Source organism: Pogonomyrmex barbatus, unplaced genomic scaffold, assembly GCF_055798465.1.
Source record: "Pogonomyrmex barbatus isolate J1 unplaced genomic scaffold, ASM5579846v1 scaffold14, whole genome shotgun sequence".
Lineage (NCBI taxonomy): Eukaryota > Metazoa > Arthropoda > Insecta > Hymenoptera > Formicidae > Pogonomyrmex > Pogonomyrmex barbatus.
Window position 1 is genome coordinate 7,242,046 of NW_028297110.1, and position 72,089 is coordinate 7,314,134.

A 72,089-nucleotide genomic window follows, 5' to 3' on the forward strand; every position below is an offset into this window, starting at 1 on the left:
ATAAAATATGTTTCTATCCGGGTTGTTTATATAATTTCATAAAGAAAACTATATCTTATAAGGAAATGTATAATGTATGTATATATGTATACATGTGTGTGTGCTTTCATATACCCTTAATTTTGTTTATATCTTGAGAATTAAGAATCGTAACCACAAACTATAATTATATTTTCGAAATGATTTTTGATGGAGAATGTATTCATGTAAGGAAAAGATATCCATATAAGGACATCAACAAAATTTATCCTTGAAATAAGGATATGTATCAGGTGAACTGTTGAATAAATGTTTTGTCATGGATTTTGTTATATTGTCATTATGACTTTTATTCCTTATTCATATCCTTTCTATTATTATTAGTTTTGTTATTAACTTTTATATTTATTATTAAAATGGAACAAAAGTGAAAGTGTTTGATATACAAGAGTTTCTTAATTTCTGAAATTATATTTGACGATATAAAGAAATTGGTTGGTATTTTGTTATTTATATAATTATATGATTTTGTTTATTAATTGATAATAAAGATATTACAATGTACCGATAATTGTGTAATTGTGTAAATGTTTCGTTATAGTTTTCGTGCATTACGTGGGTGAGGGTTTATTTCCTACATTTGTTTTTATTCATTATTTACTATTTGTTGAGATTTTGTTGTTAATGTGGAAATGCTTATATAAGGATGCGATATTAAGCTCTATTTTCTTTACTGAACAGTCTGGAGAAGTGATTTCAGTATGTTCTGTTTTTTGTTAGTGAGGTTCTAGGGAAAATTTACTAGGAACATTAAGGCTGTAGTAGCGCCATAAGGTTGTGGTAAGGAGCGGCCATTTTGTATAAGCTTTTAAATAACTTTAAGCGGTATATTCTTTTATTATGTGTATATTAAAGGCCTGACGGTGCTGTCTTCTAACACAGTCAGTCATAAATAATTAAAAATTTTGAAAAAATTTACATTAGACATGACTAGAGATACTCTCGGCGCTGGGACGTGACACTATCACTTCAAACGAATGCCGTTTGGATTAAAAAACGCTCCCGCGACTTTCCAAAGGCTTATGGATCAAGTGCTGACCGGATTCCAAGGAGTAGAATTATTCGTTTACTTCGACGATATCGTAATATACGCTAATTCCCTGAAGGAACACGAAGCTAAATTCAATAAGTTGGCGAATAGACTGCGAACCGCGAAACTGCGATTGCAGCCAGACAAGTGTGAATTTTTGCGGAAGAAGGTAACATATCTTGGACATGTAATCACAAAAGACGGGGTACGTCCTGACCTCGAGAAAACAAAGGTAGAAAGATTTCCGCGGCCAGCCAACGTTAAAAACATAAAACAATTCCTAGGCCTTGCTGGCTATTACAGGCGATTTATTCTTGACTTTTCTAAGGTAGCGAAACCGCTCACTCAATTATTGAAAAAAGACACACCTTTCCAATGGCTGGAATCGCAGGAGCGCGCCTTTGATTATTTAAAAACAGCCCTGTGTACCGAACCGTTGCTACAATACCCCGATTTCAGGCGTCCGTTCATTGTCACGACCGATGCTTCCAAAAGCGCTGTAGGAGGCGTACTCAGTCAAGGCGAAATAGGAAAAGATCTACCCATAGCTTATGCATCGCAAATACTGAATACCGCCGAACAGAATTATTCAACTATCGAGAAGGAGCTATTGGCAATAGTATACTGCGTAAATCATTTCCGCCCTTACTTATATGGGCAAAAATTTAAATTAGTCACTGATCATAAACCTTTAACCTGGCTTCATTCGGTAAAAGATCCGACCTCACGTTTGATTCGATGGCGTCTCAAATTAGCTGAATATTAATACGAGGTAATCTATAAAGCAGGAAAGATAAATGCCAACGCTGACGCACTCTCCCGTAACCCGATTCTCCCAGTTCGACCGCAGAAACATGCGACCCCGCTCAACAACGATTCAGACGAATCCCTCTTCAGTAACATAAACAAAGATAACGCTCGAGAGTCGAACGGATCACATGCCGACATTCCACTGAGCGATAAAGAAAGCACGGAACTAGATTCAGACAACGACGACCATGACGAGACAGACTCCGACGACGACTCTGAAAACGAACCGCTGGTAGACAGAGTCAATACCCCCTTCGAACTTAAGAGACGATTTCTAAACGAAACAAACGAACGTTTGTCATGGAGGAAAGATAATTTGGCGATATTCGTTTCACAAACCGGCGACCCCTTAGACAAAGGTGCACTCGATCTAAAAGAATGTAACAGATACCCTTCCATGAATGAATTATCGATAGGAAAAGTAAAAGTGATACGCGACAAAAAACGTTACATAATCGCCATGGTAGTTGAACAAGGAAAGGGAATCTCGGCGCTAACAGAAATGCAGGCCCTTCGAACTGCAATAGGCTAGTTGATGCAACTCGAGAATTAGACTTAGCGACATTATCGATTTGTAAAAGTAGTGTAGGCACGATAGAATGGCGAACAATATACAGAATGCTCAGAGATACCTTCTGGGACGAAGGAACGAAAATCACAATTTGTAATAACTTAACCAGTATACCTGATGACGAAAACTGCGAGCCGGTCACGAAACCGGATCCTTGGCCATTGGCACCGCTTTCGTTGACCGGCTAATAAATAACGCCACCAACCATCGCAGCGAAACGCTAGCAGGACAAGCCTTTACTGATGGTCGCTGCGCAGACACGCAATATACGGACGGCTACGGAATTTGGGAGAATGTTGTGGTGCAAGCAGCCGTCGAAATAACTCTACGCACGTTCACGATGCCTTTTAAAAGATCGATAGGTAAAGTGAATCTGCCTTCAGGAACCCAGTGCCCTTCAGCGCAAGGAGGCTGCAATGACTGGGACGGCACGGAGACATTTTGGAATCTCCCCTACACAGACGGCTACCATTTCAACAAGTATGATATTTTATACGAGGGTACAGCAACGAAATTATCACCAAAGAAATACGTGCAAGCACCCGATGTATATACAGTGACCACCAAGGATACCACTTTCGCATTAGCCAAAACTACAGAGACAAATCTTTGCGGATACAAGTTATACACACGGAACACCCTAAACTACTCATTTTCGAGACGCAACCTGGAAGATCCTTCCAGTCTAAAACTAAAACCTCTGTAGACAATTTAGATATCTTCTCATATGTTAACTCTAAGTTTGTATACGTAGAGAAGCATATTAAAACACAATTAACACGATTATACAAGGATATAATGGAGCAAAAATGTGCACTAGAGAAGCAAATCCTGCAAAACGCCCTCTCACTATCCAGCATCGCTCCAGACGAAATGGCATTCAGAATCATGAAAACACCGAGTTATACTGCAGTCACTACAGGTGAAGTTATCCACATAATAAAATGCATACCGGTGGAATGTAAACTACGACGCACCGACAATTGTTGTAACGAACTCCCAGTGACTTATCGAAATTACTCACTATACCTACAACCAAGATCACGCATCCTCTCGAAGACGGGCACACCCAAAGACTGCAACGAGTTACCACCCAATCTCTATAAGATTGATACCACCTGGTACAGATTGATAGGTAGTATAACGGAATCGCTACCCCCACCAACCATACAACCACTCACCAAACCTTCGTGGAAGTATGTGAGCCCTGATGCATTAGCCACCAGCGGGATCTACACCTGAAGACTTGGATCGACTCAGAGACCATATTATGTTTCCTGTAGAGAAATCTTCGATGCTTAATACAATTGCGCGTGGCGCAATGGGCCGAGAAATACCCAAGGGAACTATAGCAATGCTTAACCTCTTGGACGAAGCCTCATTAGACCTTATCGCAGAGAACGCAGGTAGAAAACTCTGGGATGGTTTTATCACATTTGGATCGGCGAGCGCTGGTGTCTTGGCACTATTCATAATTGGCAGAACTATTAAACTGTTAGTGGACACAATAATCCATGGTTATGCTCTACACTCGATCTATGGCTGGAGTATCCATTTAATCGGAGCCATCTGGTCGTAAGTAACTCACCTCCTGCTATTCCTGGGAAAATCCAGCAAGACTAAGGTAACGAATGAGGAAGAAGGACGGCAAGAAGAAGCATCAGCGCCGACCCCTCAAGAAAAGGATAGTGAAGTGAAAACAGTGTCGGAACAGTCATACACAGAACTGCGAAAATATCTTCACGAAAACGAACGAATGTAAGAAATACCAAGTTAAGCGTCGTTATAAAATAATGTAAAAATTGCATCTGCTAAAACCTTTAGGTAATATCTTAGCTAATATTTGATCATCTATGATTTGTATCTTTATATCTTTCGTACTTAGGATTAAAATGAGAAATGTCCGTCGGAGTGCCTCCATTTCTATTATAAGGGGGGGGGGGTGTCACGTCTGTCGCGTCAGAATAAACGAATAAATTAATAATTTTATTATCTATTGTAAAAATATTACTCCTCAATTTTATAATGATAATTTTTATATAACACGAAGCAAGGAACAGTACGTCCCTAGCCTCCCACGCGAGCGCCGCACTCCCACCACCAGCGCCTCCCACTGCGAGCGCGCACTCCACCATATCGTCGCCGCAGTTTCGAGCCGCCGAATCGAAGCACTTCAGTGCACGGCCGACTGTGTTCAGTTCATCTCGCGAATCCGACTGGAGAGGACCTCCAGTCCGTGAACTCCCCCTTCCAATTCAATTCTAGTGTTAAGAGAAATCAATTCAATTCTAGTGTTAAGAGAAATCAATTCCAATTTTAGTGTTAAGAAATAATTTCAAATCAATTCCAATTCTAGTGTTAAGAAATAATTTCAAATCAATTCCAATTCTAGTGTTAAGAAATAATTTCGAATCAATTCCAATTCCAAGTATTAAGAAATAATTCAAATATAATTTCAAATCAATTCCAATTTTATGGTACTAGTGAATTTAGCATCATTCAATTTAAACTTAATTGTAAAAGCGTTTACAATTTAATTAATCTTTGTATTAATCTTGTAATTGAACATCTTACAATATATATACATATAAGTGAAAAGTGATCAGTGTCAAACAATTAATAAATCCAAATCCTTCCACCCATCCTAGCGAAAACGTACAATCGACAGAGTTCGCGAGGTAGAGTGACCACGCGTAATTCAATCAAATAACAAGCGTTCCGGGAAGCTGTGCTTTCTCTCTTGGCTAGCAAGTTGTGCGTCCACCCGCACTACTCCCCAAGAGAGGTACCGCTTCTCACGCACTTTTCAGTCGCTAAATTACAAGATAACTGACAACCTGTCCCTCCTCTTGGCTAGCAAGTTGTGCGCACCCGCACTACTCCCCACAGAGGGTTACAGGTTCTCATCGCGATAGAAAGTTCAATTTTATATTCGCAACTTGTAAGGGAAGCAGTATTTCCCTTCATGGTCACTCCCGATGCCTAATAAACGTAAAAACCGCTCCGGACGTCAGCGTGCAATTCGTCGCACCTTATACGAAATTAAATCCGCGCTCACCGGTGATTTGAGTGAATTGCTCGGGTGTGAAGAAATCTACCAGCCAGAATACGAAGCGCATTTCGAGAACAGCCTGTGGGCTCCAAGTCCTCCGAGTCCAACAACGTCGTCTCCAGACGCCCCGCATCCTAGCATGCATCCCGCCAGGCCGACAGCGAGAATCGAAAGCCCGAATCCAGGAACCGGGCCAACGAAAGGTAAGTGAATTTTCATTTCTTACTTGTGAATCGCGTTATGTGCAGAGGACGATCGGAAAGCTCGCGTCAAAAGAGAACACATCCAGCCGCCGTCTTTAATGACCAAATAAGTATCTCTCGGTGTGTAGTCGAATTCGGGTATGGTCTCGTCGGTATAGCTACCGATACAAATTCTTCCAATCTCATATGCCTAGAGTGTAAATCCCGGTATAATTTCGATCAACAATTCACCGCTATCTTAAGACATTATATTAACGTTTGGACTACTCGGGAAGAAAGGCTTTGCAATTTCTGCGGTACTAAATTAGCTCTCTGGCGCGAGGTAACCGACTGCGATCCCTGCTCCGAAGCATTTGTGGCATTTTTAGAATATTTACGCGAAGAGAGTACTTCTGTTACGTCACAGGCGAGACGTGCTACGCGTGGAGCGAGTCTGCTCGCACTGGGCTGCGTGTTGGTTTTTTGCAAAATAACTTGACCGGATTACTGATATAAATTGCGGTTGTATACTCCGTATAGAAAAGTCGATAATCTCCTGGAAAAGACGATATCATGCGGTCCTATCTCTGCGTCTACGTCAATGACGGTAGGATTCGGTAAATCGTAAAAAGAAGTACTTTCTTCGCGTAAATATTCCAGAAATGCCACGAATGCCTCGGAGCAGGGATCGCAGTCGGTTACCTCGCGCCAAATAGCCAATCCAGTGCCGCAAGAATTGCAAAGCCTTTCTTCTCGAGTAGTCCCAACGTTAATATAATGTCTTAAGATAGCGGTGAATTGTTGATCGAAATTATACTGGGATTTACACTCTAGGCATATAAGACTGGCGGAATTTGTATCGGTAGCTATACCGACAAGACCATAACCGAATTCGACTACACACCGAGAGATACTTATTTGGTCGTTAAAGACGGCGGCTGGATGTGTTCTTTCCTGACGCGAGCTTTCCGATCGTCCTCTGCACATAACGCGTTTCACGAACAAGAAATGAAAATTCACTTACTTTTCGTTGGCCCGGTTCCTGGATTCGGGCTTCCGATTCTCGTTGTCGGCCTGGCGGGTCTCGGGATGCACACTAGGATGCGGCGTTGCTGGATTCGGAGGACTTGGAGCCCACAGGCTGTTCTCGAAATACGCTTCGTATTCCGGCTGGTAGGTTTCTTCACATCCGAGCAGTTCACTCAAATCACCGGTGAGCGCGGATTTAATTTCGTATAAGGCGCGGCGAATTGCACGCTGACGTCCGGCACGGTTTTTACGATTCTTAGGCATCGGGAGTGACCATGAAGGGAAAATACTACTTCCCTTACAAGTTACGAGTATTAAATTGAACTTTCTAACGCGATGACAATCTGTAACCCTCTGTGGAGAGTAGTGCGGGTGGACGCACAACTTGCTAGCCAAGAGGCGGGACAGGTTATCAGATATTTCGTAATTTGACGATTTAAAAGTGCGTGAGAAGCGATACCTCTCTTGGGGGTAGTGCGGGTGGACGCACAACCTGCTAACCAAGAGACCAAGCACGGCCTCCCTGGACGCTTGCGTTTGATTGAATTTCGCGTGGTCACTCTACCTCGCGAACTCTGTCGATTGTACGTTTCGCTAGGAGGGGTGGAAGGGTTAGGATTTATTAATTATTTAACACTGATCACTTTTCACTTATATATATATATTGTAGAATATTCAGATACAAGATTAATACAGAAATTGATTAAATTGTAAACGCTTTTACAGTTAAGTTTAAATTCAATGATGTTAATAAAATTGGAATTGATTCGAATTTATTTCTTAACACTAGAATTGGAATTGATTTGAGTTAACATTTAGAATTGGAATTGATTCGAAATTATTCTCTTAGCACTAGAATTGGAATTAGTTTGAAGTTATTTCCTACTACTAGAATTGGAATTGATTTCTCTTAACACTAGAAATTGAATTGGAAGAGGGAGTTCACGGACTGGAGGTCCTCTCCAGTCGTATTCGCGGGATGAACTGAACGCAGTCGGCCGTGCACTGATGTGCCTCGATTCGGCGGCTCGAAACTGCGGCGACGCTATGGTGGGGTGCGCGCCCAATGTGGGAAGCGCTGGCGGTGGGAGTGCGGCGCTCGCGTGGGAGGCCAGAGAGTTGCCCTGGTGGGGCTCGCGGTGGCCTAGGGACGTATCACGTCTATTCCTTGTTCCGTGCTATACAAAAATTATCTCTATAAATTTGAAAGGAGTAACATTTTTACCATAGGGCATAAAATTATTAATTTATTCGTTTATTCTGACGCGACAGACGTGACACTTCCTTTTACGCATTGCCGAATCCTATCGTTATTGATGTAGATGCGGAGATAGGAGTGCATGATATCGTTTTCTCTAGGAGACTATCGACCTTTCTATACGGACTATACAGTGTTACGTTGCAGGCGAGACGTGCTACGCGTGGAGCGAGTCTGCTCGCACTGTGCTGCGTGTTGGTTTTTACAGAATAACTTGACCGAATTATTGATATAAATTGCGACTGTATAGTCCGTATAGAAAGGTCGATAGTCTCCTAGAGAAAACGATATCATGCGATCTTATCTCTGCATCTACGTCAATGACGATAGGATTCGGTAAATCGTAAAAAGAAGTATTTTCTTCGCGTAAATATTCCAAAAATACCACGAATGCTTCGGAGCAGGGATCGCAATCGGTTACCTCACGCAAAGAGCTAATTTAGTACCGCAAAAATTGCAAAGTCTTTCTTCCCGAGTAGTCCCAACGTTAATATAATGTCTTAAGATAGCGGTGAATTGTTGATCGAAATTATACCGGGATTTACACTCTAGGCATATGAGATTGGCAGAATTTGTATCGGTAGCTATACTGACGAGGCCATATCCGAATTCAACTACACACCGAGAGATACTTATTTGGTCGTTAAAGACGGCGGCTGGATGTATTCTCTTTTGACGCGAGCCCTCCGATCGTCCTCTGCACATAACGCGATTCACAAGTAAGAAATGAAAATTCACTTACCTTTCGTTGGCCCGGTTCCTGGATTCGGGCTTTCAATTCTCGCTGTTGGCCTGACGGGTCGCGGGATGCACGCTAGGAGACGGGGCGTCTGGAGACGACGTTGCTGGACTCGGAGGACTTGGAGCCCACAGGCTGTTCTCGAAATGCGCTTCGTATTCTGGCTGGTAGATTTCTTCACACCCGAGCAGTTCACTCAAATCACCGGTGAGCGCGGATTTAATTTCGTATAAGGTACGGCGAATCGCACGCTGACGTCCGGCGCGGTTTTTACGTTTATTAGGCATCGGGAGTGACCATGAAGGGAAATATTGTTTCCTTTACAAGTTACGAATATAAAATTGAACTTTCTATCGCGATGAGAATCTGTAACCCTCTGTGGGGAGTAGTGCGGGTGGACGCACAACTTGTTAGCCAAGAGGCTGGACAGGTTGTCAGATATCTTGTAATTTGACGATTTAAAAGTGCGTGAGAAGCGATACCTCTCTTGGGGAGTAGTGCGGGTGGACGCACAACTTGCTAGCCAAGAGAGCAAGCACGGCTTCCCGGAACGCTTGTTATTTGATTGAATTACGCGTAGTCACTCTACCTCGCGAACTCTGTCGATTGTACGTTTTCGCTAGGATGGGTGGAAGGATTTGGATTTATTAATTGTTTGACACTGATCACTTTTCACTTATATGTATATATATTGTAAGATGTTCAATTACAAGATTAATACAAAGATTAATTAAATTGTAAACGCTTTTACAATTAAGTTTAAATTGAATGATGCTAAATTCACTAGTACCATAAAATTGCAATTGATTTGAAATTATATTTGAATTATTTCTTAACACTTAGAATTGGAATTGATTCGAAATTATTTCTTAACACTAGAATTGGAATTGATTTGAAATTATTTCTTAACACTAGAATTGGAATTGATTTCTCTTAACACTAGAATTGAATTGATTTCTCTTAACACTAGAATTGAATTGGAAGGGGGAGTTCACGGACTGGAGGTCCTCTCCAGTCGGATTCGCGAGATGAACTGAACACAGTCGGCCGTGCACTGAAGTGCTTCGATTCGGCGGCTCGAAACTGCGGCGACGCTATGGTTGGGTGCGCGCTCGCAGTGGGAGGCGCTGGTGGTGGGAGTGCGGCGCTCGCGTGGGAGGCTAGTGTCACGTCTGTCGCGTCAGAATAAACGAATAAATTAATAATTTTATGCCCTATGGTAAAAATGTTACTCCTTTCAAATTTATAGAGATAATTTTTGTATAGCACGGAACAAGGAATAGACGTGATACGTCCCTAGGCCACCGCGAGCCCCACCAGGGCAACTCTCTGGCCTCCCACGCGAGCGCCGCACTCCCACCGCCAGCGCTTCCCACATTGGGCGCGCACCCCACCATAGCGTCGCCGCAGTTTCGAGCCGCCGAATCGTAGCACATCAGTGCACGGCCGATTGCGTTCAGTTCATCCCGCGAATACGACTGGAGAGGACCTCCAGTCCGTGAACTCCCTCTTCCAATTCAATTTCTAGTGTTAAGAGAAATCAATTCCAATTCTAGTAGTAGGAAATAACTTCAAACTAATTCCAATTCTAGTGCTAAGAGAATAATTTCGAATCAATTCCAATTCTAAGTGTTAACTCAAATCAATTCCAATTCTAGTGTTAAGAAATAAATTCGAATCAATTCCAATTTTATTAACATCATTCAATTTAAACTTAACTGTAAAAGCGTTTACAATTTAATCAATCTCTGTATTAATCTTGTATTTGAATATTCTACAATATATATATATATATATAAGTGAAAAGTGATCAGTGTTAAACAATTAATAAATCCAAATCTTTCCACCCCTCCTAGCGAAACGTACAATCGACAGAGTTCGCGAGGTAGAGTGACCACGCGAAATTCAATCAAACGCAAGCGTCCCGGGAGGCCGTGCTTGGTCTCTTGGTTAGCAGGTTGTGCGTCCACCCGCACTACCCCCAAGAGAGGTATCGCTTCTCACGCACTTTTAAATCGTCAAATTACGAAATATCTGATAACCTGTCCCGCCTCTTGGCTAGCAAGTTGTGCGTCCACCCGCACTACTCTCCACAGAGGGTTACAGATTGTCATCGCGTTAGAAAGTTCAATTTAATACTCGTAACTTGTAAGGGAAGTAGTATTTTCCCTTCATGGTCACTCCCGATGCCTAAGAATCGTAAAAACCGCGCCGGACGTCAGCGTGCAATTCGCCGCGCCTTATACGAAATTAAATCCGCGCTCACCGGTGATTTGAGTGAATTGCTCGGGTGTGAAGAAACCTACCAGCCAGAATACGAAGCGTATTTCGAGAACAGCCTGTGGGCTCCAAGTCCTCCGAATCCAGCAACGCCGCATCCTAGTGTGCATCCCGAGACCCGCCAGGCCGACAACGAGAATCGGAAGCTCGAATCCAGGAACCGGGCCAACGAAAGGTAAGTGAATTTTCATTTCTTGTTCGTGAAACGCGTTATGTGCAGAGGACGATCGGAAAGCTCGCGTCAGGAAAGAACACATCCAGCCGCCGTCTTTAACGACCAAATAAGTATCTCTCGGTGTGTAGTCGAATTCGGTTATGGTCTTGTCGGTATAGCTACCGATACAAATTCCGCCAGTCTTATATGCCTAGAGTGTAAATCCCAGTATAATTTCGATCAACAATTCACCGGTATCTTAAGACATTATATTAACGTTGGGACTACTCGAGAAGAAAGGCTTTGCAATTCTTGCGGCACTGGATTGGCTATTTGGCGCGAGGTAACCGACTGCGATCCCTGCTCCGAGGCATTCGTGGCATTTCTGGAATATTTACGCGAAGAAAGTACTTCTTTTTTACGATTTACCGAATCCTACCGTCATTGACGTAGACGCAGAGATAGGACCGCATGATATCGTCTTTTCCAGGAGACTATCGACTTTTCTATACGGATTATACAACCGCAATTTATATCAGTAATCCGGTCAAGTTATTTTGCAAAAACCAACACGCAGCCCAGTGCGAGCAGACTCGCTCCACGCGTAGCACGTCTCGCCTGCGACGTAACACTAGGGACGTACCACGTCTGTTCCTTGCTTCGTGTTATATAATAATTATCATTCTAAAATTGAGGAGTAATATTTTTACAATAGGTAATAAAATTATTAATTTATTCGTTTATTCTGACGCGACAGACGTGACATGTTTTTTCTTGTTATTTATCTGGAGGTAATTTAATATGCGAAATTCGTAAACGATTAGGGTGGACAATTCGACTATTTTTCTTTATTCCAATTTTTACGTTATTTTTATTTAATATTTCTAGTACTTCGTGTGGTCCGGTATACTGATCCCCAAATTTATCCGGTTTAGGTCCCTTTAATAGAAAAACGTAATCCCCAGGTTTAAAGGTTTGAGGGTTGATTTTTTTGTCATAATATTTCTTTGATTTATGTTTCGCCTCGATGATATTTTCACGCGCGTTCCTTCGAAGGTTATGGAGTAGAGTGACTAAGGTTACCAAATAGTCATCGTAACTAGTTAATTTATCTTCTGGTGCTAGAAATTTTTCCGAAGGTATTCTTGTAATTTTTCCAAATATTAATTCGTATGGAGTATGTTTTGTAGCTTCGTGTACACAGGTGTTATAATTAAACATTGCGAGGCTAACCCATCGGTCCCATTGTTCTTGTTCGTTTGCATATTGTTTAAGATACTCTCCTAGTGCGTGATGCGATCGCTCTAGAGATCCATTGGATTGAGGATGGGAGGCGGTTGTACGAAACTTACGAATTCTAAAAAGTTTTGCAATCTTTCTCATTAAGTCGCTGACAAAATTTCTTCCCTGATCGGTTAGTATTGCTTTGGGTGCTCCGAATATACAAATTAATTTATTAACAAAAGCCTCGGCTATTCAGAGGTTTGATTTGGTAGGGGAATTCCCATGCTGAATTTAGTCAGTTGATCTTGCAGTGTCAAAATGTATTCGTTTCCTCTCTCAGTTTTTTGTAGAGGCCCGACAATATCCATTGCTACTTTGTCGAAGGCTGTTCCCGGAGTATCGGTAATTATCATGGGTTGTTTCGTTTTAACGCGTACTAACTTTTTCAATTGACATTGTAAGCATTGCTGAATATACCGTTGGACATCAGATTTTATATTTTCCTAATAGTAATTATGCTTAATTCTGTTATACGTTTTAGTAACGCCTCTATGTCCACCTGTAGGTGAGCAATGTGTTTCGCCTATTATAGAAGGGCGAAGATCTTTCGGAGGATATTTTACTAATCCGTTACAAATAATTAGTTATTAGTTTAGTTAATGATTCGAGAAAGGTCGTTTGTATTCGGGTCTTAATATTGCTCCAAGGAATATTGCAAATAAAATCCATTTTAGCAATGCTAATAGTTTCTAATTTTAATTCCTCTGTTATTTTTCGTAATTCCATTAGAGTTTGCGTTATATAATTTAAAATCATTGTTGGCCCTTCTCTCGACCCTTCTTCAATGGGTAAGGCCACATGGAAGTAGTTTTTGCGTTTTACAACCTGCGGTCTACACAGAGCGAGTTTATTGAAGGTAGGCAATTCGTTGCGCTCGAGTAATTTTCGTGCTCCAGAATCCAATGGGTTTCCATTGACATCGACAAAATATGCTATGTTATCTTTCCGCAAAAATAATAATTCGCGGGAATCGACAACATTGTTTTTTATTAGCTTATGGTCAATGATAGTTGGTTTAAGTTTATCTATACTATTAAGCTCTTCGTTTTCTTCGTTAGTTATTTCGCTTCCTCCTTCGTCGCCAGTGTTTTCGTCACTCTCCTTTTCCTTGTCGCTTTTGTTGGCTTGATCCGCAATTTCTTTGGGTTGCATTGAATTTAAGTGTTTATTTCGTTCATTTATCGTTTGGCTGCGAGTGAGCATTCTTCTGGCTCTCGGTGGATCGTGTATTAATGCTTTCTCTGTCTGCTGCATTGGTAATTCATCCAGTTCTTCTTGTGTAAAGGGTATGGAATCCATATTATCTTTAAACAGATGGTCGTCAGGTAGTAAATTTTCTGTTTGCTCGTCATCTGAAAGATATAATTCGAAGTTTTCGTCCTCTTCTATTTCTTCCTCCTCGTCGAATTCTTTTAACATTTTAGAAATTATTTCTGCATCCTTTGCTTCGTTGGGATTTAAAGTTTTGCGGTCAATAATTGCCTTGCAGTTTGCTTCTTCAAAATTCACCGGATTCTTGGATAACGCATCGGCATTTACGTTAGTTTTTCCTGCTTTGTATACGACATCGTAATCGTATTCGGCTAATTTTAATCTCCATCGTAATATTCTCATGTTGGTATCTTGAGCGTTTTTAAACCATAATTAAAGGTTTATGATCTGTGACTAAAGTAAATTTTCGGCCGTATAAATATGGGCGGAAATGTTTAACACAATATAATATAGCCAGCGCTTCCTTTTCGTATGTATCGTATTTTAATTCATTGTCAGTTAGAGTTCGTGACTGGTCGGTCCTTATTTATTTCACCTTGCGACAATATTCCTTCTACGGCTACTCCGGAAGCGTCGGTGGTTAGAATAAAAGGCTTTGAAAAATCAGGATATTGCAACACGGATTCTTCACATAATCTTTGTTTTAATTTTTCGAATGATTCTTCTTGTTCTTGTGTCCACTCGAAACGTACGTCATTTTATAATAAATTTGTCAAGGGTTTTGCTAATTTAGAAAAATTAGAGATAAATCGTCTGTAATATCCCGCTAGTCCTAGAAATTGTTTAATGTTTCTGGCTGTCTTAGATCTAGGAAATCGTCGTACGGCCTCTAATTTTTTTGGGTCGGGTTTAACTCCGTTTTTGCCTATGACGTGTCCCAAATAAGTTACTTCGGATTTTAAAAATTCACATTTGTCGGGCTGTAATTTTAAATTTGCTTCGCGTAATTTATCTATTAAAAGATTATATTTTCTCTCATGCTCTTCTAATGATGACGCGTAGATAACTATATCGTCCATATAAACAAATAATTCCTTTCCTTGTAATCCTGATAAAACTAAATCCATTAATCGGAAGGTAGCAGGAGCATTTTTTAATCCAAATGGCATTCTATCAAATTCATAATGCCCAAAAGGTGTTGTGAAAGCGGTTTTATGGCTATCTGCTGGATTCATTTTTTATTTGATGAAATCCTGAGGTTAGATCGCATACCGAAAAATATCGAGCTCCTCCCAATTGATCTAAGATATCGACTATTTGGTAGTGGATACGCATCTCCGATAGTTTTGTCATTTAATGCCCGGAAATCTAATACCATTCTCCATCATTTATTTCCTTGGGAATCCTCTTTCTTGGGTACAATCCATATGGGCGTATTATAAGGCGACTGTGAAGGTTTTACTATGCCCCCCTCTAGCAGCTCTTCTACTTGTTTGTTTATTTCCTCTTTGTGAATTTGCGGAAATCTATACTGACGAGTGTTAATCCGCTGATCATCTGTTGAGGATATTTTATGTCGTAAAACATTAGTTGCTGTCAGTTTTTCCTCAGGTATATGAAACCTGTCTTGACTATTAATTATAAGATTTATCACATTCTCTTTTTCATAATTATTCAAGTGCTCTAGTCGTAATAATTCTATAATTTTTGTGAGCCTATCCTTTTGGTTTTCTTCCGATAGTATTAAGCATTCGATAGCTCCGTTTTCCTTGTTATTACTTTGTATCCCTTGTATAACTTTTCCTTTATGTTTTGATTTGCGCTTACGTATACATTCGTCTACTATCATTTGAGATTGATTTTGTCTTAATTTAAAAATTCTCGAGGACGGTTTTTTATTTTTCTTTCCTAATTTGCCGAGGTTTATTTCATTTGACTTATTTATTTGTATTCTTTCCATAAGCTCTTTGGCGGTAATATGAGAGGGTTTATTTTTTTCATTCGTTTTTTCTGAGAACATCCCAACTCTTGGGAATTTATCATCTTTTAGCGAGACTGAGGCATTAGTATTGTCGTTTTCATTTAGGCAGAATCGTATCGGATTACGTAATGAGGTTTGGTAACTTCCCTCCTCGTAACCGATGGAGCTGGAAAATGCTCGAGAAGTGCGGAAACTTCCATCGGCAATTTTAGAATTGACTTTTGAAGTGATTCGACAATTTTCACCTCCAAAGAACTCAGAATTTTTTAAATTTTCGGACGAAGTTTGGTAACTTCCCTCTCCGAGGATTTTGGAATGGGAGGATATCTCAGAGGAGGTTTGGTAACTTCCCTCTTGCTGAGTATCGAAATTAAGATTTCTCCTTTTGTTTCCTCTCATTTTGATTTCATTTTCATTTTTGACCTGTAAATTTTTATTAATTTTATCTCTATTTATGGAAATTTTAATTTCTTTATTATTTATATTTCCGTCCTCTTTTGTCTTTGCATTCTCTCTTTCATTCTCATTTTTATTTTCATTTTTATTTTGGTTAGCAATTTCAATGTCATTTATATTCATAATCTCGTCTTCCTCTCTACTTATTTCATTTTCGTTTAACAATTCTTTTTTATGGTCAATATGTTTGGTCTCTCTTGAAAAGGAATTCGGGTGTGAAGTTGTTAATTCTTCGTGATAATCTAATGTCTTTATTCTGGTTCCACACAAGTCGACTATTTCATTCAGAGGTCTAAGATTTATGGTCGGCACCCTGACTTCTACTTCTTCGTCCCGCATGTTTATGATATTTAAATATGCTTTCCCCGAGACATTTTCCACGATCGTGTCCCCTAGATAGATTCCGTAAGTTATCTTTAATTTCGGTACATATCCAATTTTGACATTAGGGTTGCCAACTCTTACATAAAATAACGATTCTGATCTGGGTGATACTACTATAGTCTCTGGTGACAGAAAAGGTACTTGGATACCGGATACATCTATACATCCTTGTGCATAATCAATTTTCGATGATGTTTGTTTAAAGAAATCGTTGCCTAATATACCAGCTTGCGGTATCGGAAAGTCGTCGGGTACTATGTGGAAATTTACTAAGGTGTCGAAAAGGCTTAGCGTAGTTTCGCCAAGAGTAAAGACTGGATAATCGTTTATTCCGTTTAATTTTAGAATGTTACAATAATTAATGCGTACCCTCTCAGGTATAAAATTTTTCTTAATTATATTAGGTCCGGAACCGGTGTCTAACATAAGAGTTATGTGAGGGACTGTTTTTTGTATTTCTACCTGAACGATCGGCACGCGACTGTGTTTATCGAGGTTTACCGCTACTGAGCGAGCGTTCGGAGCGTTTTTTATTGAGGTGCCAAAGATGTCGACGGGCGTGGAATCCGTTCGGTCCCCTGTTGCACGCCCGGCTTCGAGAGGCCATTGGAGTTTACCGAATCTTTTGCCATTCTTCGATTATTACTTGCGATGCGCAATTCACAGTTTTCGAGGAGATGCCCTTGCGTTTTGCAATATCGGCAAAATGGTGTGTTATTATTGCTTGTAGTTCGATCCATTCTGGATCTGCAATCCCTAGCAGTGTGCCCTGCGTTATTACAATTTTGGCAAATAATTCTTGCTTTATTTTCCTGTCGTGCGCAATTCGTTTTGCTTTTTCCAGCAGTTATTAGCTGAGTGTCCCTGTCTATCGCACCACTGGCAAATCAAGAGAGGCTTGGTTTGATTAGTACTACGGCATGACTTCGCGTTATGACCGGTTTTAGAGCACAATTGACAGACAATCGTATTTTCTCGTATCACGTTAACAGTTCGCCGTAATTGTCGCGCATTCGACATTTACTAGCATCGTGACCACGTTTTTTGCAAATCTGACGTATTAGTATTTCGTAATTCTGCTGTGAATTTTGAATGAATTTTCTACAGTTACTGGCTAAATGTCCGTCTTTATAACAAATTTGACAAGTTTCGCGTTGTAGGTTAATATTTTGCATTTTTGCAATATTACCACGCCGTAAATCTGATATTGCGCGTAACTCTCTTTCTATGCGTATCGCGTCGGCTACGGTTGCTTTAACATCCATCTGTGAATTTCTTAATATTCTTTGTTCGATCTCCGGTTTTAACCCCTTGATAAAGCATTTACACATGTCCCTTTCTAATGAATCTTTAATATTCTGTTCGGGAAGAGAAGGTCCCGAACTTCGATATGTTTCGAGTATTTGCTTCCCCAAAATTTTTACTCTATTCGCGTATGTTATTACATCTTCGTCATTCCCTTGATAGACACATCTCAATTCCCCTTGTAGTTGATAGATATTTTTCGAAGGACCGTAAATTTGTTTTAAATATTTAGTGATTTGAGCGACATTGTTAAAGTCCTGATCCTGAATAGTTCGACGTGCTTCTCCGATTATACGCGTTCTAATGATTTTAGCAAATTGAGGCTCAGCCTCATCGGGAAGCATAGATTTCGCCTCCTCGCAACCCTCGATAAAATAATTCAATGGAATATTTTGTCCATCGAAGTATGGAATGGCGTCGACGGCGTATTTTAGCGTAGCGAAAGGATTATTTTGTGCCATTTTTAAAGATTCTAGGTTTTTTGCCTTTTCGTCGAAATTATCAGAATTATTACTAGTTGATGACGTTTCGCGTGTGGAAATGTTAGATTCAAACGTTTCGCAAACAGTTTCGAATCGCTCCTCCGCTATCGAAGTGTCCTCCAGAGAAAAAGTGACATGTTTGGAAGCGAGGAATTTAGATGGAGTGGATGTGTGTACCGTTTTCGATGCGCCTGGTTTGGGTTTACCGCCACACTCTAAACCGAGTTTATAAAGTTCATCTACTTCGGACTTATTCGAACTTGACCTCGTACTCATTCCCGCTAAAGATCGCACTTTTTATATCCCGGACAAGCCCCCAATTTTTATTCTAGCTCTGTTACGTCCGTGTTCTGGACGAAAGATAATATCTCTCGTCAGGAGGAGGAGAACTCGGGTGGACGCACGGAACGTCTCCTGTTCTCGCGGAACGACGTCGTGATGCCGATCCGCGAGTCGAAAGCGCGTTAAGGGGGCAGGGATTGGGTCAGCGTCGGCGACGTTATTACCCTTGCCTGCGCCCGCGCTATCGGTGGTCCGTTTTAGGTCAGAGAACCGAATCTCTTTGACCAGGGATGGACCTAGTGCGATCCTCAGGGAGCCGGGAACGGCGCGAGGTCAAATTTTAGGAGAAAAAAAAAATTTAAGACCAAATTTTGATCAACTAATTTAATAATAAATAATAAAAACGAGTTACAATTTTCTGTTCGTGTACATTAAAAAAGAGTTGAGGTATTTGTTACAAAGAAAAAGTCTTATAAATAAAAAATATAAAAAATAACCGCGGACAAGGAAAATCTTATATTCCCAATTGTTCTAATTGGAGCAAAAAGTTGGTGATCGCGAGCATGTCTATGGGATCGAGTTGCAGGTGTGGAGGAGGATTAGGGTGCGCGGTGCGGAAAGCCTTGATTGGGACGAGGTAGGGAAGAGGATCACGGGAAATATACATAGGGACGGTATCGGTTATTTCGTGTTTGGAGATTTGGTCCCAAAATTGCTTGTCGGGTTTAAATTTTCTTGGGATGAAGAAGGTGCCAGAAGATGGATGGGCGGGAGAGCGAGGAAATTGACGGACGAGGTAAAAAAACTTCTCCACATCGAAGTTTTCTGGAGTACATTGGTTCTCGAATTCGGCCGCGGAGCGGAGGGCGGAGGCGTACTGATGCAGCGAGATGTTGGCTAGTCCCGGTTCTACTTCTATTAATCGCTCCGCGAGTTCTTCGGCGTGGCAGGTTTCGCGACGAATCCGCTTATTCGCTTTCTCTCGACGGTGTCGCAATGCCCGTTTTGTTCGTCCGTTCCGGATGGCATTTGTTTGGTTTACTATATAAATGAGAGTCAGATAAGAGAGAAATTGAGGAATCGAGATAAGGCAGCTCCACCGAATCAATCGGCGGCTTGCCAGGTTGGAATGTTGTGGAATCGGGGGAGGCAGCTTCACCGAGTTAATCGGTGGCTTGCCAGGTTGGAATGTTGTAGAATCGGGGGAGGCAGCTTCACCGAGTTAATCGGCGGCTTGCCAATTTGGAATGTTGGAGTGTTTTAACGAGATAAATAAGTAAATAAGAGGTCGCGAACCAAACTGCCAGTTACCGCGGGGGAAAAATGATAAACTTGGACTTACTTTTGTTGCAGCGGCCGCTGGTGATGGTCGGGGAATGCAATAGCCAGGCTGGATCGTTGAATCGCTCGAAAATAATAAAGTCGCGCACAGATTCTAACTGTAATAATTTCGGATGGTGCCGATCACGAATGTAGCGATGAAGCAGGAAGAAGAGAGCGATCCGCTCCAAGTCGCGGTTTTTAAAGGGTCCCGGAGGGGTGGGAATATCTGAGGGCGTGATGGATTTCCGTGTTGGCTTGTCAAATGATAGTTTAGGAAAATTGTGAATATAGAGGAAGGAGGGGAGCGGTGTTCTGTGAATTGTGGTTGTGTTTACATTTCCAGATTTCCCAGCGAATGATAGAATTAGTTTTAATATAGATAGATAGAATTATTAATAAAAATTCTCCCGCTAGTTCACACTCTCAATCGCTCATTGGTGTGCCCGCCAACGGCCACTAATCAGTTCTTCTTGACTGGTGCTTTTTGTGTTTCCCCATCAATGTGGGGAGTGTCATCCCCGAACGATCCAACGCGTTTCCTATCCGTTAGGGATTTGCTTTTGTAAATATTAATTTTTATTGGTGAGTCATAAACCTGTCGGCGCCGACAAGCCGGTTTACCAAGTGTTTTTTTTGATAGCGAGTCATATCTCGAGAGAAAGTTTGTTTATTTAGAGTTTTTTTTTTGATTGATCGGGTTGATTTTTGTTTGATCGTTCGAAGTGCTCCGTTTATGGATTAGCAGCCGTTAAATTTTTCCTTCCCGAAAAAGAAGAATTCGTGAAGTCCCCCGGACGTAACAGTATTATTACAGATACCGATGCTTAAGATATAATTGTTAATGTGTTTTATGTTAATATATATATATATATACAGTTACGTAAAAAATGAAATGTTGTGCGATGATATTGCTGTACATTGTTATTAATTTTGATTTATAATTGATAATTATTCCGGTGACTTATATTTAACGCATGCGCTATAGTATATAACGCGCTATAGTATATAGTGTATAATGATAGGGTGCTTCTACACCATGTTGGACGGCGGGAGAGCCGGCTATTACCGTCCGGTATTGACGCTATAGTCTAATACAGTGGCGCTTCTGCGCAGATAAGTAAGAGAGAAGAGGGATAAAAGAAAAGGAAAAAAAAGAAAATACACCCGACGGCTCTCCTCCCGACGTCACACAGAACTAATCGAAAGACACAATAGTAGAATAATATTTTTCTGTGTGTATGTTGATAGTTTTCAGTCATTGTTTGGCCAGATGGTGGCATATGCGTAGTTGCAACTAAATGGCTAGATAAAATGAAAAAGACTGTTGTATATTCCACTAAAAGCAAGTGCCCTATAAGACTAGTAATGTCTCTTGTGGAAGCGCAAGATGATTGGGAAGAATGTAATGTCGAGTTTTTACACAGTTAGAGTAAGTAGTCTAACTGTAATTGTTATGTATTAAATTTGGTTACGGAAACTGAATTATTATTTGTTTCTCGTGCTTTCCCAGAAACTTATAACCTAGCTCGTAAAGCTGCTATACTGGCTTCTGAAGATAAACCTATTGATTCAAACATAGAAACTGATTGCGGAAAGCCGCGAAAGCGTCACCTTCCAGCCAGGTTTGCTCAGAGTTCCGATGATGAGGACTGGGAATCGGAAAAAAAGTATACAAAACGTAAACGGCTAGTTGCAAGAGGATCCCGTCGAAAAATAGAATGTATGAAAAGCGAAAAATGTGAAAAGCATCAGAATATCTATCAAAAAGATTGTGTACCAATCTCTGCAATAAAAATTAGGGAGTAGCTCGTTGCATTAAAAATGCAATTTTCTTATCCTATAAAAGCATCAAAATGCAACATATTAAATTCGAATATAAAAAAGAAAGTTTTGATTGTAAAAAATCTTACTAAAGAAAAAAAATAAAGAAATGTGTTCCGAAAAATCACTACTGAAAGGTAATAAATTAAATTTTTGAGTAGCATTTAAAATCAAGATTCATATAAATAAATTCATATTTTTAAAATTATATATTAAATTAAAGTTAATGACTTCTAAAATTAATTTATATTCTGCAGATATGAAAAATTCAAACGATATATTGATTCTTGTACACTCCAATATGCAGATCTTCAAGAAGCAGTTTCAATCTCCATGCGATATTGAAGATATGAATTTTCTCTTTTGGCAAGAGTATTTTTATAATATTTCCAGGAAAATTTTCTTATTAAAATTAATTTATTGTGATGTCAGGAGAGCCGTCGGGTATATTTTCTTTTTTTTTCCTTTTCTTTTATCCCTTTTCTCTCTTACTTATCTGCGCAGAAGCGCCACTGTATTAGACTATAGCATCAATACCGGACGGTAATAGCCGGCTCTCACGCCGTCCAACGTATGATGTAGAAGCACCCTATCATTATACACTATATACTATAGCGCGTTATATACTATAACGCATGCGTTAAATATAAGTCACCGGAATAATTATCAATTATAAATCAAAATTAATAACAATGTATAGCAATATCATCGCACAACATTTCATTTTTTACGTAACTGTATCTATATATATATATATATATATATATATATATATATATTAACATAAAACACATTAATAATTATATCTTAAGCATCGGTATCTGTAATAATACTATTGATCAGATTAAAAATGGAGCATCCGCATTTCCGTCGACTGCGCATAGTCCTCTGCCGACCGGGCCCTGATTGAACGAACGACGCACGACATAGAAACGCCCGTCCAATGCAGCACCACCATCGCCGCCACGTGCGATGGCGTACCCATCCGCCATCTTGCGCCGGAGTGCCGCCGCCAACCCGTGAAGACGCAATTCTTGTGCGCTCCGCATGAGCGCCTCGCGATATACTCCGCGTTCAAACTCAACTCTCAAATCGAATTCAAGCTCTAGTTAAGTTAATCGAGTTCTAGTTAAGTATTAATTTTAAACTAAGTAATAGTTAATAATCTTACTAGTCTAATGTTAAATCGCGAGTGTATTCTGTCTTATAAAATATATACAGTCTCGTACTACAACCACGTGCTCTCTTCTTTATTTCGCACCATCGTCTCGTTAGTAACTAAAAGTGTTCGCGAGGTTCGTGAGGCTTCACGCGAGATAAATAAATAAATTCTTAAACTACATAGCGTTGATCAAAACAAGAACGCCGAGCGTCTCCCGGAGCAGGTGTTGTGCGTCCATTCGCACTTACCACGACGGAGACTCGAAATTCTTGGTCACGATAAATACCATCGTTCCTCGAGTACGACTTCCACGTGGCAACCATCTTCAATTACAACGAGATAATTGGCAAGGAAGCAGAATTTGACGGAGAATACGAACTCCTAGTGCATGATAAGCTCTGGAGTGGACGGTCAGCCCCGCCAGTACCCGCCTCATCGACGTGCGATCTACAATTCCGACCTCGGATCTCGCTCGAGGAATATCTACGTCGATCATCGTAAGTCACGGTAGATGAACCAATTTGATAAATTAAATCCCAGTTCCGCTGGTCCACGTATAAGAAGGTCCGCCACGCATACTCGCGAAAATTTCGTTAGACGACATATTAAAATTGCATGCTACGTGCATATTCCCCTGCAACGCTTCTCCTCAACAAAGGAATTCGCTGCGTAAGCAAACGTGACCGTTATCGCGCGAGGATAGGGAAGACGACCCGACCGGAAGGGTTTTACGACCGATCCTTTTTTTTGAGTACTGTTTACCTAAGCGTAACGATTTCGAGGAATGCACGTTCAAATGCTCATTTTCAACCTCTTGAAAATACATTGAAATATCCGAAATTATTTAGCACCATGTGCGGACGCACTTCACATTTACCAGAAACACTTCACATCTATCAGAATCTTTAATTAATGATCGTGATGTGCCTTCCTCGAACTGATCCGACACGCGGCTCACACACCCATCCAGCCGCCACTTTCCGTTATCGCGTCAACTTGGTGCGTTGCATCACCGCCTTCGGTTACCGTCGCGTAGATGACTCAGCCGCTAGATGCTTACTCAACAGCGCGGAAATTCTTTGCTATCGTTACAAAGAATCAATACCTGAGGGCACGCTTACATATCGTCTCACTTTGTCTCATTCTTTCAAATTCGGGTATACTGAACCCGTGGATTTCTGCGAATGTTGCTACGCCCCTCTCTCTCTTGTCCGCGGGATAGAACATTGCGAAGAGTGTACTGAGATATATATAGCCACCATACAAATCCTTGAAGAAGAGGGGGAAATAATTGAGAATGCTGAGGGACGATATTACGTTGATGAATCGAGTTCCGCACCCGACGTGATTATTTCGCGGCAACTATTGAACTTTTCTCTGTCATTATCCCAACGCGAAGAATAAAAACCAATTGAGGATATCCGACTCTCTATCTCAATCCAATCGATTCGTTGCTGGCGATTTACCGCTCGGTCGCTGGCAGCGTTGCCGAACGGCAGACGTGTCCTCCTTTGTCCGGTGCTACGCGGCGTGCCGCTTCCGCGGACCGTCGCCGCCCGTGACGTAACATTATATAAAAATAATCGGTATAATCTATATAAAATTTTTCTTATGATGAAGAATATTTCCTCTTTATCTGCTGCTATATTTGCAGAACTAATTATTTACACAATTCAATGCATTTTTCTTACTTTCTTTCAATTCATAATGAATTCAAAAAGATAATATAATAGCATTCCAACCGACTTTGAAATTCTTGCAAGTTAAGCAGTGCAAGTTATAAAAGGCATTCTACAATGAGTTGTAAGAGCAGTTGCAGTAAATGTTTGCCGTGACAGCCAATTAGTAAATGAATAATTATTATTGCCGCTTCTGATCTATTGGCGTTTGCGACTGCGACTGCTCTTATGATTCATTGTAGAATGTCCTTTATTCTTTTTCATTTTTTTTAAATGTGACTTCGAGTTCGGATATATTACAACCCATGATGCAAACATCAGAATTTACAGTTTTCCCCATACTACATGAGCTGGGACATTAAAGGACGCAGGAAATTTTTCAAAGCAATGACGAACGTAGTGATAATAATAATATGCAGAATTTTGAAAAATATAGACTTGCACAGCAAAATTCTGATAATAAAGAAAACAGTAAAGGTAGATAAAATCATCCTTAGAAGGTGTAACGGCAGGGCCGTTACGAGGATACATACATACATACATACATACATACATACATACATATATATATATATATATATATATATATATATACATATATATAAATATATACATATATATAAACGGTTGGTTTACTATCCTGTACTACCTATCCCGCTCGCACACTACTTGCGCTATCGCATTCGCTTGCTTGTAGGTCGCATGCGCCGTCTCGCTCATGCTATCTCGCTCGCGGTGCCCCCACGCTGTACCGACTCCCCGCCACCGGACCGACAGCGCGCAGTGGGGAACGCTGGCCGGGTATATAAGCCCGGCCGGCCGAGACATCGGCCCCAGATCCCATTCTGCGATCTGACTCCGGATACCTACCTAACCAGTACCTACTACCTCTCGGGGCCAAGGTTTTACTTGGTTCTGCCGGGTTTCACCGGCTTTCTCTATCTTCGGGCTGAGGTTTCACTCAGCTCTGTCGGGTTTCGCCGACTCCTGTCACCGCTCCATGGGCTGAGGTTTTACTCAGCTCTGTCGGGTTTCGCCGACTCCTGTCACCGCTCCTCGGGCTGAGGTTTTGCTCAGCTCCACCGGGTTTCGCTGGTTTCCGTTGCGAAAGCAGGGCACGACGTGGCACTCAGCCCTGCCCGCAATACCTAATCGTTCCGCCTGACATTAGCTCGTAAGTGCATGCGATAGAGATTAAGGCCGCTAGTTATAAGTCAGTAATCCTAAGATCTTTAGTGGTAATCGTGCCGTGTAAATAAACCGTTGTTGACCGCACGCCGCACCCGTCCTGCGCATCTCATCGCCTTATGCCAACCGGTTGCGTCTCCGCTTTGCTACCAGCGACACTGCGATATCACCCGGCTCTGCATTACTCTGTATCTACCTTTCTACCAATAAACGATCTTTTCGCCGCCACTTGTGTTCGCGTACGCTTGAGTCTCCCCTCCTCTCGAACCCGGACACCAACGAGCCGATCCGAGCGTCGAGCGAGGTGACCGCGTCACAAAGGTAAGAATAATGTTTTATTTTGTTTTTTATCTATTCAATAGTTTTGTACGTTGTATTTTTATTCAGGCTATGGTGATGTCTCTCACAAGAAGAGAGAAAGAAATAATAGTAAGCGAGAGTACTCCTAATATTTTCATTTTCATGTTAATTATAATATAAGGACGAGATAAATTAAATGAATATTGATATTATTTTCAGGAAACACAGATATTACGCAAATAATGGATAATATTTTTAAAGTTGAAAAAGAAATACGCATCAAACTTGATCACTTAGAAGTCAAGTTAAATCGTATTATCAAAAAACTCTTTCCAGAGGAAATGAAATTGCAGCGACCAAGGAATCCCGGCATTTTCTCTATGCACCAGAAGAGGAATGGAAAAAACAAAAAGAAATTCTAGCAAATGATGATGATTTACATATGTGATAAATATTTCAGCTATTTCAGTTTTAGTTGTTTGAAATTACATGTTTTTTCATTCACATCCTATTACTGTGTTCTAATAAGATTAAAATTATATTCATAATGTTAATTCATCTATGAAACTGTTATAGATGGATGTCTGCAGCAAAAATAAAAAATAAGGAATCAGAAGTTACTGCTATGCAATCTGTGCTCTCGAAAATTATTACAAATTCCCTCTCTAGATCTATTAGTTGGGGAAATATCCAAAAAAGCAAAATTGCCTTCAACAGAAACAAAACATATGATTCAAGGTGAGTAATTATTAATAGATATTTAATAGATAATAGATATTTTAAAATTTATGATATAAATTTTAAATTACTTTCCTTTCGAAAGACAAATTTATTGAATAATTATATGTTTCTTTGTAATCGCTATTCTACAAGTATTTGGAAACATGACAAATCTAAAAAAAGCCGAGGATTACGTGAAGCTCTGATTTAACACTAGTGCTCAGCAAATGATGTAAATGTTATTTTTCTCAGAGTTAGGTAAGTTAGATAAGTTAATATTTTTAAAATTTTTTGAACTAAATTAAGTTAAAGTTAATGTTAATTTATAAAATTAATCTAATATTATTAAAAGTTACATGAAGAAAGACTAACATAGTTTAAAGTTGCGTTAAGAATAAATTAAATTAAATTAGAAGTTAATTATTGTAAATAATAAAACAATTAAAAAATTCATTGCAGGGCGATCGTGACTGCCACTACAATAACGACAACGACAACTATGATGGCGGCGATGATACATAATATGCACAAAAAACGCGAGTGATGCGGCAAAACAAAGTACATGGCTGGCTGTGAATTTAAATTAGTTATAAGGTGTCACGTTAAGCGTGTAAACCGTGCCTAAAATTTTACTTTATAATAAAACACATGTAGCAAGCATTATAATATAATTACCTGTATTGTTAATTTCTATATTTCCGCTAAATAAGTATTAATTATAAGATGCGCGGTATATTAAAAGAGCGCAAGACTCCCCTCCAGAAGGACTATAAGTTCCCCTTCTAAAATACTACAGGAAGCCCCACTATGGCAGCATAGCCCCACTTCCAGGCGCTGCTGCGCAAGCGTAACAGCCCCACCAAACCGTCGCCGCACGCCGAGCCGCCGAATCAAAGGAGCTCAGTGCACGACCAGCACAGATCAGTTCTCAGTGAAGATCTTAGGACTTCACTTCGCGTCTCAGGGTGGACTCAATCCAGCCTTGTGAACTCCGCATCCTAACTTAGGTTAAGTGCGCGAGACACTTAAAATCCGCAATACGTGCGTTTGTTCTCAATTCTTCGAATAATACTACGACGATTATTTTATTCTTTAAATCCGAAAGTAAGATTATTTTCTTTTATCAATCACATCTCGAGCTAAGATTCTTTGTCAATTTATCACAGAAAAGTATAGCTACAATCATTATTCATATACTGCTATTATTACACTACCTACTATAATTACACACTTAAAATAAAGTAATATTAATAGTGTATACCCTATTGTAAAGAGTCCATTGTATCGAGCAAACGAGGATTTTCCTTGTATAATTATATTCATACAGTTCTATTATTTTATTAAAGTTAAAATGAAAAGTGGAAGTGTCTGTGTTAACAAGCGAACCTTCCCTACCCATCCTTGCGAAACGTAATCGACTGAGTTCGCGAGGTCAAAGATTTTTTAACGCGAATTAAAATCAAAGTGTTTTTGCCAGTTAATCAGTTCGTTTTATTGATCCACTGGTAGGCACCGCTACCCGCTTGACGGGCCGGCCCCTCGACATCGGAATTAAACCGAACTGTGTTCGCTTCGATATCTCAAAATTTCTTTGCACTTAACTTCAAATATAGAGATTTTGTGCCTTGCCAAAGCGCCCGCGAGGTACAACATCTCTCGGTCGTGTGTTAAAGCGAAAATAATAATCGCTATTAAAACAGATCTTGCGTTCTTGGTGTACGGGCCTCTGGATCGTCCGGCGCCCACCAAAGCCCGCGAGACGCAATATCTGTAGCAACGTATCTTATCTTATCCTGAATGCGTCGCAGCATTCCATTGCAACGTGTCGTATCACGTATAACATATAGAGCCCCAAGTGAAAATAAAATTATTATAATGTCTCTTAGGAAAGAATCTTACTGCGATGCCAAAGCGAAGGCATAGAGCTGGACAATTTCAAAACTTAAAAGCACTCTTTGAAAGACTGCACGAATAATTACCAAAACATTTGCGAGACTTACTCGGTGTCGAAAGTGTCTATGACGAAACATACGAAAACTATTTCAAAGGAAGCGTGTGGTTACCCAGTCCGCCTATTCCATGGAGGTTACGACCAATTGAGTTCCGTATTCCGAGATTGCCGCCACTAGATATTTCGGACACCGATCCCAGGAAGCCTGTTAATCATTGGATCCGAGCTGAGATCCTGTACAAGTACTACTAAAGATAGGAAAGACCTTATTTATTAGCACGCTCAAATAGATAAATTGCCTATGTGTAAGGAACAAGTAAGGTCACGTCGTCTCGAGACCTCTCCGGGTACGATCTATTTAAACCGTGTCGGATTATGTAGATGCGTGACAGAATTCGGTTATGGCTTAATAGGATACGCCACTGATATTAATGAAGCGAGTCTTCTTTGTCTGACATGTAAAGTAGAATGCAATCGCTTATTTCCCGAAGAAAAATTTAAATTAATCCTACGTCATTATATGAGCATCGGCAATAATTCCGCGCCGCGAGAGTGTGAAAATTGTCACGTTACATTAAGTATTCGCCGCAAAATTCACAAGTGCAGCGGATGTTCCGACGGTTTTGTTGCTTTTAACGCATTTTTACGCGAAGAAGGGAGAGAATTTGCCCTCTCATTACCAGCAAGTTTAGATATAGAATCAAGCGTTGGTTCACACGATGTAATTTTCTCAAGGAGATTGAGCTTCTTTTTATATTATCTGCACTTAAATCGCGAAATTCTTAGAAACCTTTCTTAGGTAAAATTATAAAAGAGATCTCTAGCCACTCAGGGATCTCGCCCCCTTCCTAAAGTTTCAAAATTTTGGGAAGCTACAACATTCAGCTCGATGTGAACGCGGAAAATCCCAGTTTCACTCGGACGTACATAAATGTGCGCTCCGTCACAGGACCCACCACGAGACGTGACATAAAATTGATGACAGCGGTGGGATTATGCCTGAACGCCTCTAAGGCCGTATCCTCTCTAGTCAAAGGTGGCAATGATATCTCTAAGAGTCTCGTGAGTCGAAAGGCTCAAAACAACGTGACAAAGGAAATAGTTTTAAGAAAATAAGGATTAATTTTAAGGAAATAGTTTTATACGAAGCTTTACAGCAAACTTGTCTCAGTCGCAAAGTCCATTGATAATATTGTTTCTTTACAAATTTTTGTACGTTTAATATTTTTCAGTTTTTTATAACGTTATAGTGCAATATACATTAGTATTTGTTAACAAAAATCATACAACAAAATATCAAATATTTAAATAGCGTTTCTATTGAAGAGAACCTGTACCTTTTGTGTTCTTTAAAGATCTTATGTAAATATTTGATATTTTGTTGTATGATTTTTGTTAACAAATATTAATGTATATTGCACTAATGTAATTGAGATTTTTTGTTTTATTTTGCGCAAGGTATATCAGATCTAGCAAATCATTAATGTTTGCTAAGTTTTTTTACTAGTGTTTAATTTTTCAAATTTGTTTCTTTATTGACAAAGATCATTAATTAAAGTAATATGTATAATCAACTATAAAATTAAACAAAAAATAAGATTTCTAATATTTGCATTGGGAAAATTCAATTTCTTAAAAGTTTTTTTATTTTCATCTCTTGTAATTTAAGGTAGCTAACGATTTATTGCATTATTTTGAATCTTAATGTCAGAAAGGAGAAAACAATGAAATTTTTTGCAAAATAAAAAATTAAAATGGAAATATTTTATTAAATTCCATATAATAATGACAACAGAGAGGATAAATATAGAGATTTATAAAATAAGATTTATAAAATACATCACGAAAACTCACCTTTGCTTCGATAATCAATAAATAATTATGAATACATCAAGAAAAATAGTAACTTTTATTATTGAAGTCATAATTCATTTTTAGATATGATTATTGATTACCGAAGCAAAATTGTTACTACAATTTATATGTCTATTTTAGACATATAAAATACGAGTTAGTACGATTTAGTTACTGGATGTGAAAAATCATTCAGCATTCTTTTCAATTTTTTTTCACATAGTAAAATATTCAATTACTTGACATTTTATACGAGTACGTGTGAATATATATATATATATATATATAGAGCACGTTTTCTCGACGTCAAACTACAGTTAAATTTTGTAAAATCATCATTTTGATTTCTTTTACTATAATGAAATCATGATATAGTTATGACATCAAAATGACGTCATTTTGACTGTGATGTGTTCTTTGAGAAGTGACAGAACGGTGATCTATAAGAGAATAGCGAGAGAGAAAGAAATTCGAGACGTCAAATTCGTCGTTCCTACGGATGATCGGGATAACATCGTGTGGGGATATGGAGAAGAGTCACGATCTTCTCGAGCGCGCGGCGGGAGTTGAAGGGGTGCGCCTATCGCGTTTGGGAACGGGAGTGCGTCGAGTGTCTCGAGATTTTGAGAGATCGGTGCGTGAATAGAATCGACCTTACGGTTACCGGAAATAAATTCTCTGGTCTCTTGAATAACGCAGTTGGAGGATACGAGATTCGCTTTAAGTCGACGTTTCGGTTACTCGGGTGCAGGGTGCGATGGTTCGAAAGAATTCGAGTGGATGGATATCGAGACGGCCTTCGCGAATCGCGTACAAACGGGTGCGTAACATCGAGTACATCGAATCCCAGTTTCTCGAGGACGCGAAAGACGCTATGCTTGAGCGAGTGCGCGTCAATCTCGATATGCACACGTGTTTGAAGATCAACACTGCGTTTCACGGGGAATTCGTCGCGAATAATAAGTGCGCTGTTAAGAGCATTCGTACAAGGAATCATTCGGTATTCAGCTGTCTGATCTACGAGAATGATACGACAGAGACGTTATGGATGTTATTATGTCGCTGGAGGAATTTCAGGAACGCGACAGCGGTTGGGCATTACTTCGGATATTAAATTTGATGATCAATGTGAACAAGTGTAATCCTATGCACGCTGTGTTGGATGTCACTTCCTCTGGAGATAAGGAATAAGAGAGCCGTGATCAACGTTCAAACGACAACGCGTGCTTCGCGTGGGCGGTGATGGCCGCTCTATCCCGTCGATCTATACTCGGAAAGACCTTCATTGTATTCTCACTATTCGATAATGTTGAATTTCGATCGGTATCGACTTTCCTATGACGCTACGAAAAATTTAGATTCAAGCGTCTTAACGATTTGTCTATCAACGTATTTGCCATTCGAGAAAAAAGGGAGAGAAACGGTATGGTCGTTTCCTTGTTGCTCACGGGGAACAAGAAGTCTACGCACGTGAATTTGTTCTATCTGTCGAACGAGTGGCGCGGCGATAACGTCGGTCACTTTGTATAGATAAAGCACCTCTCGACTGTTGGCATCCCAAATAAACAGGCATAAGGAGCAAAAGTACATATGCGATCGATAAGAGAGACTATGCTTGTCGCGAGGTAAATTTTATATTAATCATAAATCATTTTTTTGAGTATGGCCGCGCATTGTAGCGCGTGCCTGCGGCGGCGCTGTTGCGCAACATGGCGATAGCGTGGGTACGCCAACGCACGTGGCGTTGGCAGTGACATAGATTATAGAGCTAGGCTAGATGTGCATATCTATGGTGGTCGTTGGTCGGCCAATCAGCGCGTGGCTGACTGGAGACGATGCGCGTAACGCGAGCTTTATAATAATCTTACAATTAATTAGATTAATATCGTTATCGTTAACATAATTTTGTTATTGATGTAAGTGTTATATTTGACATGCTAATTATTAATCTGACTATTATCATTAAATTTATTATTAATTATTAACTATTAACCTATTAGTATTATTATTATTTAACGGTGTAAATTAGCGGCGGTGATTATGCTATGAGTAAGGAAGGTGATAATTGTTATTATTATTTATTATTTTATTTATTATTGTTATTTAATTTTATTACTTACTTTAGGACAAATGCTTACTATTATCGGTTATTTAATAATTTGCAACCTGTGAAATTGCCTATATAATACTTATATTTACTATGGTATATGTGTACTGGCGGTAAGATGCATTACGTGGTACGTCGACGACAGGAGAGCCGGTTATTGTCAACTTCGGCGATTAGAATAATGGCGCTTCTGCGCAGGTAGGATAAAAGGAGAAGGAAAAATTTTACCCGTTGGCTCTCCTGACGTCACACTTCCCCCCTCGGAAAGAAAATGTCGGGCGTCCTGCACGACATTTTCCTGTGCGTTTCTTATTGAGGTAAAAGTATGCTATTTTACGTACTTATTCACTAACACTGTTCACACTAACAGTTTTTATACAATGTCCTCTCTTAAATATTTTCGCAGTTCGCTGTAGGAACGCGCGTGTTCCTCCGTTTCCTTCCTTTTGAGGTGCGGTGGCTGGGAATGGCTTGTCCGCGGCTTGGTGTGGCATGAGGCGTTCGATGCTGGGCGAGTCGGGCTGGTTCGTCGGTTTCGCCATGTGCAGCAACAGGTTCGTGATTGATGACCAAACGGCTCCCAAAAGATGGATGCTCCATCCGTAGATCCTATGCAACGCATATCCATGGATGATCGTGTCTATGATCAACTTAACCATCCTGGCTATCACGAATATGGCTAGCACCCCTGCGCTAGCAAAACCGAAAGTTATGAAGCCCTTCCAGATCCGTTTTCCCGCGCTCTCAGCGATTTTATCGAGAGCTTCCTCGTCGAGTAAGTTGGCTAACGAGATGCTCCCTCCGGGGATGTTTTGTCCCAGTGCTCCTCGCGCGATGGTGTTCAACGTGGATGGTTTCTCGACCGGGAACATAATGTAGTCCCTCAAGCAGTCGTCAGCAGAGTAAATTCCGCTCGTGGCGAGCGCATCTGGACTCACGTACTTCCACCTAGATGTAGAGAGTGGCTGGATAACTGCAGGCGGAAGCGATTTCGATGGCTTGATGGTTAGCTTATACCAAGCATTATTTAACTGATACATGTTGGGCAATAGCTCGTTGCAATCTTTATGCGTCCCCTTGCGAGTAAGTATTTTAGTGCGAGATAGCAGAAAGTATGTGGCGTTCTTGTACGTCACTGGGAGCTCATTATACATGTCTCCGTGTGCCCAACTTACAGGTTACCGGTACGCACTGGATGATGTGGATGACTTCTCCCACGGTCACGGCGGTGTATCCTGATGACTTCATCACCCATGTAGACCATTTCGTCGGGAGCGATCGCAGAGAGCAACAAGGCGTTCTGTAGTATTTGCCTCTCCAGCGCATACTTCTGCTCCATAATGTCGTTATAGAGTCTAGTGAGCTGATGCTTGACGTGCTTCTCTATGTACACGAACTTGGAGTTCACGTAAGCGAATATGTTAGGTTATTCACGGATATACGTGATTTGGCGGCGAAGGTTTTCCCCTTCTGTGTTTCCAGTATGATCAACTTTGGATGTTCAGTGCGGTAGAGTTGATATCCGCAAAGATTGAACTCGGTGGTTTTTGCTAATGCGAAGGTAGTTTCCTTCGTGATTACTGTGTATATACTGTCGGTATCGTCTGATTGTCTCTAAGGGACAACTTAGTGGCAATCCCCTCGTACAGTACGTCGTACTGATTAAAATGGCAGCTATCGGCGGGCGTCAAAGTCCAGAACGTTTCAGTCCCGTCGTAGTCGATGCAGCTCCCGAGTTGCGCCTGGCAACGCGTTCCCGTCGGCAGGATGATCATGCCCGTTGTTCGCTTATACGAGGACTCGAACGATCTAAGTGTTAATTTTAGCGTGGCCTGTACTACCACATTCTCTCAAGTTCCGAACCCATCCGAATATTGCGTTCCAGAGCAGCGTCCATCTGTGTGTATTTGTCCGGCCATTGTGATGCTTCGGTGGTTCGTCGCATTGACCTTCAGGCGATCCACGACTGCAGTTCCGATGTTCAGAGTTCCGATATCGTGGATGCGCTGGCAGTTTTCATGCCCGTTAGTGACGATTAAGACGTGGGAATGCATCCCGCAATAATATATCGTCCGGTCGATCTCTAGCTTACACTGCCAGGCTGTGACGCTATCGTAGTCGGATGATTGCATCAGCTGGATATACGTTTCTGTGCTTCTCGGTTCTAATCTCTCGACGTTGCAGGTTCCAATGTCGAGCAACGACAGGGTTGTTATATTTAGACCGTTGCCTCCGCAGTCGTACCCTAGCAGGGCTTGGCAGACTGGAAGAATTAAAAGAACGGCTAGTCGGAATGGTCTCATGTTGTTCTGTTCGTTGTCGCTGCTTTACTGTCGCTCCGGTGTCCCTCACTCTCCTCCGGTTCAGGCGACGATGGTGGGGAATGGCGCGTGGTGGGGCTCCAATTCCCCACTTTCTTCAGTTTGTCCGTATGTACTACACGGGACTTACCTCGCTTTATCTCTAGTTTCACATTATTGTTATCGATTGTTAACTCGATTACGACATAAGGTCCCGTATATTGCGGATTCAGCTTGTCTTCCCACGGCTCTTTGAGCAGGTACGCGCGGTCGCCTTAGCGAAACGTATATGCGTTTACGCGTCGGTCGTAATACCTTTTAGATCGGATCTTCGCGTTATCTAAGTTTCGGCGCGCTATCGCATGAGCCCTACCAATTTTATCAGCTAGGTCAGCGTAATATTCTGCGTAGCTTTCGTTGTTATCGCTAAATTCTACGGTCTCGCTGGTGGATGTGCGGGCGAGGCGCCCATACACGAACTCATGGGAGGTGAATCGGGTGCCCTCGTGCACGCTAGTGTTATACAAGAAACTGGCTAATTTTAATATTTCGTCCCAGTTTCTATCTTTGTCCACAAATTGTTTGAGGTAATCCCATAGTACGTGGTGTGATCTCTCGACCGATCCGTTGGATTGCGGTCGATACGCGGCGGTCTTAAATTGTTTTATTTTGAATTTCCGTGCAATGCATCTCATTAATGAATTTAGGAAATGTGTGCCTTGGTCCGTAAGGATCGCCTTAGGCGCGCCGTGTACGCAATGTATTCATTAACGAGTGCATCCGCAATGTCAATCGCGGAGATTCCCGGGATCGCGATGGCGGCTGAGTGTTTGGTCAAGAGACTCCTATATCGTGAGAATATATGAATTGCCCGAGCGCGTGATAGGGAGAGGGCCCATAATATCCATGGATATCTTATCGAAGGCTCGATCGGACGTATCTGTCAGCACCATAGGCTGTCTGACTTTTACCCACGTTAGCTTATTTAACCGGTGTTACGTCGCAGGCGAGACGTGCTACGCGTGGGACGAGTCTGCTCGCACTGAGCTGCGTGTTGGTTTTTACAGAATGAATTGACTGGATTATTGACATAAATTGCGAGTGTATAGACCGTGTAAAAAAGTCGACAGTCTCCTAAAGAAAATGATGTCATGCAGTCCTATCTCTGCATCTACGTCAATGACGATAGGATTTGGCAGTGCGTAAAAAGAAGTATTTTCTTCGCGTAAAAATTCTAAGAATGCCGCAAATACTTCGGAGCAGGGATCGCAGTCAGTTACCTCACGCCAGAGAGCTAATTTAGTACCGCAAAAATTGCAAAGCCTTTCTTTCCGAGTAGTCCCAACATTAATGTAATGCCTTAAGACAGTTGTGAATTGTAGTTGATTGTGTCACGTCTGTCGCGTCAGAATAATTAATAATTTTATTTTCTATTGTAAGGGTATTACCCTTTTCAATTTTACAATGATAAATCTTTATAACGTGAAGCAAAGAACAGATGTGATACGTCCCTAGGCTACCACGAGCCCCACCATGGCGATCCTCGATCCTCCCACGCGAGCGCCGCACTCCCACCACCAGCGCCTCCCACATCAAGCGCGCACCCCACCATAGCGTCGCCGCAGTTTCGAGCCGCCGAATCGAAGCACTTCAGTGCACGGCCGACTGTAGGCAGTTCATCTCGCGAATCCGACTGGAGAGGACCTCCAGTCCGTGAACTCCCTCTTCAATTCCAATTCTAGTATTAAGAAAGTTCAATTCCAATTCTAGTATTAAGAAGTAACTCGAATTCAATCTCAAATCAATTCCAATTCTATTGTAGTGCTGGTGAATCTAACGTAACTCAATTCAATTTCAAGCTCTTATAAATCTAATTTTAAACGTGTTTTACAATTTAATCAATTTTTGTATCAATTAATTTTGTATTTGAATACCTTACAATATATATATATATATATAAGTGAAAAGTGATTAGTGTTTGTCAAACAATTAATAAATCCCAATCCTTCCACCCATCCTAGCGAAACGTACAATCGACAGAGTTCGCGAGGTAGAGTGACCACGCGTAATTTAATCAAAATAATAAGCGACCCGGGAGACCGTGCTTGCTCTCTTGGCTAGCAAGTTGTGCGTCCACCCGCACTACTCCCCAAGAGAGGCATCGCTTCTCACGCATTTTAATTCGCCAAATTATAAGATATCCGACAACCTGTCCCGCCTCTTGGCTAGCAAGTTGTGCGTCCACCCGCATTACTCCCCACAGAGGGCTACAGGTTCTCATCGCGATAGAAAGTTCAATCTTTTATTCGTAACTTGTAAGGGAAGCAACATTTCCCTTCATGGTCACTTTCGATGCCGAATAAACGCAAAAACCGCGCCGGACGTCAGCGTGCGATTCGTCGAACTCTATATGAAATTAAATCTGCGCTCACCGGTGATTTGAGTGAATTGCTCGGGTGTGAAGAAATCTACCAACCAAAATACGAAGGACATTTCAAGAATAGCCTGTGGGCTCCAAGTCCCCCGAATCCAGCAACGTTGTCTCCAGACGCCCCGCATCCTAGTGTGCATCCCGAGACCCGCCAGGCCGACAGCGAGAATTAAAAGCCCGAATCCAGGAACCGGGCCAACGAAAGGTAAGTGAATTTCCATTTCCTATTTGTGAATCGCGTTATGTGCAGAAGACAATCGGAAGGCTCACGTCAAAAGAAAACACATTCGGCCGCCGTCTTTAATCATCAAATAAGTATCTCTCGGTGTGTAGTCGAATTCGGATATGGTCTTGTCGGCATAGCTACCGATTCAAATTCTGCCAACCTCATATGCCTAGAGTGCAAATCCCGGTATAATCTCATCTGCAATTGTTACGTCGCAGGCGAGACGTGCTACGCGTGGAGCGAGTCTGCTCGCACTGGGCTGCGTGTTGTTTTTTACAGAATGAATTGACTGGATTATTGATATAAATTGCGAGTGTATATTGTGACGTCCTGGGAGGTCCTGGTAGATCGGACGGGGCCGAAATCATCAGATCCTCGACAGCTACACTCACACGTTATTTGTGAGATTCTTTTCCATGCGGTTAAGAGGGTAAAACCTCAGGATTAGATACTGCAAAGGAAGTAGGTAACAGGAATGTCGAAATGACTTTTATTTTCAGGAAAGAGTTTTCGATTTTGGGAATAAGGAATAATATAATATCACACTTGTGGTATTTGAATTGGAATTTATTCACTTTTATAAATGATAGGTATATATATATATTTAGTGAATGCGAGTGGAAGTACAAGTGCAAAAATGTACGTGCGCGTACAAGTGCGAATGCGAATAAAATGTAAGTGTCTGTGGATGTGAATCGTAAGTGCGAAATGGGAAAATGCGCGAGTGCGTGCGAGGGAATGCATGCGTGAATGCTCAAAGGTATCGTCGCTTGAGGTTTTTATATGTTGCCAAAACATGGAAGTAGGGATGACCTAAATTCCAACGTTATGATTCTACAGGTTTGAATAAAGCCTATTGTTAATCTACTTTCATTATGAATCAGCTATGATTCACGCATTTAAGACCTTCTAGTTGTCCTTGACATAGTTTTCTATTGGTCGACTTAGTCTACATTTGCTATGAGTCAGCGATGACTCGTGGTATTAAAATATTATGGCGCCCTTGACATTTAACGTTGGCCTACTTTCGTTTATAAACTGACCATGAGTCAGCGATGACTCGTGATACTAAAATATTATGGAGGCCTTGACATTTAACGTTGGCTTATTTTTGCTTTCAAAGAGTTATACTTCGTTATAATAATTCCTTTCTTATAATTAACAAACATATAGTTTGCTTGAATTTAAGCTTTTATAATAAATATTAATTATCGCAATATCGTTTTAGATATACTTTACAATTTTTGTAATAATAATGATTACATCGTATAATTAGTATATCTAAAATATATCAGTATAACTCTTTTTACATTTGTAATACATTATTTATTAAATGTTTTCAGGTACGAAATGGCTCTGATTGTGATTGGTTGAATTGTTAGGATAGTTTTCCATGCATATTAATATTCAAGATTTTTGTCATAGCCATAGGATTAGTGTTAATGAAAAAAAGGAAGTAACAATTATAAATATAAGTCTAGGATGAAGGTTTCTACAAGTTGAACTGGTTTATATACGGAGATTTGCCTGCTGAACTGATTTGAGTTTTTGAGGTAAGTATATGTAAGGAAGTTTATAATTGTTTAAATATCTTCTAAACAGTGCGAGTTAGGTAGGTATGTGTAATGAAGTAAGTTGCAGGATTTCCTGTGTGTTGTCCAAATCTTTCATAATAATTATTTGTTAATATAATAATTTATTTATTTATAAATTTTATTAAACGAAATTTAAATCGTAGAATTTCTTTTCTGAGATAAAATATGTTTCTATCCGGGTTGTTTATATAATTTCATAAAGAAAACTATATCTTATAAGGAAATGCATAATGTACGTATATATGTATATATGTGTGTGTGTGTGCTTTCATATACCCTTAATTTTGTTTATATCTTGAGAATTAAGAATCGTAACCACAAACTATAATTATGTTTTCGAAATGATTTTTGATGGAAAATGTATTTAAACAAGAAAAATATATCCATATTAGGACATCAACAAAATTTATCCTTGAAATAAGGATATGTATCATGAACTGTTGAATAAATGTTTTGTCATGAATTTTGTTATATTGTCATTATGACTTTTATTCCTTATTCATATCCTTTCTATTGTTATTAGTTTTGTTATTAACTTTTATATTTATTATTAAAATGGAACAAAAGTGAAAGTATTTGATATACAAGAGTTTCTGAAGTTATATTTGACGATATAAAGAAATTAGTTGGTATTTTGTTATTTATATAATTATATGATTTTGTTTATTAATTGGTAATAAAGATATTACAATGTACCGATAATTGTGTAATTGTGTAAATGTTTTGTTATAGTTTTCGTGCATTACGTGGGCGAGGTTTTATTTCCTACATTTGTTTTTTATTCATTATTTACTATTTGTTGAGATTTTGTTATTAATGTTGAAATGCTTAGATAAGGATGCGATATTAAGCTCTATTTTCTTGTTACTTTACTGAACAGTCTGGAGAAGTGATTTCAGTATGTTCTGTTTTTTGTTAGTGAGGTTCTAGGGAAAATTTACTAGGAACATTAAGGCTGTAGTAGCGCCATAAGGTTGTGGTAAGGAGCGGCCATTTTGTATAAATCTTTAAATAACTTTAAGCGGTATATTCTTTTATTAAATGTATAGGAAGGGTTTGTTTGTGCTGTCTCCTGATACAGTCAGTCATAAATAATTAAAATTTTTGAAAAATTTACATTAGACATGACCAGAGGTACTCTCGGTGCTGGGACGTGACATTTGGTGAGTGGTTGTATGGTTGGCGGGGTAGCGATTCCGTTATACTACCTGTCAATCTGTACCAGGTGGTATCAATCTTGTAGAGATTGGGTAGCAACTCGTTGCAGTCTTTGGGTGTGCCCGTCTTCGAGAGGATACGTGATCTTGGTTGTAGGTACAGTGAGTGATTTCGATAAGTCACTGGGAGTTCGTTGTAGCAATTGTCGGTGCGTCGTAGTTTACAATCCACCGGTATGCATTTTATTATATGAATAACTTCACCGGCAGTGACTGCAGTTATCCCGGTGTTTTCATGATTCTGAATGCCATTTCGTCTAGAGCGATGCTGGATAGTGAGAGGGCGTTTGGCAGGATTTGTTTCTCTAGGGCACATTTTTGCTCCATTATATCCTTGTACAATCGTGTTAATTGTGTTTTAATATGCTTCTCTACATATACAAACTTAGAGTTAACATATGAGAAGATATCTAAATTGTCTACAGAGGTTTTAGTTCTAGACTGGAAAGATCTTCCAGGCTGCGTCTCGAAAATGAGTAGTTTGGGGTGTTCCGTGTGGTATAACTTGTATCCGCAAAGATTTGTCTCTGTAGTTTTGGCTAATGCGAAGGTGGTATTCTTGGTTGTTACTGTATATATTTCGGGTGCTTGCTTGTATTTCTTTGGTGATAATTTCGTTGCTGTACCTTCGTACAAAATATCATACTTGTTGAAATGGCAATCATCTGTGTAGCGGAGATTCCAAAATGTCTCCGTGCCAGTCATTGCAGCCTCCTTGCGCTGATGGACATTGGGTTCCTGAAGGCAGATTCACTTTACTTATCGATCTTTTAAAGGGTATCGTGAACGTGCGTAGAGTTATTTCGACGGCGGCTTGCACTAACGTTCTCCCAAGTTCCGTAGCCGTCCGTATATTGCGTGCCTGCGCAGCGACCATCAGTAAAGGCTTGTCCTGCCAGTGTTACGCTGCGATGGTTGGTGGCGTTATTTATTAGCCGGTCAATGAAAGCGGTGCCAATGGCCAAGGATCCGGTTTCGTGTATCTTTTGGCAGTTGTATGCTCCAATTTCCTTTACATATTGTTTTCGACCCTCGGTTACTATTGAGACATGTGAATGCATTCCGCAGTAATATATTGTTCGGTCGATTTTAACCTTGCATTGGTATGCAGAGATTGTCTCGTATTCGGCTGTCTGAAGTAGCTGTATATGGACAAATGTTTTAACTGGTTCGATATCTTCCACGTCGCAGTCTCCTACGTCAAGGAGGGAGAGGGTGGTAATGTTGAGTCCCGTTCCGCCACAGTCATATCCTGTGAGTAGACTGTTGTTGGTAAGAAGATGCAGGCGATGGTAACGATTATCGACATGTTGATTTGTCTGGGGTCCGTCGGTAACTGACTAAAGCAGCACACTCCTTACTCCTCGAAGTGCCGTCTGGTGGGGAGTCAGTTGTGGTGGGGCTCCGATTCCCCGGTCGCTTTAACTTATCTATGTGTACAACGCGCGTTTTTCCTGATTTTAACGTGTGACGTCAGGAGAGCCAACGGGTAAAATTTTTCCTTCTCCTTTTTATCCCACCTGCGCAGAAGCGCCACTATTCTAGCCGCCAAAGTTGGCAACAACCGGCTCTCCTGCCGTCGACATACCACGTGATGCGCCTTACCGCCAGTAAATATACACTATAATAAATATAAGTATTATAATAATATAGGCAATCCCATAGGTTGCAAATTATTAGATAACCGATAATAGTAAGCATTTTTCCTAAAATAAGTAATAAAATTAAATAATAATAATAAATAAAATGATAAATAACAATAACAAATCATGCTAACAATAAATCTAATTAATTGTAAAATTATTACTATAATAAGGCTCGCGTTGCTGTTGCGCGCATCATCTCCAGTCAGCCGCGCGCTGATTGACCGACCAACGACCATTATAGATATGTACATCTGGTCTAGCTCTCTAGTCTATGACCGCCGCGAACGCCACAAGCGTTGGCGTACCCACGTCATCCGCCATCTTGCGCCACGTGCGTTGGCGTACCCATGCCATCCGCCATCTTGCGCCACGTGCGTTGGCGTGCCCACGCCATCCGCCATCTTGCGCCACGTGCGTTGGCGTGCCCACGCTACCGCCATGTTGCGCAGCAGCGCCGCCGCAGGCACGCGTTACAAAGCGCGGCCATACTCGTTCACTCTTGTGCGCGTCGTCGACCAGTGAACACCGCGCGAGCGTCGTTCCTAAATCCTTGTCTCGTTCAAGTATAAGCGTGTTTCAATCTCTAGATTTAGTTCAAACCCTATTAATATTTCAAATTCTAGTTTAATATATATAGTGTTAATATTCCGTACATCTTGTTCGTGAGTGTAAATTCAGTGAATATCTAAATATATCGATTTTTATTTAACGCCACGTGTCCTTCATTATCATCTCATCCCTTGTCTCCGAGATTCCGATAATAACGGATGTGTTCGCGAGGCTAAAGAGGCAACGGGCGTTCATCATAACTCAAGTCTTCTTTTACCGAATAATTAGCAGCTAAAGCAAGAATTCCGATCGTTTCTGGGGGCAAGATGTTGTGCGTCATCCGCACTTATCACAAAGGAAACATCGGACTTCGAGCACGCGGTAGCTCATGCATTCCAACGCGACGCCGAACCGTAATGCGTAATTGGCTCGCAGCCGAATGTAATATCCTAACCCCCACCTTTTAATTAAATATAATATACGCCTAGAGCCTCTGCCGAATGCCTAAGGCACGGAAAAATCGCGCGGGTCGTAACAACGCACTTCGGCGACTCGAATACGACCTCCACGTGGCCGCGATTTACGACCACAATGCGATCATCGGCGAAGAAGTGACTTACGACGGCGAGTACGAACTCCTCGTGCATGATCGCCTCTGGAGCGCCTTACCAGCCCCATCCGTGCCCGTAGCAGCTTACCAAGGAAGCAGTTTTCGACCACGTATCTCCCTCGAAGAGTATCTGCGCAGAGCAAACACCGAAAGGTAAGTGAGAATCATGCATCGAGTTTTATTCCCGGTTGCTTTCACGTTTTCCCACCGGGCATACGTTTACACCAGTGAAATATAGAGTATAAAGAAATTAGATGTAAACGAATATAAGTGTACTCGTCGCGCTCAGGATTCTTTCGAGTTGCATCATTCGGTTTGTTCGCGTCGAGCGACCGCCGCATAATTGCATCACTCGACCGGAAAGGTTTTACGATCGACCCCTTTTTTTTGCCTCCCTTGGCTACTTTCCCCTAAGGCATGTAGGGTTTTGAGCTACTTTATCGTTGCGTATGGAAATATTCTAGTTTCGAAATACCATTTAACGTTGAATATTCGCCGCGTAATGTTAACACCCGTTATTTGACGTAATGTGCCCGCTGTGACGTCCTGGGAGGTCCTGGTAGATCGGACGGGGCCGAAATCAACAGATCTTCGACAGCTACACTCACACGTTATTTGTGAGATTCTTTTCCATGCGTTTAAGAGGGTAAAACCTCAAGATTAGATACTGCGAAGGAAGTAGGTAACAGGAATGTCGAAATGACTTTTATTTTCAGGAAAGAGTTTTCGATTTTGGGAATAAGGAATAATATAATATCACACTTGTGGTATTTGAATTGGAATTTATTCACTTTTATAAATGATAAGTATATATATATATATTTAGCGAATGCGAGTGGAAGTACAAGTGCAAAAATGTACGTGCGCGTACAAGTGCGAATGCGAATAAAATGTAAGTGTCTGTGGATGTGAATCGTAAGTGCGAAATGGGAAAATGTGCGAGTGCGAGGGAATGCATGCGTGAATGCTCAAAGGTATCATTGCTTGAGGTTTTTATATGTTGCCAAAACATGGAAGTAGGGGTGACCTAAATTCCAACGTTATGATTCTACAGGTTTGAATAAAGTCTATTGTTAGTCTACTTTCATTATGAATCAGCTATGATTCACGCATTTAAGACCTTCTAGTTGTCCTTGCCATAGTTTTCTATTGGTCGATTTAGTCTACATTTGCTATGAGTCAGCGATGACTCGTGATATTAAAATATTATGGCGCCCTTGACATTTAACGTTGGCCTACTTTCGCTTATAAACTGACCATGAGTCACAATTGTGACTAAATATTATGGCGGCCTTGACATTTAACGTTGGCTTATTTTTGCTTTCAAAGAGTTATACTTCGTTATAATAATTCCTTTCTTATAATTAACAAACATATAGTTTGCTTGAATTTAAGCTTTTATAATAAATATTAATTATCGCAATATCGTTTTAGATATACTTTACAATTTTTATAATAATAATGATTACATCGTATAATTAGTATATCTAAAATATATCAGTATAACTCTTTTTACATTTGTAATACATTATTTATTAAATGTTTTCAGGTACGAAATGGCTCTGATTGTGATTGGTTGAATTGTTAGGATAGTTTTCCATGCATATTAATATTCAAGATTTTTGTCATAGCCATAGGATTAGTGTTAATGAAAAAAGGGAAGTAACAATTATAAATATAAGTCTAGGATGAAGGTTTCTAGAAGTTGAACTGGTTTATATACGGAGATTTGCCTGAACTGATTTGAGTTTTTGAGGTAAGTGTATGTAAGGAAGTTTATAATTGTTTAAATATCTTCTAAATGGTGCGAGTTAGGTAGGTATGTGTAATGAGGTAAGTTGCAGGATTTCCTATGTGTTGTCCAAATCTTTCATAATAATTATTTGTTAATATAATAATTTATTTATTTATAAATTTTATTAAACGAAATTTAAATCGTAGAATTTCTTTTCTGAGATAAAATATGTTTCTATCCAGGTTGTTTATATAATTTCATAAAGAAAACTATATCTTATAAGGAAATGCATAATGTACGTATATATGTATATATGTGTGTGTGCTTTCATATACCTTTAATTTTGTTTATATCTTGAGAATTAGGAATCGTAACCACAAACTATAATTATGTTTTTCGAAATGATTTTTGATGGAGAATGTATTTATACAAGGAAAATATATCCATATTAGGACATCAACAAAATTTATCCTTGAAATAAGGATATGTATCAGGTGAACTGTTGAATAAATGTTTTGTCATGGATTTTGTTATATTGTCATTATGACTTTTATAAAAGTGAAAGTGTTTGATATACAAGAGCTTCTTAGTTTCTGAAGTTATATTTGACGATATAAAGAAATTAGTTGGTATTTTGTTATTTATATAATTATATGATTTTGTTTATTAATTGGTAATAAAGATATTACAATGTACCGATAATTGTGTAATTGTGTTTGTAAATGTTTTGTTATAATTTTCGTGCATTACGTGGGCGAGGTTTTATTTCCTACATTTGTTTTTTATTCAGTATTTACTATTTGTTGAGATTTTGTTATTAATGTTGAAATGCTTAGATAAGAATGCGATATTAAGCTCTATTTTCTTGTTACTTTACTGAACAGTCTGGAGAAGTGATTTCAGTATGTTCTGTTTTTTGTTAGTGAGGTTCTAGGGAAAATTTACTAGGAACATTAAGGCTGTAGTAGCGCCATAAGGTTGTGGTAAGGAGCCATTTTGTATAAACCTTTAAATAATTTTAAGCGTTATATTCTTTTATTAAATGTATAGGAAGGGTTTGTTTGTGCTGTCTCCTGATACAGTCAGTCATAAATAATTAAAATTTTTGAAAAATTTACATTAGATATGACCAGAGGTACTCTCGGCGCTGGGACGTGACACCGCATTGTTTTTTTCTCGAGCCACGAGACTCACGCACTCACCCAGACGCCGTATACAAATATCGTATGAGTATGGTGCGTTGCCTTACCACATTTGGATATCGACGCGTAGACGACGTTATCGCCGAATCGTTCCCTAACAGTGCCGAATATCTTTGCTTTCGATGCAAGGAAGAAATACCAGAAGGGACTCTTACGTATCGTCTGGAACTGGCCCACGCGTTCCAGTTTAGGTACACTTCCGCCCGGGATCATTGTGATAGCTGCCGTACCAGTCTTGTAATAGTCCGCGACATCGAGCTTTGCCCTGACTGCACCGAGGTTTTTATCGTATCTCTGGAAGTGCTCAGGGAATTAGATAACACCATAGAAAACATCTGCGGACGATATTACCTTGACGAGACGAATCCCACTCCCAACGGCATTTTATCGCGCCGGCTAACCAATTTCTCCGTTTCACTGATCCGCTCACGGTCAAATAATCACTCGATGTCTGGTTAATCGGTCAGCCGTGTAATTTGCTGAAATCCCTCGAGAGCGTTTTCAATAATTTGCCGCTGAGATTATCGGAGGGGTCCCCGCGGTCTTAACGTAACATATTTGGTGACAGCGGTGGGATATCGTTAATCGGGAGAGTCGAACATATCGGCAAATCTCACCGACCCACCCAGCGTTCGTACCGTGATTATCGCACCTTATGCTTCGCACCCCGGTAAAATCTAAAAAGAGCGATATGAATACTCGGAATAACCCCAAGAAACCTTTGACCGAGGAGGAGCTCAATAGGATTCGCGCCGCGCAAGAGGAGCGTGCCGCGCAATTGCAGGCCGACGCCGATGCGTTAGAAAAGGAAAGAGAGAGAGTCCGCGCAGAGAATGAAGCGGTAAACCGGGAGAAGGATAGAATTAGGCTGGGACACGACGCGGTAAACCGGGAGAAGGAGCGAGTTCGGGCAGAAAACGCCGCTTTGCAGCGGGACCGCGCCGATGCCGAGGAAGGCCGAGCCGCGTTACGCGAGATGAGCGATATGATGGCGTTGTTGCGCGCCGAATTAAATAGCATGCGACGCGAAATGGACATACGCCGCGACCCTCCATTGCGAAGCCCCAGCCTACCGCCAGGCCAGCCGTTCGGTGAGACGCCACCGCTATTCGGGGATCACGAGTCGGGCGCCGAACCGCCCGCCGTTCCGAAGATTACCTACCGGGAAGCCACCGAGTACGTGCCGCACTTCGACGGTTATAATATACTGTTGTGCGGGTCGTTTCGGAGGATCGGTCCAGGAGTCGGCGGGGATGAAGCACTCACCACTTCAATTTTATTTTAATAAATTTTATTAACACTTAATACAGTTGTCTTTTCTAATTCGGACCGCGACAGACGTGACGGCACGCGGATCTCGACCAGTCCTCTCCTCATATCGGTCTGCCCTTTTTATCCTGTTCCGGGCGGCCGGTCCTTGCCGTGTCATCAACATGTTCGTCAGCGTTCGCGGTATATTTCTGGGTCGCGCGGCGGTTTTCCACGTAAGGGCCGCGCAACCCGGTTCACAGTTGCTTCACGTCGAACGATTACACCATATTTGCGCGATTAGCACACTTCGCTATCGCTTGGTAAAATAATAATTCATCGGATAAAGTATCGCTTGCCGCAATCCGCTTTGTCAGCGGTGGGCGTGATTGCATTCTCGGCGCTCGCGACATCCCTCCCCCCCTTCGATGGAAGGTGATCTTACTTGTTAGTTTACATATGTTGTCGCGTGACTGTAATATAATCGTGTGCTTATGACTAATATAACATAGCATCGTCGCGGCGCCTCTGTGCGGTCTCGCTTTTCTTCTGCTTTTTATTTTTGTTTTTGTTTATGCGCCATGTTATTAATCCTATTATAGTTATTATTATTACGCAGGTACCTGTTCCCATAGAGTATACAGTGTATTTATTTTTGAGTAAATTATAATCGCTATCTTCTAGAGTTTCTCTTATTTCTTCTAGACTTATGCTTAACTTGGTTAAATCTACGGGGTTCTTAATTATTTGTCGTAACGTGTCGGTTTTCGCTAGCTTATTCTTATCGGTGTCTTTATTTTTTATTTCTAATGTTATATTGTATTCGGGGAAGTAGTTTTGAATATATTTTATTCCCTCAATTTTTCGTGTTTTTAATATTACATTTGGTGTGATTAGCTTGCAATTATCTTTTAGTTTTATGTTTCCGGTTTCTTCTAATATAATTTTCTCTTCTATTTGCTTTTCGCACTTAATGCTAATTTCTTGCTTGTGTGTCGTGGAGTAGAGCCACGCTTGCTCCTCCGTCAATGCTATCCACAACAGTGTGTTAGATATCATATGATTCTTTTCGCAGTAATTGAGCTGTCCCGGTGTATGTATATATATTTGCACCTCGCATGGTGCTATTGTTTCCGCATAATATGTCGCGAAGTTCTGTTCGCATGTGTATGTGTTTGTTTCTCGTATGCAGCGTTCTAACTCTACTTCCTCTAGTAATTTGTAGTGGTGATTCTCTTTATCTATAGCTAGCAAGGGGTGGTTTATTCTTATGTAGGCGAATACATTCGCATGATCGTGTACTGGTAGCGGTATTGCTTTAACTAGTTTAAATGTAGGGTATGCTACTACCGGAAATCGCAAGATTGTGTATATGTATGGACCATCTGAATATGCGCTAAAAGTGATGTATGTGTGTATGGTCTGCCAGTGCTCAATCTGGATTTTAAAAGGAAAGTGTAATCCCATTTGTAATTGTGTAGCCGCTTCTTTGAGGGCTGTTATTATATGTTTGATGAGTAGTAGTCGTGTCGGTATCATTCCGTTTTTCCCGTATGTCAGGTAGTCTATTACATTTTCCGTGTCCTTCGTTAAATCGTTCATTATCGTTGTCAGGATTAATAAGTGTTCGTCTACGTCTGCCTGTAGTGTTGACTCGGTCAATCGTTGTTCTAGTCGTTTTGTCGCACTCATTATCAGATTTTCATTATAATTTAGAGTATTTTCTAATTCGTCCAAGTGCGCTATTGTGGCGTTGATTACTTTTATTTGATTTGCTACTGCGTGCTGCAGTACCTTGCCGTTTGTTCGTAACGTTTGCAGTTGTTCGCTAATCTTCGATGAATAATTTGAGTCGGTTCGCGTGCACCGTCGTAATTTTTCGTTTCTGTTTAATCCTGTAATTGACATCAGAAGTTTTCTCGATTATCTGATATGGACCTATCCATGGTGCTTCCAATTTCTTCGAACGTCCTCTGCGCACTGCTTCGTCATGCAGGAGGACCTTATCTCCTACTTTGAAAATTTTTGTATTCGTATTTTTATCTGCATAGTTTTTTGCCTTTTGTTTTGCTTCGCGAATATTTCTTTTGCTACTTTCTGTGTGGCTCTGAGTCGTTCTCTTAATTCTTGCGCGTAGTTATCGTATGTGTAATATGGTTTCGGCGGCGCTGCCAGGGCCGTAGGTAATGTTGCTTGGTGCCCGTACATCAATTCGAAAGGTGTATAACCCGTTGCTGTATGCGGTGTCGTATTGTACGTGAACATCGCGTATGGGATCCATTCATCCCAGTTGGTTTGATCCTCATTTATATAGTGCCTTAAGTATTCGATCAGAGTCCTGTGCGATCTCTCCATTGCTCCGTTGCTTTCAGGATGGTACGCGGTTTGAATTTTCGTTATTTTTAGGAGGGTGCATACATCCTTGAACATTTCACTGACGAAATTCGTTCCTTGATCTGTCAGTACTGTCTCCGGTATTCCGAATTCGCATATTATTTTTGTGGTGAACTCTTTGGCAATCGTGTTTGCTTCCTGGTCTGATATCGGTATTGCTTTACTAAATTTTGTTAAGTCGTCTTGAAATGTTAGTAGGTATTTATTTCCTTTCATGGTGACCGTGAGTGGTCCTACGATGTCCAGGGCGCATTTTTGAAACGGTCTTTCTGCCGTGTCGGTCAGTACTAGAGGCATTTTGGTTTTCTTGCTTAGTTTGTTTTTCTGGCAGTATTCACATTTGGCGATGTATTCTTCCACATCTCGTATTAGTCCGTGCCAATTGTGCATTAGTCGTATTCGATTTACGGTACGCGTTACGCCTTGATGTCCTCCGAGGGGGGTATTATGATATTCGTACATTATTTGCTCCTTGTCTTCTTTGTTATATTCGCGTTCTTCCTTGTCGCGCTCGATGCTGTTTATCTGTGTGTCAGGCGCGATCGGGTTTCTGCTGAGCGCGTCAGCATTTGTATTACCTTTACCTGCCTTGTGTATCACCTCATAGTCGTACTCTTCTAATTTGAGCCTCCATCTGATTAATCGTGAACCAGGGTCTGTTATACTAAATAGCCAGATCAATGGCTTGTGATCTGTAATTATTTGAAATTTTGTTCCATAGAGGTATGGTCGAAAGTGTTTGACGGCCCATACTATGGCTAACAATTCTTTCTCCGTTGTATTATAGTTTTGTTCCGCTTTATTCAGAATTCTGCTTGCGTATGCAATTGGTCGATCTTGGCCTACTGGCCCTTGCGACAATACTGCTCCGATGGCGTATCCGGATGCGTCTGTCGTTACAATAAATTGTTTAGTGAAGTCCGGGTAAGCTAGAACTGGTGTGGTCGTTAACTTTTCTTTTAATGTTTCGAATGCGTTCTGTTGTTCCGCTGTCCAAGCGAACTTCTCATTCTTTTTTGTTAGTTTTGTCAGTGGTTTTGCTATCTTCGAAAAATTCTCGATGAATCTTCTATAATATCCGGCTAATCCTATGAAGGATTGCACATCTTTTACCCGTTTTGGTATTGGAAAGTTTGCTACGGCCGTTATTTTCGCAGGATCCGGTATTATACCGTTTTCTGAGATAATGTGTCCTAAGTATGTCACTTCCTTTCTTAAGAATTCACATTTATTCGGTTGCAGTTTCAGATTGTAGTTTCTTAGTTTTTTGAATACTTCAATTAGTCTTTTGTTATGCTCTTTCAAATTTGGTCCATATATTACGATATCATCTAGATAGATTAGGCATTTGAGGCATTTGATTGTAATCCGGTTAGTACGGAATTCATAAGTCTCTGGAATGTTGCAGGCGCATTTTTTAATCCAAAGGGCATTCTATTAAATTCGTAGTGCCCGTAAGGTGTGGAAAATGCTGTTTTTTGTTTGTGTTCCTCATGCATGGCGATTTGATGGTATCCCGATGCTAAATCCAATGTTGTAAAATATTTCGCGTTTCCTAGTTGATCTAGTATATCAGTGATATTCGGGAGCGGGAAAGAATCGCCGATTGTTAAGTCATTTAATTTCCGAAAGTCCACAACTATTCGTAATTTTCGCTCTCCAGATGCGTCTAATTTCTTTGGTACTACTAGTAAGGGTGCGTTCCACTGACTCGTGCTGGGACGGATTATCTCGTCGTCTAGCATTTTCGCTATCTGTTTATTTACTTCTGCCTTGTGCTTCTCTGGTAATCTATATGGTCGGACATTCACCGGCGCGCTATCTGCTCGCGTATTTATTTCATGTGCTACTGCATTAGTATACGATAGGCGATCGTTTTCTAGGTGGAAGATATCACAGAAATCTTCGCAAATCTGGTGCAAGGTTTTCTTTTCCTCTTTATTTAAATGCTCGGTTCGCATTTGTCGGTGCAGTTTTTCCTTACGAGCTTGAATGGGCTCGTCGCTTGTTTCGTTACTTGACACCTCCATGGTATACATGTATGCGGCGTCTTTTGTCTTTATCTCGTCCACCGTGACTAGCGGCGTTGTTATCTCCACGGATTCTTCTGTGGTATTTATCACACTTATTGGACATACGTTTTCTTCCGGTATGACCAAACAATTTCCTATGAAGATTCCGGGTTTGGTTTCGACTGCATTTACTATTCCAATGCTATTCCGATCGGTTACTGCCTGAATTATGGTTTCATTGCGAGGCGTTAGCATGGTTTTCTTGTACGGATAGAGTTTGAAAGTTGTGTTGCCAATACGGACTTGTTTTTTCCCATGATCGCATTTCGCTTGTTGTTTATTCAAAAAGTCTAGTCCCAGTATCTCTTCATAATTTATTGGGAAGTCATCTCTTACCACGTACATAGTGTGCCGTATCTCTCGGTCTCCTAGCGTTATCGTTGCTCTTATCTTTCCGAGTGTGTGTATCTTGTGGCCCGTAACTCCGGTTAGGGCTAAACGTTCTTCGCGCATTAGTGTGTTTCCCTTTAGATTTCCCACTTTTATTAATGTCAAAGTGGCGCCTGTATCGAGGAGGAAACTTGTTTTTCCCTTTTTTGTCTCTCGCATCGGCAGGGTAATCAAGTCTAACGTGGCGTTTGTGTGAGGCGTATTCACCTGTGTCACTTGATGCTCGCGTACGGTTCGCGTTATCTTTGTTCTCGGTTTCTCTTCTTCTTCGTCGTCGCCACTGCTTGTGAACGATAGGTCATCGCTCTCCCTTTGCTGCTTATTCTTTCTCATTATTACAGCGGTATTTATTTGTCGCTCTTTTTCATTATCCTGTCTCGTGCGTCTCGGTTGCCCCTTTCTCAGGTGGCCATTCAGTGACCAGCATTCGTCGCGTTTATGACCTGCCTTTTTGCAGTACGAGCAGTATTTCTCGATATTATTTACGTTCGTCGGTCGTTCGGTTCGCGGTAGCGGATATTTATTTGTATATCGGCTTGAACGACAGTCGCGCGCCAAATGTCCTGGCCTACCGCATTTGTGGCACTCCAGTTTTTGATTGCGGTTTCTATACTGTTCTTGGTTGCTTCTAGCTTTCTCGTTATTATACATTTTTATAGGTTGGCTACCTTTTAATTTTTCTTCGGCTGTCGCGCCTAGCATCGCGGCTGTTAAATTCGTATAGTTCCTGGATCGTACTATTGTTTGTATCTCGTCACGTAATCCTAGTTGGAAATTTTCTAGGGCTAATTCTTGTATCGTATCTAGGATTGCCTTTCATTGTTCCGCGGTGTGCTCGCGTCCTTCTACCATAGATTGATAGAGTTCCATTGCTAGTTTGTCAACGCGGAGTCCGTATTCTCGCGCGCTTTCCCCGGGTTTTTGACGGGTTATATTAAACTCTCGCTGAATGTGCGTAGTGCTACGTTTTGCCAAATAGCACATCTCGATCTCGCGCTTCAGTTGCATGAACGTGCGTATATCCCTTGTTTGGAAATCGTGCATGGCTTTCCCTGTTAGTTTCGTGCACAGGATCGCTTTTAATAATGATTTTTCGTCGGCAGGATTTATTTCGCTCATCGCGTACGTGCTTGCATTTAAAAATTTTTGAACTTGGTTCCGCGATGATCCGTCCATTTCCGGAATCATATCGCGGGCTTCTTTCAATTTCATAAACGTATGTGCGGGATCTCGCGAATTTCGGACATCGTCTCGTGTACGCCCGTATGTCATTTCTATCGGTTCGTCATTTTCTGCACTCCGATCGTAATTAACGACTTCTAGTTGGCTTATGCGGCCCTGTAGTGCTCGCATGCCTTCTAGCAATTCGACCAACATTGCATCTCGCGCGTCGTGCGAAGATTCCGCCGGGTCAGATTTCCAGTGCGCCTGGCTTAAAGTGGCTCTCATCCTTTTTACTTCGTCGTCCAATTCTTTGTTTACTACTTGTTGTTCTTCCGCGATCGATTTTAACGGTGTGCCCGAGGGTTGATTTGCCATTTCCGCTGGATTTATGTTTCGTGAAGCGGTGTAAAATTCGGTTGGATCGAACACGCTACTATCGTAAGATGTCAATGAGAACTCTCCGCGGCTAGGATTACTTACGTTTGTGCCGTCGCTATGGTCAGATCTTGCGTCTGTTGGTTGTAATAGAGCGTCGTCGCGTCTCTCACTACTCGGTAGTAGGCTATTATCTATGTCACTAAGCGAAAACACGCGTTCAATTACAATGTTCGGATGTAATTCCGGTTGACTCGTCAGACTATCGTCAAAATAATAATTACTTAAATCGCGGCGTACGTTATCGCGCGGATCGCGTGAATTTTCCGTCTGCTCAAGGCTCGGAGGGCTCGGGCTGAGCGCTCGGCTGGCTGACGCACTATGTAGCCACGACGTGTTTCTTTGGGCAGGAGTTTGGTTAACTCCTTCGTTCGACATCTACCTACACGCTTCTCTTGCTATCTAATGCGCTTGGCTTATTTTTCTATACACTTACATTACGCTCGCAATTCGCATGTTTGTGACGCGACGCTGGCTGTTGCGGTAGGTCGTGGCTTCTCCGGTGTCACTGATATGCTCTGCGTTGTGGCTCTACTGGCTCTTTCTCGCTGCAGGGATGTCGACTTCTTTTCCGGCCTTTTCCTTGAATTCCGATCGTTTGTTCCTTCCAAATGACTGGGTATAGCTGCGAAACGATCCCACCGCTGCCATCAGAATTGTTGTGCGGGTCGTTTCGGAGGATCGGTCCAGGAGTCGGCGGGGATGAAGCACTCACCACTTCAATTTTATTTTAATAAATTTTATTAACACTTAATACAGTTGTCTTTTCTAATTCGGACCGCGACAGACGTGACGGCACGCGGATCTCGACCAGTCCTTTCCTCATATCGGTCTGCCGTTTTTATCCTGTTCCGGGCGGCCGGTCCTTGCCGTGTCATCAACATGTTCGTCAGCGTTCGCGGTATATTTCTGGGTCGCGCGGCGGTTTTCCACGTAAGGGCCGCGCAACCCGGTTCACAGTTGCTTCACGTCGAACGATTACACATATTTGCGCGATTAGCACACTTCGCTATCGCTTGGTAAAATAATAATTCATCGGATAAAGTATCGCTTGCCGCAATCCGCTTTGTCAGCGGTGGGCGTGATTGCATTCTCGGCGCTCGCGACAATATCACTGTCCAAGTTCCTTGGGACCTGTAGGCAAGCTCGCGATATCCTTCCCCCGCATTACGAAAGGCCCCTCACGCGTCTACTTATAACCAAACTACGGGATCACGCGCATTCCGCGGTAGCCGACGAACCCTGCGAGTTAGTTACACAACTCTCGGATCTGCTCAACAGTGCCTTCGGTTCCGTCAAGAGCGTAGCGCAATATCGAGGAGAGCTGACCGCCGTACACCTCCATCCCAACGAACATATCCTAGATTATATAGACCGCGTTAAAGAGCTTCGATCTGCAATACGCGACGGGGAACGACGCGCTCGCGGGATCCTGAATTCTGCGGTGACCAGTGAAATTGACGAGCTTACTGCTCACTGTTTCTGCGAGGGCCTCTCCACCCCGTACCGGTTACAGCTGCAGCCGGAGCATCATCGCGAGCCTTTCGAAGCTTTCGCAGCTGCAAAAATGATCGCGAAGCGCGATGAGCTCGAACGCCAGCGTTACGGGCTCCCCGCGCGACTCGGACAACCGCCAAGACAAACGACCGATGCACGCCGCCGATCACCCGAGCCGGACGTGGGACGCAACATGCGTTACAGACCAACGCCCCCTACTGAGAGACGACAGTCGCCCCCGCGATATAGCGATTACAGGAACCGCGAACGAAATTATCAGCCACCGCCTCTCCGAATGGACCGAGCGCCGCACCGAGATGCGACCAGCGCCGCAATACGATAACAGAAACCCATCCGGGCCGCGGAATGGAGACCGTGTCACGCGTAACTTCGAAACGCCGCGAAACGACAAGTGGTGTAGGTATTGTAAGAATCGCGGGCATGAGATCGAAGAGTGCCGCAAACGACAGTATAATAACAATAGATTAACGGGCCGCGAAACGGTCAGGATCCGCCTTGCGGGATGGACGCGCCGCGTACGGATCCCCTGAGAAATGCGCGTCCAGTGAACACGGTAGAAACGGTTCGCGAGGAAGCACAAACACCCGAGTCGCAATCCTAAATCTACCTGGGCCGTCTCACGCCCCCTCCATTCTGCTATCCGTTAGCGGTTTGGCAGAACCAACCGACTTTATGATCGACACCGGGGCCGCACCTAACCTTATAAAGAAAAAACACGTGCACCCGAGCATGCCCATCGTCAAAAATGATACGATCTATCTCACAGGGATAACGACCGGCAGAATCGAGACCTTAGGGTCGATAACCGTCCAGTTCCGGGGTCACGAGATAAACTTGCACACCGTTCCTGACAGCTTCCCGATCGCGCAGGGAGGAATCCTAGGATCCGACTTCCTCCGCGATGACGCCACTATCGACTTCGCTCGCGAAATAGTCGTGTGGCGGGGGATCAAGCTACCCTTCAGGCATTCAAAGAAAATTCTAATTCCCGCACGATCGCGGACAACGTTTCACGTTAACGTCGCTAACTCTGAAATCGAGACCGGCTACCTCCCTTGACTTAGCGTCGCGGAAGGAGTCTACTTAGGAGAAGCTATCGTGACTAATAGAGGGAGAAGAGCATATGTACAAATCGTGAATACTACAGAATCGGATCAAGAGATTGCCGTCCCGACGATTCCCTTAGGGGAAATCGCTTTAATCGCGCCGAGGCCACGGGCAAGTCGCGCCGTTAATTGCGTCGCCGCATCGAGACCGGAGGAAGCATCGCGTGAGCGCGATAGAACCACTCTTGCCAGGGATCTGCTTAGGCTAAATCATCTTAGAGACATAGAGGCGGAACATGCCCTTGTGAGAGACCATGCCAACCTCTTTCAACTCCCCACTGATCCGCTAGGCTCCACAAACGCCACTTCGCATGTTATAGCGACCACCGACAACGTTCCTGTGAACGTAAAACAATATCGATTCCCGCCGATGCACAGGGAGGAAATCACCAAGCAGGTCGATAAATTGCTAAAAGATGATATCATCGAACATTCTAATTCACCATATAATTCCCCCTTGTGGATCGTGCCTAAGAAACCCGACTCTCAAGGAAATCGGCGTTGGCGTATGGTGATCGATTTCCGCGCATTGAACGAAAAAACGATAGGAGACGCGTACCTCCTCCCTAACATCACCGAGATACTTGACCAGTTAGGGAGCACCAAGTAGTTCAGTGTCTTTGATCTAGCATCTGGTTTCCATCAGATACCGATGCATGAGTCAGAAGCGCCGAAAACGGCTTTCTCTACACCCTTTGGCCATTATCATTTTAAGAGAATGCCTTTTGGGCTGAAAAATGCCCCGGCGACGTTTCAGCGACTCATGGATCAGGTGCTAATCGGGTTGCAAGGGATAGAATTGTTCGTCTACCTGGACGACATAGTGGTGTACGCTAACTCTCTGCGCGAGCACGAAATTAAGTTTAAAAAATTGGCCGAGCGATTGCGAAAAGCAGGGCTTCGCCTACAGCCGGATAAATGCAAATTTCTCCGGAAAGAAGTCATTTACTTAGGGCACATAATCAGTGAGGACGGAGTGAAACCCGATCCCAAAAAAATTTACGCCGTAGAAACTTTCCCACAGCCGCGCACGGCAAAGAACATTAAACAATTCTTGGGGCTCGCTGGTTATTACCGCCGGTTTATCCCGAATTTTTCCAGGACGGCCAAGCCTCTGACAGATTTATTAAAGAAAGAAAAACAATTCGAGTGGGGTGACGCACAGAAACTCGCATTCCATACGCTGAAGGCCGCCCTCTGCTCTGAACCATTGCTAGAATATCCCGACTATACGAAACCCTTCATTGTAACGACCGACGCCTCGAAATTTGCCATTGGCAGTATCCTGAGTCAGGGACCGTTGGGCAAAGATCTACCGATAGCTTACGCCTCTCGATTGTTGAGCCCGCCCGAACAGAACTACTCAACCATCGAGAAGGAATTGCTAGGAATCGTGTATTGCGTTAATTATTTCCGGCCTTATTTGTACGGTCGCAAATTTCGATTAGTTACTGACCATAAGCCTTTAACGTGGCTCCACTCTGTTAAGGACCCGACGTCGCGTCTGTTACGATGGCGTCTAAAGCTCGCAGAACACGAGTATGAAGTAGTATATAAGGCAGGGAAAATGAATACTAACGCAGACGCGCTCTCGCGAAACCCACCCGTACGAATGCTTCCTCTCGCGGTGACTCGCGAACAACCGACCGAAATCAATGAGGACGAAAGCGAATCCGACGAGTCTTTGTTCTCGATCCCCGTACCGCGAGAACCGGGAATCCCCGTTGCTAAGGAAAATAGAGAATCGAAAGTGGACGCTAACCGCAATAGCAAAGAGAGTGGCGGCCATGACGATTCAATCGACTGTAACTCCGAAATAAATCTTGATAGCGATCCTGAGCAAGGAAGCGATGCGTCGGAAGATGAAAACCTGTTCGACGGCGACAATGCGCCGTACCAGATGCATCATCTCCGAGTAAAGGAAATAAGAGACTTCGCGAACAGAAAAGATAACCTGGCAGTGTTTGTTGACGCACAAGGAGAACCATGCGACTTAGGGACGCGTATCTTGAGTAAACAGAACCTTTTGCCCGAGGCTTGCGACGTTATGGGCCGCGGCAAGATCCGACGCGTAGGCAATAAACTCGTAATAGCTTTGCCCGTCAAGAGAAATGTTTCTTCGCTTACCGTTCTCGACAGCATCAGGGAAGCACTAAAATCCTTGGTGGATATAATCCGGGAATTAGAATTACAAACTATTTCGATCTGCAAAAGCGATGTGAATGGAGTATTGCTAAGATTTGCTAAGATAGACAAAGCGTTCCGCACCGCTCTTTGGGATCATAATCTAGGCATAAATATTTGTACCAACGAAATCGCGACTCCGCCCGTAGATGAGAGAAGCCGGATAATCGAAGAGTACCACGCGTCTACCGTCGGAGGTCACAAGGGTGTGACGAAGACGCTCGCGCGAATGAAGGAAAGGTACACCTGGCCCGGCATGAAAGAACAGATAAACCGCTATATATCGAATTGCCAAAATTGCCGGTTAAATAAGCTAACGCGGATAAAAGTCAGACAGCCTATGGTGCTGACAGATACGCCCGATCGAGCCTTCGATAAGATATCCATGGATATCATGGGCCCTCTCCCTACCACGCGCTCGGGCAATTCATATATTTTCACGATACAGGATCTCTTGACCAAGCACTCAGCCGCCATCGCGATCCTGGGAATCTCCGCGATCGACGTTGCGGATGCACTCGTTAACGAATACATTTGCGTACACGGCGCGCCTAAGGCGATCCTTACGGACCAAGGCACACATTTCCTAAATTCATTAATGAGATGCATTGCACGGAAATTCAAAATAAAACAATTTAAGACCACTGCGTATCGACCGCAATCCAACGGATCGGTCGAGAGATCACACCACGTGTTATGGGAATACCTCAAACAATTTGTGGACAAAGATAGGAACTGGGACGAAATATTAAAATTAGCCAGTTTCTCATATAACACTAGCGTGCACGAGGGCACCCGATTCACCTCCCATGAGCTCGTGTATGGGCACCTCGCCCGCACACCCACCAGCGAGACCGTAGAATTTAATGATAACAACGAAAGTTACGCAGAATACTACGCCGACCTAGCTGATAAAACTGGTAGGGCCCAGGCGATAGCGCGCCGAAACTTAGATAATGCGAAGATCCGATCTAAGAGGTACTATGACCGACGCGTAAATGCATGTACGTTCCGCGAAGGCGATCGCGCGTACCTGCTCAAAGAGCCGCGGGAAGACAAGCTGAGTCCGCAATATACGGGACCTTATGTCGTAACCGAACTACTCGATAACAATAATGTAAAACTAGAGATAAAGCGAGGTAAGTTCCGTGTAGTACATACGGACAAACTGAAGAAAGTGGGGAATCGGAGCCCCACCACGCGCCATTCCCCACCATCGTCGCCTGAACCGGAGAGTGAGGAACACCGGAGTGGCAGTAAAGCAGCGACAACGAACAGAACAACATGGGACCATTCCGACTAGCCGCTCTTCTAATCCTTCTAGCCTGCCAAGCCCTGCTAGGGTACGACTGCGGAGGCAACGGTCTAAATATAACAACCCTGTCGTTGTTCGACATCGGAAGCTGTAACGTCGAGAGATTGGAATCGAGAAGCACAGAAACGTACATCCAACTGATGCAATCATCCGACTGCGATAGCGTCACAGCCTTGCAGTGTAAGCTAGAGATCGACCGGACGATATATTATTGCGGGATGCATTTCCATGTCTCAATCGTCACTAACGGGCATAAGGATTACGTCAAGGAGAAATGGGCATGAAAACTGCCAACACATCCACGATACCGGAATCCTGAACATCGGGACTGCATCGTGGATCGCCTGAAGGTCAATGCGACGAACCACCAGAGCATCACAATGGCCGGACAAACGTACACAGACGGACGCTGCTCTGGAACGCAGTATTCGGACGGGTTCGGAATTTGGGAGAATGTGGTGGTACAGGCCACGCTAAAATTAACACTTAGATCGTTCGAGGCCTCGTACAAGCGAACAACGGGCATGATCATCCTGCCGACGGGAACGCGCTGCCAGGCGCAACTCGGGAGCTGCATCGACTACGACGGGACTGAAACATTCTGGACTTTGACGCCTGCCGATAGCTGCCATTTTAATCAGTATGACGTACTGTACGAGGGGATTGCCACTAAGTTGTCCCCTAGAGACAATCAGACGACACCGACAGTATACACAGTAACCACGAAGGAAACTATCTTCGCATTAGCAAAAACCACCGAATTCAATCTTTGCGGATATCAACTCTACCGCACTGAACATCCCAAGTTGATTATATTGGAAACATAGAAGGGGAAAACCTTCGCCACCAAATCACGTATATCCGTGAATAACCTAGATATATTCGCTTACGTGAACTCCAAGTTCGTGTACGTAGAGAAGCACGTCAAGCATCAGCTCACCAGACTCTATAATGACATTATGGAGCAGAAGTGTGCGCTGGAGAGGCAAATACTACAGAATGCCTTGTCGCTCTCTGCGATCGCTCCTGACGAGATGGCCTACAGGGTGATGAAATCACCAGGATACACCGCCGTGACCGCGGGAAAAGTCATCATCCAGTGCGTACCGGTAACCTGTAAGTTGAGGCACACGGAGACATGTTATAATGAGCTTCCAGTGACGTACAAGAACGCCACATACTTTCTGTTACCTCGCACTAGAATACTTACCCGCAAGGGGACGCATAAAGACTGCAACGAGCTATTGCCCAACATGTATCAGTTGAATGATGCCTGGTATAAAATAACCACTAAGCCATCGGAATCACTTCCGCCTCCAGTTATCCAGCCACTCTCTACACCTAGGTGGAAGTACGTGAGTCCAGATGCGCTCGCCACGAGCGGAATTTACTCTGCTGATGACGACCGCTTGAGGGACCACATTATGTTCCCGATCGAGAAACCATCCACGTTGAAGACCATCGCGCGAGGAGCATACCTCAGCACTAGGACAAAACATCCCCGGAGGGAGCATTTCGTTAGCCAACTTACTCGACGAGGAAGCTCTCGACAAAATCACCGAGAGCGCGGGAAAACGGATTTGGAAAGGCTTCATAACTTTCGGTTCTGCTAGCGCAGGGGTGCTAGCCATATTCGTGATAGCCAGGATGGTTAAGTTGATCATAGACACGATCATCCATGGATATGCGTTGCATAGGATCTACGGATGGAGCATCCATCTTTTGGGAGCCGTTTGGTCATCAATCACGAACCTGTTGCTGCACATGGCGAAACCGACGAACCAGCCCGACTCGCCCAGCATCGAACGCCTCATGCCACACCAACAAGCCGCAGACAAGCCATTGCCAGCTACCGCACCTCAAAAGGCGGAAACGGAGGAACACGCGCGTTCCTACAGCGAACTGCGAAAATATTTAAAAGAGGACATTGTATAAAACTGTTAGTGTAAACAGTGTTAGTGAATAAGTGCGTAAGATAGCATACTTTTACCTCAATAAGAAACGCACAGGAAAATGTCGTGCAGGACGCCCGACATTTTCTTTCCGAGGGGGGAGGTGTGACGTCAGGAGAGCCAACGAGTAAAATTTTTCCTTCTCCTTTTTATCCCACCTGCGCAGAAGCGCCACTATTCTAGCCGCCAAAGTTGGCAACAACCGGCTCTCCTGCCGTCGACATACCACGTGATGCGCCTTACCGCCAGTAAATATACACTATAATAAATATAAGTATTATAATAATGTAGGCAATTCCATAGGTTGCAAATTATTAGATAACCGATAATAGTAAGCATTTTTCCTAAAATAAGTAATAAAATTAAATAATAATAATAAATAAAATGATAAATAACAATAACAAATCATGCTAACAATAAATCTAATTAATTGTAAAATTATTACTATAAGGCTCGCGTTGCTGTTGCGCGCATCATCTCCAGTCAGCCGCGCGCTGATTGGCCGACCAACGACCATTATAGATATGTACATCTGGTCTAGCTCTATAGTCTATGACCGCCGCGAACGCCACAAGCGTTGGCGTACCCACGCCATCCGCCATCTTGCGCCACGTGCGTTGGCGTGCCCACGCTACCGCCATGTTGCGCAGCAGCGCCGCCGCAGGCACGGGTTACAAAGCGCGGCCATACTCGTTCACTCTTGTGCGCGTCGTCGACCAGTGAACACCGCGCGAGCGTCGTTCCTAAATCCTTGTCTCGTTCAAGTATAAGCGTGTTTCAATCTCTAGATTTAGTTCAAACCCTATTAATATTTTAAATTCTAGTTTAATATATATAGTGTTAATATTCCGTACCATCTTGTTCGTGAGTGTAAATTCAGTGAATATCTAAATATATCGATTTTTATTTAACGCCACGTGTCCTTCATTATCTCATCCCTTGTCTCCGAGATTCCGATAATAACGGATGTGTTCGCGAGGCTAAAGAGGCAACAGGCGTTCATCATAACTTAAGTCTTCTTTTACCGAATAATTAGCAGCTAAAGCAAGAATTCCGATCGTTTCTGGGGGCAAGGTGTTGTGCGTCATCCGCACTTACACAAAGGAAACATCGGACTTCGAGCACGCGGTAGCTCATGCATTCCAACGCGACGCCGAACCGTAATGCGTAATTGGCTCGCAGCCGAATGTAATATCCTAACCCCCACCTTTTAATTAAATATAATATACGCCTAGAGCCTCTGCCGAATGCCTAAGGCACAGAAAAATCGCGCGGGTCGTAACAACGCACTTCGGCGACTCGAATACGACCTCCACGTGGCCGCGATTTACGACCACAATGCGATCATCAGCGAAGAAGTGATTTACGACGGCGAGTACAAACTCCTCGTGCATGATCGCCTCTGGAGCGCCTTACCAGCCCCATCCGTGCCCGTAGCAGCTTACCAAGGAAGCAGTTTTCGACCACGTATCTCCCTCGAAGAGTATCTGCGCAGAGCAAACATCGAAAGGTAAGTGAGAATCATGCATCGAGTTTTATTCCCGGTTGCTTTCGCGTTTTCCCACCGGGCATACGTTTACACCACTGAAATATAGAGTATAAAGAAATTAGATGTAAACGAATATAAGTGTACTCGTCGCGCTCAGGATTCTTTCGGGTTGCATCATTCGCTTTGTTCGCGTCGAGCGACCGCCGCATAGTTGCATCACTCGACCGGAAAGGTTTTACGATCGACCTCTTTTTTTTGCCTCCCTTGCTACTTTCCCCTAAGGCATGTAGGGTTTTGAGCTACTTTATCGTTGTGTATGGAAATATTCTAGTTTCGAAATACCATTTAACGTTGAATATTCGCCGCGTAATGTTACACCCGTTATTTAACGTAATGTGCCCGCCTTGTTTTCTCGAGCCACGAGACTCACACACTCACCCAGGCGCCGTACAAATATCGTATGAGTACGGTGCGTTGCCGTACCACATTTGGATATCGACGCGTAGACGACGTTATCGCCGAATCGTTCCCTAACAGTGTCGAATATCTTTGCTTTCGATGCAAGGAAGAAATACCAGAAGGGACTCTTACGTATCGTCTGGAACTGGCCCACGCGTTCCAGTTTGAGTACACTTCCGCCCGGGATCATTGTGATAGCTGCCGTACCAGTCTTGTAATAGTCCGCGACATCGAGCTTTGCCCTGACTGCACCGAGGTTTTTATCGTATCTCTGGAAGTGCTCAGGGAATTAGGTAACACCATAGAAAACATCTGCGGACGATATTACCTTGACGAGACGAATCCCGCTCCCAACGGCATTTTATCGCGCCGGCTAACCAATTTCTCCATTTCACTGATCCGCTCATGGTCAAACAATCACTCGACGTCTGGTTAATCGCAAGGTCAGCCGTGTAATTTGCTGAAATCCCTCGAGAGCGTTTTCAATAATTTGCCGCTGAGATTATCGGAGGGGTCCCCGCGGTCTTAACGTAACAAACGCAATTCTTACATTATTATTTTTGAAAATCTCTAATATTTTATGCGGGCCAGAATACTGGTCGGACAGTTTATTCTTCTTTGGTTCGTTAAGTAAATATGCCTGATCGCCTATACAAAAGTTTCTCTGCACTGCTCGCTTGTCGTAATATTTCTTAGATTTTATTTTAGCGTTTATTAAATTACGTCTGGCCATTGCCTGAGCCTCAGAAATTTTATTATATAGTTCCGTTAGGTAACGCGTATAACTTTCGTTTTCATCGTCGTCTGGCGCCGGTTCGCTAGTAGGGGTTCCGCTAACCTACCATAAACTAATTCATGGGGAGTGAATAATGTCCCTTCGTGTACGCTGGTGTTATATGAGAAGTTTGCTAGCCTGAGATGACAATCCCAGTCGCTGTGTTTATTCACAAATTGCTTTAAGTATTCCCATAGAACTTGATGGGATCGCTCGATGGAGCCGTTTGATTGCGGTCGGTACGCTGTGGTTTTGTAATGTTTTATCCGGAATTTCCGTGCAATATTTCGCATTAGATTGTTAAGGAAATGTGTCCCTTGGTCTGTCAGTAGAGCTTTCGGGGCGCCGTGAATACATATGAACTCGTTCGTAAATGCTTCGGCTACGTCGATTGCCGCGGGATTTCTTAAAGGAACAGCTATTGAATATTTTGTTAACAAATCTTGAATGGTTAAAATATAAGAGTTTCCGGCGGAGGTTGTCGGCAACGGTCCCATGATATCCATAGAAACCTTATCGAACGCCCTATCGGGTATATCCGTTAGAATCATTGGTTGTCTTGGTTTTATTCAGACTAGTTTCTTTATATAGCATTCCCGACAGTTATTTATTACGTTCTGTATATCTCGTTTCATGCCGGGCCAGTGGTATCACGTTTTTAGTCGATTATATGTTTTATGTTATGCCTTTGTGTCCGCCCATTGCAGAGGCGCGGCACTCTTTAATTATCTCGTCGCGGTTTTCGTTATCAGGTATACTGGTTAAGTTATTACAAATTGTGATTTTCGTTCCTTCGTCCCAGAAAGTATCCCTGAGCATTCTATATATTGTTCGCCATTCTATCGTGCCTACACTACTTTTACAAATTGATAATGTCTAAGTCTAATTCTCGAGTTGCATCAACCAACGAGCCTATTGCAGTTCGGAGGGCTTGCATCTCTGTTAGCGCAGAGATTCCCCTTCCTTGTTCAATTACCATGGCGATTATGTAATGTTTTTTCGCGTATTACTTTTACTTTTCCTATCGATAATTCATCCATGGAAGGATATCTGTTATTTTCTTTTAGATCAAGTGCTCCTTTGTCTAGGGGATCACCGGTTTGTAAAACGAATATCGCCAAATTATCTTTTCTCCATGACAATCGTTCATTTGTTTCGTTTAGAAATCGTCTCTTAAGTTCGAAGGGGGTATTGACTCTGTCTACCAGCGGTTCGTTTTCAGAGTCGTGGTCGGAGCCTGTCTCGTCATGGTCGTCATTGTCTGAATCTAGTTCCGTGCTCTCTTTATCGCTCAGTGGAATGTCGGCATGTGATCCGTTCGACTCTTGAGAGTTATCTTTGTTTATGTTACTGAAGAGGGATTCGTCTGAATCGTCGTTGAGCGGGGTCGCATGTTTCTGCGGTCGAACTGGGAGAATCGGGTTACGGAAGAGCGCGTCAGCGTTGGCGTTTATCTTTCCTGCTTTATAGATTACCTCATATTCATACTCAGCTAATTTAAGACGCCATCGAATCAAACGCGAGGTCGGATCTTTTACCGAATGAAGCCAGGTTACTGGTTTATGATCAGTGACTAATTTAAACTTTTGCCCATATAAGTAAGGGCGGAAATGATTTACGCAGTATACTATTGCCAACAGCTCCTTCTCGATAGTTGAATAATTCTGTTCGGCGGTATTCAGTATTCGCGATGCATAAGCTATAGGTAGAACTTTTCCTATTTCGCCTTGACTGAGTACGCCTCCTACAGCGCTTTTGGAAGCATCGGTCGTGACAATGAACGGGCGCGTGAAATCAGGGTATTGTAACAACGGTTCGATACACAGGGCTGTTTTTAGATAATCAAAAGCGCGTTCCTGCGATTCCAGCCATTGGAAAGGTGTGTGTCACGTCTGTCGCGTCAGAATAATTAATAATTTTATTTCCTATTATAAGGGTATTACCCTTTTCAATTTTACAATGATAAATCTTTATAACGTGAAGCAAAGAACAGATGCGATACGTACCTAGGCTACCGCGAGCCCCACCATGGCGATCCTCGATCCTCCCACGCGAGCGCCGCACTCCCACCACCAGCACCTCCCACATCGAGCGCGCACCCCACCATAGCGTCGCCGCAGTTTCGAGCCGCCGAATCGAAGCACTTCAGTGCACGGCCGACTGTAGGCAGTTCATCTCGCGAATCCGACTGGAGAGGACCTCCAGTCCGTGAACTCCCTCTTCAATTCCAATTCTAGTATTAAGAAAGTTCAATTCCAATTCTAGTATTAAGAAGTAACTCGAATTCAATCTCAAATCAATTCCAATTCTATTGTAGTGCTAGTGAATCTAACGTAACTCAATTCAATTTCAAGCTCTTATAAATCTAATTTTAAACGTGTTTTACAATTTAATCAATTTTTGTATCAATTAATTTTGTATTTGAATACCTTACAATATATATATATATATATATATAAGTGAAAAGTGATTAGTGTTTGTCAAACAATTAATAAATCCCAATCCTTCCATCCATCCTAGCGAAACGTATAATCGACAGAGTTCGCGAGGTAGAGTGACCACGCGTAATTTAATCAAAATAATAAGCGACCCGGAAGCCGTGCTGCTCTCTTGGTTAGCAAGTTGTGCGTCCACCCGCACTACTCCCCAAGAGAGATATCGCTTCTCACGCATTTTAATTCGCCAAATTATAAGATATCCGACAACCTGTCCCGCCTCTTGGCTAGCAAGTTGTGCGTCCACCCCCATTACTCCCCATAGAGGGCTACAGGTTCTCATCGCGATAGAAAGCTTAATCTTTTATTCGTAATTTATAAGGGAAGCAACATTTCCCTTCATGGTCACTCTCGATGCCGAATAAACGCAAAAACCGCGCCGGACGTCAGCGTGCGATTCGTCGAACTCTATATGAAATTAAATCCGCGCTCACCGGTGATTTGAGTGAATTGCTCGGGTGTGAAGAAATCTACCAACCAGAATACGAAGCACATTTCAAGAATAGCCTGTGGGCTCCAAGTTCCCCGAATCCAGCAACGTTGTCTCAAGATGCCCCGCATCCTAGTGTGCATCCCGAGACCCGCCAGGCCGACAGCGAGAATTAAAAGCCCGAATCCAGGAACCGGGCCAACGAAAGGTAAGTGAATTTCCATTTCCTATTTGTGAATCGCGTTATGTGCAGAGGACAATCGGAAGGCTCACGTCAAAAGAAAACACATTCGGCCGCCGTCTTTAACCATCAAATAAGTATCTCTCGGTGTGTAGTCGAATTCGGGTATGATCTTGTCGGCATAGCTACCGATACAAATTCTGCCAACCTCGTATGCCTAGAGTGCAAATCCCGGTATAATCTCATTTGCAATCAACTACAATTCACAACTGTCTTAAGGCATTACATTAATGTTGGGACTACTCGGAAAGAAAGGCTTTGCAATTTTTGCGGTATTAAATTAGCTCTCTGGCGTGAGGTAACCGACTGCGATCCCTGCTCCGAAGCATTTGCGGCATTCTTAGAATATTTACGCGAAGGAAATACTTCTTTTTACGCACTGCCAAATCCTATCGTCATTGACGTAGATGCAGAGATAGGACTGCATGACATTATTTTCTCTAGGAGACTGTGACCTTTTTACATGATCTATACACTTGCAATTTATATCAATAATCCAGTCAATTCATTCTGTAAAAACCAACACGCAGCCCAGTGCGAGCAGACTCGCCCCACGCGTAGCACATCTCGCCTGCGACGTAACATGGGACTGTTGCCGACAACCTCCGCCGGAAACTCTTATATTTTAACTATTCAAGATCTGTTGACAAAATATTTAATAGCTGTTCTTTTAAGAAACCCCGCGGCAATCGACGTAGCCGAAGCATTCACGAACGAGTTCATATGTATTCACGGCGCCCCGAAAGCTCTATTGACAGACCAGGGGACACATTTCCTTAATAATCTAATGCGAAATATTGCAATTCGGAAATTCCGGATAAAACATTATAAAACCACAGCATATCGACCGCAATCGAACGGCTCCATCGAGCGATACCATCAAGTTCTATGGGAATACTTAAAGCAATTTGTAAATAAACACAGCGACTGGGATTGTCATCTTAGGCTAGCAAACTTCTCATATAACACCAGCGTGCATGTAGGGACATTATTCATTCCTCATGAGTTAGTTTATGGTAGGTTAGCGAGAACCCCTTGTCACGTCTGTCGCGTCAGAATAAATGAATTAATTAAAAATTTTATTCCCCATTGTAAAGGTATTACCATTTTCAATTTTACAATAATAAATCTTTATAACATGAAACAAAGAACCGACGTGGTACGTCCCTAGGCTATCGCGAGGCCTACCATGGCGATCCTCTAGCCTCCCACGCGAGCGCCGCATCCCCACTATCAGTGTCTCCCACATCGAGCGCGCACCCTACCATAGCGTCGCCGCAGTTTCGTGCCGCCGAATCGAAGCACTTCAGTGCACGGCCGATTGTGTTCAGTTCACCTCGCGAATCCGACTGGAGAAGACCTCCAGTCCGTGAACTCCCTCTTCTAATTCGATTCCAATTCTAGTATTAAGAAAGTTCGATTCCAATTCTAGTATTAAAAAGTAACTCGAATCCAATCTCAAATCAATTCCAATTCTATCGTAGTGCTAGTGAATCTAACGTCATCCAGTTTAATTTCGAGCTCTTATAATTTTAAACGTGTTTTACAATTTAATCAATCTTTGTATCAATTAATTTTGAATACCTTACAATATATAAGTGAAAAGTGATTGGTGTGTGTGAAACAATTAATAAATCCCAATTCCACTCATCCTAGCGAAACGTACAATCGACATAGTTCGCGAGATAGAGTGACCGCGCGTAATTTAATCAAATAATAAGCGACCCGGAAGCCGTGCTGCTTTCTTGGCTAGCAAGTTGTGCGTCCACCCGCACTACTCCCCAAGAGAGATATCGCTTCTCACGTATTTTAATTCGCCAAATTATAAGATATCCGACAACTTGTCCCGCCTCTTGGCTAGCAAGTTGTGCGTCCACCCGCACTACTCCCCATAGAGGGCTACAGGTTCTCATCGCGATAGAAAGCTTAATCTTTTATTCGTAATTTATAAGGGAAGCAACATTTCCCTTCATGGTCACTCTCGATGCCGAATAAACGCAAAAACCGCGCCGGACGTCAGCGTGCGATTCGTCGAACTCTATATGAAATTAAATCCGCGCTCACCGGTGATTTGAGTGAATTGCTCGGGTGTGAAGAAATCTACCAACCAGAATACGAAGCACATTTCAAGAATAGCCTGTGGGCTCCAAGTTCCCCGAATCCAGCAACGTTGTCTCAAGATGCCCCGCATCCTAGTGTGCATCCCGAGACCCGCCAGGCCGACAGCGAGAATTAAAAGCCCGAATCCAGGAACCGGGCCAACGAAAGGTAAGTGAATTTCCATTTCCTATTTGTGAATCGCGTTATGTGCAGAGGACAATCGGAAGGCTCACGTCAAAAGAAAACACATTCGGCCGCCGTCTTTAACCATCAAATAAGTATCTCTCGGTGTGTAGTTCGAATTCGGGTATGATCTTGTCGGCATAGCTACCGATACAAATTCTGCCAACCTCGTATGCCTAGAGTGCAAATCCCGGTATAATCTCATTTGCAATCAACTACAATTCACAACTGTCTTAAGGCATTACATTAATGTTGGGACTACTCGGAAAGAAAGGCTTTGCAATTTTTGCGGTATTAAATTAGCTCTCTGGCGTGAGGTAACCGACTGCGATCCCTGCTCCGAAGCATTTGCGGCATTCTTAGAATATTTACGCGAAGGAAATACTTCTTTTTACGCACTGCCAAATCCTATCGTCATTGACGTAGATGCAGAGATAGGACTGCATGACATTATTTTCTCTAGGAGACTGTGACCTTTTTACATGATCTATACACTTGCAATTTATATCAATAATCCAGTCAATTCATTCTGTAAAAACCAACACGCAGCCCAGTGCGAGCAGACTCGCCCCACGCGTAGCACATCTCGCCTGCGACGTAACATGGGACTGTTGCCGACAACCTCCGCCGGAAACTCTTATATTTTAACTATTCAAGATCTGTTGACAAAATATTTAATAGCTGTTCTTTTAAGAAACCCCGCGGCAATCGACGTAGCCGAAGCATTCACGAACGAGTTCATATGTATTCACGGCGCCCCGAAAGCTCTATTGACAGACCAGGGGACACATTTCCTTAATAATCTAATGCGAAATATTGCAATTCGGAAATTCCGGATAAAACATTATAAAACCACAGCATATCGACCGCAATCGAACGGCTCCATCGAGCGATACCATCAAGTTCTATGGGAATACTTAAAGCAATTTGTAAATAAACACAGCGACTGGGATTGTCATCTTAGGCTAGCAAACTTCTCATATAACACCAGCGTGCATGTAGGGACATTATTCATTCCTCATGAGTTAGTTTATGGTAGGTTAGCGAGAACCCCTTGTCACGTCTGTCGCGTCAGAATAAATGAATTAATTAAAAATTTTATTCCCCATTGTAAAGGTATTACCATTTTCAATTTTACAATAATAAATCTTTATAACATGAAACAAAGAACCGACGTGGTACGTCCCTAGGCTATCGCGAGGCCTACCATGGCGATCCTCTAGCCTCCCACGCAAGCGCCGCATCCCCACTATCAGTGTCTCCCACATCGAGCGCGCACCCTACCATAGCGTCGCCGCAGTTTCGTGCCGCCGAATCGAAGCACTTCAGTGCACGGCCGATTGTGTTCAGTTCACCTCGCGAATCCGACTGGAGAAGACCTCCAGTCCGTGAACTCCCTCTTCTAATTCGATTCCAATTCTAGTATTAAGAAAGTTCGATTCCAATTCTAGTATTAAAAAGTAACTCGAATCCAATCTCAAATCAATTCCAATTCTATCGTAGTGCTAGTGAATCTAACGTCATCCAGTTTAATTTCGAGCTCTTATAATTTTAAACGTGTTTTACAATTTAATCAATCTTTGTATCAATTAATTTTGAATACCTTACAATATATAAGTGAAAAGTGATTGGTGTGTGTGTGAAACAATTAATAAATCCCAATTCCACTCATCCTAGCGAAACGTACAATCGACATAGTTCGCGAGATAGAGTGACCGCGCGTAATTTAATCAAATAATAAGCGACCCGGAAGCCGTGCTGCTTTCTTGGCTAGCAAGTTGTGCGTCCACCCGCACTACTCCCCAAGAGAGATATCGCTTCTCACGTATTTTAATTCGCCAAATTATAAGATATCCGACAACTTGTCCCGCCTCTTGGCTAGCAAGTTGTGCGTCCACCCGCACTACTCCCCATAGAGGGCTACAGGTTCTCATCGCGATAGAAAGCTTAATCTTTTATTCGTAATTTATAAGGGAAGCAACATTTCCCTTCA

General features: G+C 42.3%; 2 protein-coding genes and 1 pseudogene across 2 annotated transcripts; 2 read left to right on the top strand and 1 right to left on the bottom strand.

Moving 5' to 3' along the window:
• The first annotated feature begins 20,997 nt into the window (after positions 1-20,997).
• On the top strand, positions 20,998-26,959 carry LOC148937462 (uncharacterized; annotated as a pseudogene).
• Positions 26,960-32,976: 6,017 nt separating this feature from the next.
• On the bottom strand, positions 32,977-33,789 carry LOC148937463 (uncharacterized). The gene has a single exon (XM_089073108.1). The coding sequence runs from the start codon at positions 33,787-33,789 to the stop codon at positions 32,977-32,979; it is 813 nt and encodes a 270-aa protein (XP_088929234.1).
• A 9,310-nt stretch (positions 33,790-43,099) lies between these two features.
• Positions 43,100-46,395, top strand: LOC148937464 (uncharacterized). Its single transcript, XM_089073068.1, has 2 exons — positions 43,100-43,362; positions 46,276-46,395. Exons 1-2 carry the CDS (start codon positions 43,100-43,102, stop codon positions 46,385-46,387), a joined length of 375 nt encoding a protein of 124 aa, XP_088929194.1. The 3' UTR covers positions 46,388-46,395.
• The last annotated feature ends 25,694 nt before the right edge of the window (positions 46,396-72,089 follow it).

Coding starts and splice junctions, on each gene's coding strand:
- LOC148937463 (XM_089073108.1), bottom strand. CDS start 33,789: ATGTATAATGAGCTCCCAGTGACGTACAAGAACGCCACATACTTTCTG.
- LOC148937464 (XM_089073068.1), top strand. CDS start 43,100: ATGCCTAAGGCACGGAAAAATCGCGCGGGTCGTAACAACGCACTTCGG. Junction 43,363..46,275: donor CGCAGAGCAAACACCGAAAG/GTAAGTGAGAAT, acceptor TTTCGATGCAAG/GAAGAAATACCAGAAGGGAC.